The sequence below is a fragment of the Oncorhynchus kisutch genome, linkage group LG13 (genome assembly GCF_002021735.2).
Source record: "Oncorhynchus kisutch isolate 150728-3 linkage group LG13, Okis_V2, whole genome shotgun sequence".
NCBI classification, from domain to species: domain Eukaryota; kingdom Metazoa; phylum Chordata; class Actinopteri; order Salmoniformes; family Salmonidae; genus Oncorhynchus; species Oncorhynchus kisutch.
The window spans coordinates 60,508,128-60,580,216 of NC_034186.2; the positions used below are offsets into that span (position 1 = coordinate 60,508,128).

The window sequence follows — 72,089 nt, forward strand, 5'->3', positions numbered from 1 at the left end:
CCAAATCTGGCAGGGGAATATGACCCCCCCCCCCCTTCTCTTCATCAATCATAGGGTGGGTTTTTGGTGAGGGGTTAGCTGCAGTGCAAGAGCAGCACTTCAGAAGGGGATGGGAAATTGGAGGAGGTTGGACAGGTATGGGATGGGCGGTAAAGAGATCTGCGCTCCTCGGCTCGTGAATCATGCCCCCGCTGCCAGTCATGTCAATACTGCAGTCTACCCCAACAACAAACACACATGATACCCAAAGACACAACCTCAAAGCACCTGTCACGGAACTACCGCCACCACACATACAACGAATCACAAACTCCTACACAAACAAGTCTGCCTTCTGCGACATTCTCACTTAACTGTGCACAAAAACACACATTCATATGCACAAAGAGGGCCACAAGACTGGTGTAGTCAGGTTTGTTGTTGACAGAGGCTTGTCTCTGTCACCACGTTATTAGTGTGGCGATGTGGTTTGACCTGTCAGGTGACATCACAGACGCACGCACAAACAGGACCACACCCACTCACCCAGCCCTGGGAGTTGGAAACTGCTCCCATTCGCCTGGAACACTCCTGGGCCATGCCAGAACAAAATAAACACAGGTGCCTGGGTAGAGTAAAGTATCTCTTGCTGCTTTCCACAGGTTCTTCCACCAGTATGTCTCTAATGAGAATAATCAACCCATCATCTTTCTCTTTATTCTCAGCCTTTCGGTTGGTGAAACCTAAAGGATGCCCCTCCCCCCCAACACTTCCCTTTCACCTCGCATCAGATGAGGGCCAACCAGCGCTGAAGGTCTGTGAGAGAAAAACACCCTCCAGACAAAACACTGACGACATCAATGTGACATTAGGGAAGAGGGTGTGTGTGCGCAGGTCTGTGTGTGCAAACGTTGGTTGTCGTCACCAGTCGAACATGTTCTGTCAATGAGGCCTCGGAACAGAGCTAGACAGACAAGATCAAGATAGTTGACTGGCACTTAAGTACAGTCATCTATCACTAAATAGTATCACGTTTGTTTATTTTTAAGACTACAAGTGAGTGGGTGTTGGAATGTCTTGGTTCAGCCTTATGTTGAATTTGAAACAATTTTCCTGCTTTTTAAAGTCATTAGGAATAAAAGCTAACGTACATATAAACATGACAATGAGTCTGTAAATACTCAACAGCGCACCAAACCTTGTGATGTTGTTTTCAGGAGATTACCCGTCTTTAGCACAACTCTACGTACAGAAGGACCTTGCAATGTGTTTACCAAACATGTGGTTATTTTTTGGTTAGACAACCAAGGTTCTTCGACTAACCTCATTTGAAGAGTTCAACCTACTTACACTGTATCATGCATGTCTCCTATGCACCTGCAGTGACTCTCACAAGATTTCTCATCATTCTGTTATTCTTCGTAGGAACATTTGAGGCTGCATGATCATTAGCAGGGCCTTTTGCTCAGAAGTATCTTATCAGTGACTTTATTAAGCGTGCTACATGAATATAATTAAATGAAGTAAAATTGACATGTCTTGGAAAAACTCAACTCATTTTCGGTTAGCGTCTCAAACCACTATTGAAAACAGACTTGCAGTGAGCAGCCAATTGCAATGGAAACGTGGAAAATTGGAGTTAACTAACCACACTTCACAGATCAGTAGCTTGAAAGAGTTATTCTTCTCACAGTTATGCGAGTCACAAAAGAACAGACAAAAATAAAACGATAATGTAAGGCCATATTTCATAATATATAAGCACAATGCTAACATTTAAATGTAATAAATTAAAGCATACCCTTAGGCTATTACTGTATGTAGACAGATGAAAACTGGCTACCTAAAATCTACCAAATAAACCAAAATGTCACTTAGGCCTACTGAGTCACATGAGCTGCTGTGGAAGAAGTGGGGAATTCACAAGGCTTTACCAAACCACCAGTATGGAAACTGTTAATAGTGTTGGCCCCACTGTGTGGTTGACAGTGAAGCACAGGCCACACAGTAAGTCACCTCACAGTCTGACATCTGCCTCGTAAATTCCTCAGGATGTGCACTAGCCTCCTATACTGATTACTAAACCACAAAAGCAAAACATAAAACACAGTACCCCGAATGTGTGGCTGTTCTGTGAAAGAATATGCTGAAAGCACAGTCTTACAGTAATATTATTCCACCAAGACAACTTTTTTTTTCATTAGAACTTAAGCCAGAAGAGAGGTCTCAGACTGTGCTCAGGAGGGACAATTTTCTGTTTAAATTCATTAGGCATTTAGCTGGAGCAACATTTGAGTTAATGCAACAAATCTTATATGAAAATGCAATGCCGGTATTGGTTGCCCTTACCCTTAGCTGATCCGTAGACCGCAGTCAAAAATCAGAGGAGCAAGTTTAAAAAGATTCTTTAAAATAGGCAGGAAACATCAGCAAGCACTCTGAATTGAATCCAAAAGACTCTGTTACAGTGGCACGCAGAGCATTCTAAGTCAACGTTCAGGCATATTCCCAGTGAGAGGGGTCCAAACAAAGTGTGGTGCGTCCCGTCTTGCGCATGACTGGTAGAAATGACAACTGCAGCAGAGACTTCACACTGGAGACCCCCTCCCCATACTCACCTTCCCTCTGGACAACAACCCCCCCCCCCATCTCCTGGACAACAACAGACCCCCCCGTCATACTCTCCCCAGGTCACCCTTTGCCCTAATATGCAGTCAGGCTCTGTAGTTTGCCAGATCCTCTATACCCCCCCCCCTATTCCCTGACCTGTACACATGTGTACATTCTCCCTTCAAATTCACAAGCTGCTTTAAGTGCAGTGGCAGCTGCCCCTACACACCTTTTGTTCCAACAGCCCCTCTCCCCCTACCCCCTGTCACCTCCTCACACATGCTCAGCTGTTGAAAGGTTGGGCACACCGGACTAGTGCTGATCTATGCAGACCCAAATCTGTAGATGTTCTGAAATAGTCTTTTGACCTACCCATCGTTTTTTTTTATTTTTTACACATGTTGGTTGTAGTCACATAGTTTGCCTCAAATTGCTAGTGTGTCATACAAGAAGGCAAAACGTTCAAGGATACGACTGAAGGCTCTGACTTGACTAGGTATAATCTCACAATCAGGTCCACTTAAAAACTGGAGAAATCCACATGAGAGTTGAGAAGTGATGCCATATGTACAAGTTGTCATTTGTGTCCGTTTCCAAGAATGACTCTGCTTCCCAAGGAGTAAATCTCAGGCTGTGCCCTTTCATGACCTTTGAATCTCAGAGGGGGTCGAGAGGGTGTGGGAAATGTGAGGCCAGGAGTCTGTTGAACAGTTGTGTCATTGAGTTTCCACAAAACACAGCAAATATCTTTATGGGTAAAGGCACGTCTATGTCCAGAAACCAACTGGATAACAAAGGGTTGAAATTCCGAGGAGCAATCTCGTCTTGAAGCAATAACTTATATGGATACATCTGAGGGAGCGAAAAGAAATGGCTCCCTTTGAGTATCGGAGAGGAAATCTGCACATGGATGGGAAAAATGCACAACAGCCCTAAACACAACAAGACACTTTGAGGACACAATTACTTCAACAACAAAACACCAGTGATTGGTAATGGCCTTATCTCGCTGCTCCTCTCCAGGTTTTTTCCTTCCTCCCCCTTATCATCTATGTGCTAGCAAGGCAGCCTGGGGCTCTCCATGTTGAACACATTGTGTTGGCCAACAGCCTAATAAGGGGATCCATGTGACTGCCTCCTCTCTTCCGGTGACTAATGTGAACGCTGCCCAGGACTGTGTGGTGCTGCTGGCCCACGTGTGGTGGTAGAGTACGGGCATCAAGAAGGGAGAGGGATGGTGATGGTAGAGCTGCATTATGGAGAGTATTAAAGAACGAAGGCATTTATTTTTTTTCCCTGAAAAAAAGTCACAATACCACATGGATCATTGAATTATCATGCTGGACTGTAGTGATGGGGGGAAAATAGACAGTTACATATCGGGATATTCTTTTTGCCGATATATTGTATTGTTTTGACAATATCGCAATATTATTTTTTGTGCTAGTTGGCTGTACCTGTACCAAAACTCCAGTATTTTTCCTTTTTTCAAAACTCTCGCTTGTCCCGCTGCAGAAGACATATGGTGAGCAATATGTTTGGAACGTCGAATCTCAGTAAAGTCATAGTATCAAATAGCAATACATATAGAATCACCATACATATCGTATTGGCACCTAAGTATCATGATGATATCATATTGTAAGGTCCCTTGCGATACCCAACCATACTGGAAGGGATATTTTGTTTTAGAAAAGGACATGTAAATAAACCTCCATAGAGCTCTTATACCTCTCTGTGCTGGACAGCTGCTTACCCTAGGAGTCCAGATTCACTTCGTTCAGGGTCCACCCAGGCAGAGAATGTGGATACTACTTACACTAGTGTTGACAGTATACCACAAATTCAGTACTTTTGAGATACAAAAAAATATATAATTGTTTGGTTCTAGAATTGTTGTTTTGTACTTCTGTCAAAATGTGTTTCACGTGATAGACAGACTTGATCCTTTCAAATCAGCACACTGAGCGCAGCCCCTTTAATAAAGCAGGTTCTTTGCGCTATGGCTTTATAGCACACAGTAAAGCACCTGCTCCACATACTCATTCATTGCTAGAGCTGTCTGGGCTGCATAGCTCCCCACTCGTGCTGCACAGAAGTTAACACACTTGAATAATGCAACACAGCATGTAGAAAATGTTGAAACTGTTCATTACTGTTCACAAAACAATGTCCATACAGGCTAGAATCCTTCTAGCTTAGGCTACAGCTGAATTCACTACCCTAGTACTTTGTTTGTGATAACCATAATGCAAAATATGCTGATTTCAAAGCTGATTGCAACCCCCAAAAATATTAATTTACTTTGTCTCCCTCGCCACCAAAAACCTCATTCACTTCTTCGTCTCCCTTGCCTCCCGTCTGGTTTACACTAGATTCCATAGCCACAAAGTCAGATTCCACAGCCACATTCTGTCTCAGCAAATGACCTCATTCACACTTTTGTAAAAAAGAGATCTTCATCTTCTTTATTCTACCGATTAGTACAATAAAGTAATGTTCTCCTAGCAGTTGCCAATAAAATAAGTGTGTAGCCCCATGAAATCAACTAAAACAAGTTCAATAACTCAATGCATGCACACACTTGTTGAATAATATGCATTCACCTGTACTGTGAAGACCCACGCTTGATTGATCTTGATCTTTACCCTGTTTTACCATGTTGTTTTGTAGTTAGATTGTTCTTACCAAAGTCAAATTGATTGTATCATTGACTGCATTAACGCATACTTTAACAAACATCTGCAAATATATTGCTGAACTCAAAAGATGCCCAACGATTGAACAGAGCAGGAGCCGAGTTTCTGTCTGAATCAAGTGCCATTCTGTGACTTAGCTAATATGCATACCTTTTTTTGCTATGGTACCGTTTTGGAATTTAGTATCGTGATGGTACCGAGTATTGTGATACTAACCCTGGTATCAAAGTCAAAATTCGGGTATCTTGACAACACTAACTTACAAAGTACAGTTTTAAAATAAAATAACGGAATGGAAATTGAACCATGAAAGGTGCGTCTTTAGAAGGAACTCTCTACTCTAACAGCATAATAGGAAATTCAAGGATGCTTTATTCAATACAAGCCCATTTGGTACTCTTTTTAAATGACTAATAGATTTGTGAACAAACATGATATGCTTTCAAGTGTTTGACATTGAATACCCTAATTATGCAAATATGCTTCCTTCTCAGGGACTACGTAAAAAAACTAAATGACAAAGAAACTGCAGTACAGCATTTTAATTTTTGTAACAATTGATATTACAATTGTGTCAACCATAACAACAATAACTTTTCAGTAAGATGTGAAAACAATGTTCTCTAATGCATTATTATAGGAGAATAATCTTCAGGGTAAAAGTAGTAAACCCTGAAACTCTGACCTGAGGTCTGATGTGAGACTTGACAGACATTCCTTCAGGGTTTGACCATTCAGCACAATTTTCAGTCCTAGGTGGCAACAGCTGCCACTAAGATATTTGGGGATTCTCAAAAAGAAGATGCCAACACATCCGACCCACTTTACCCTAATCAGCCTTACAACATCATTAACATTTAGCAACTAATATGATCTCATGAATATCAACAGTGCTTGGAGAGACAACCAAAGGACTTGACCCAAATTCTCTGAACAAGACTACTGTCCAACAACAACAACATGGATTTCTGTTAGTGTCCCTCCCTGAGAGCCTTGAAGGCCTTCTCCTAATCAGGGGAAATTTGGTATCTCCCAGCCCTGGGAGCTGTCACAGCTAAAGGGTAGAGGTCAAGAGGAGTGAGACGAGTCCTAACAGACGCGGCAACCTGTTCCCTTCAGCCACGCCTTGCTCAGCTGCCACCACAAAGGTCCCCTGCCTTCACACAGAGGCAGCCGCCAGAAACGACACTCGGAGACTACCACACAGCAGAATGACCAACCTAGGAGGCGCCAGACATTTAGTCTAGGCTGAGACAGAATGAGACATAACGTTTATACTCAAAGGTTTATCAACAGGATGTTGTTTTGATTGTGAACAGATTAGGACATTTCAATAAAACCAATGCCTGTGGTCTCATTATTTTGTAAAGACAAATAATGGAATCAATGTAAGTTGTAGAATCATGATATCGGCATAAATTGAGCATTTGTTAAAATCCAACTTGATGTTGAATATCTGTATGAAATCTACTACAGCCTTGAGATTAAACATGATCACTGGATAAAAAAACTGACGAAAACAAGAAAGGCTCCCGAGTCCACATTTGAATCTATGGTGATGGGTATTAGGCTTGTGCGGTATACCTTATACTGGGGTATTTGGAAATAGCCACACATGGTTCTTCAATATCGTTGAAAAACAATTTCTTTTAAGTTTTTCAATAGATTTTAATATTTGTAGCAATTTTTTTTGTAAATACCTGCAGTCAACTTGTGCAATGCTTTAGGAGATAAAGCAGGTCGCGTTCTTCATTTTACCTTTCACATTATTTTATTTTATGAAGCTTACCTTAGGTCCCCAGAACAGTTGAGCCAGTTATGTGTTTGTAAGTAGCACAACTGGAGAAAGCGGGAGCAGGTGAGTCCAGCTGTGTATTGATAGGGGTCGTGTTTTATATTGAAAGTCAGTGTTTTTTTTAAACTTTAATAGAGTGATCAGGGATGTGCATCTATAGTTTTCCTCCACAGAAAATATATTAGTGCAACACATTCAGCAGAAAATAGCTTCATTTTCATCAGATGACAACAGAAGTGCAAAGCTATTTGGCTGGCAGCCACACAAGTAAATGAGCTTACAATGAAAAAGCTAATGTATTTTTGCCAAAACAATGCATGGCCATCATATTTGTAATGTTTAGGCCTATCATATAAAGAATGTAGTCAATACATTTCCTAATGTTTTGCTTAAAGATAATCTTGCATTTTACTAGAGAAAAATTGGTTGGCTACACATCAGTCAGGGCGCTGTCTGCTGATAAAATGCCCATCTGTGAATTGTCATCCAAGTTAAGAAGTGCAACTGAAGCACAAATTGTGTCTGATGGCTAGCAGAAATTACAACAAGAAACATTTTAGATCAACATTTACAAAATGCAGCATGATATTTATACGTTATATTTTTTTCCTGCGTGGAAAATGCAGAATTATGCTTTAACACGACCTTTAATTTTAACTTGTTATGTAAGTAAGTGGCTGAATTAATAAGGTGACCAGGCATCATATTAATTGTATATTTCTGCCGTGTTTGAGAAGTCAAAGCCCTTTGGATAAGTTATTAGTACATCTGCCATCTTAATTAAATAAGAATTTATTCTTAATTGACTTAGTTAAATAAATCAAATAAAACAATCTTGATTTCCTTGCGTTTTTTTATCCTCTCCATTCGTGACCTGTCTGCTCCTGCCCCCTCTTCTCTGAGCAGAGCAGGCAGGCCCGTTGCCCTAGCGACTCCAGACAGACACAGTGTGTAGACATGCTGCTTGAGAGACAGTACTGTTCTTCCTTCAGACAAGCATGCATCAAAACATTATTCATTTGCACAATGTCTCTTCTTCACATTCGCTTGTAAAATGTCCAAATTCACCAAAAAGGACATTCGGTAGCTCCTACACATATACATATATATGCATAACTTTATGAGCTGTTTTGCCTGTCTTTGCAATTTGTTTATTTTAATTTTCACTCGTTAGCTAATTTAGCTAGCAGCCTTCATGGAAAATCGCCATTACTTGTGCTTATTTTGTTAGCATTCTGGTAGACGCCCAATGGGCTTTTTCGTGTTTTTTGGTGCCCTCTTGTGCACTAAGCCTGTAACACCGTAAATCTCGGGATGAGAGTAGGACGGTATGACGATACCGCCCAACCTGAATGGCTATTTCTAGCCATTACAGTCAAAGGGAATGTATTGTCCTATAAGATTCAAGATAGGATTTAACAAAAGAGGCAACCTGTGCTTTTTCTTTAAACCTTTTTCATATTGGGTCCAGAAGTCTGTCCTTCAGAGCATCATGGACTGGTGTGCACAAGAGCTGTGCTAGATGATTACTTGGGCATTTAAGATGGAGGCAGCTGACCCTAACAGCTGACCCTATGGGAAAATAAGACTGGGGGGGGGGTATATGAGCTACTCGGCATAGCACGGCGTGACATGGCCCAACTGGCATTGCACACAATGCAGACGTGGCGCTGTGTTGTGCACAGACACCCAGGCGACGAGACGTTTGATGTACACAGTGGTGTGGAGAGGCCTCCACAAAATCTCCTCCCTTCCTTATCCACCATCTAACACACACACATATCTCAGAAACAGCTGACGTTTTAACAGGCTTACAACAGCTGACAGGCTACAGGTGGGTCAGAGGGGACCCTTTATAACCCCCTTCCTCTCCTTAGTCCCCAGCTCCATAAATCCTCTGAGCCGCACACACAGACAGACAGACAGACAGACAGACAGACAGACAGACAGACAGACAGACAGACAGACAGACAGACAGACAGACAGACAGACAGACAGAAACCACCCGTCCAACTCAGTTGACCTCTCCATCTCCAACCCACCTATTCTCTGTCCCTTTAAAAAAGAGCTTTATGACCTGACAGCATGTGTTGGAGAGGCTTGGTTTGACCACGCGGCTCAGTGTGTGGGCACTGTGTACAGTATGTGAGAGCGTCAACACATGCTACTCTGGTGTCGACTAGAACTATGGCACAAGCAAACCAGCTAAGCTCCTTTGCTGCTTCCCTTACGGATGTCCTCAGTGTTACTACAGTTTTAATCCGGAATCATTTCTCAATGTTCTTATGTAATCTGTAGACATTATGTTACATGATTCCCTATTTTGTGTTACATTTTTGCTTTCAATTATTAAAAATAATACAATCATTAAAAAAGTATACAAGTCAGATGTTCTTAACCTTCTCATGAGTATACTAGACTGACACACACAATGAAAATGAATTGCAGCAAGATGTTTTACAGGTAGTGGTAGAAGGTCAAAGCAGCTGAAGGGGCCTCGGGCTGCAGTTAAACTACCAGTGGTTGCAGCGCTCACAGAGTCTCAAGGGTGACAGACTGAGTGAAAGACTCGTCATAGTTGAATTGTGAGGGAATGCTGTCTTCATATTTAGGACAAGTAGACAGTTTGTAAAAGGCTAAAGCTCTAGAAGAGAGGGGATTTGAAAGCACATCACTTCTTTGGATTGGATGGGAATACCAACCATGGGGTAAAAAAAACAAAAAATATTAGGATTTGGGTATTCTTGCTGTGTGTGCAAAATAGAGCAGAACACTTTTCCTCACTCTTGTCACTTACCTTCTCACCCTCCAATCTCTCCATCCATCTATTCTTGCTGAATCTCTTACATTTTCTCCCACTTATTTTCTTCCTCTCCATGCTTCTCTCTATTTCTTTCTGAAGGATATTAGTCTGTTGGCTTTTAGCTGTAATATGATAACCATTTCAATTATATAAACAATTGCCAGACTCCTCCAGAGGAAGGAGTGGTTAAGATGCACTTGGAGTGTCGAGGCCAAAGCGCACATGGAAGCTGACTTGTAAACACATAGCGTGAGTGTTAGATAGTGTGTGTGTGTGTCTCAGTGGATAGAGGTCTCTGTGTGTGCACATATGACTGTGTGGGATGAAGAGCATAAGAGGCCTGGGAGAGAGAGAGAGGTGAGGACGAGTCAGTCAGCAAACACGCTGAAATGAAATGTTATCTAATACATGGAGAGGAACAGTGAGGCTGTCGGTTAGAAATTGTGACAAAAATACACTATCTAGAATGTCACTGCATTTTCCCCATGGCAAACTAACTGACCACCTGCATTGCTATATAGCCCACTCTGGTATTGGCATGAACGTCTAAGCCAACAGCTCACAGACACAGTGTGGGTATAGCCCACATGATGAGATTATTATGGACAAAAGAGCAAGATTATTTTATTTGTCAAACGGCAGCCAAACATTGATCACCATGTCATCAGAATAAGAACCTGGATATGTATTGGAAAGGTGCATCAAGCTCATCACTGTGCACTTTCACCATCCTGTGAAGTTCATCATAATTTATTTCATCTGTAGACTAATAAACTGCATGCTTTCCCAAGTCGTAGTCGGAGGACCTCACAGACTTGCCACCGCCATTTCAAGCATATTTAATTTTACAGACACAAACTGATCCTACCTTGTCTAGCATATTTTGTTTGGTCTACATTTGGAAATTTGATAAACAAATTAGCTGTTTCCATCAGGCATGTCATGACATTTTTTATCCAACATGTACTTTACTTGCATAAAAAGGTTGGATATAAACCTAATTATAGACTGTATTTCAGTGGTCCAAAGGCTGTATGACATGCAGTAGTCTGCCATTTCAACACTTGTTCCATGGTAACATCAGATTGCCCTTCCCAGTTGTTGTCCACACTACTCAGATTGCTGCTGGGGATCAGTACCAGACCAGCACCCATGCACGCACACACACGCACACAATGGAAAGTGTGTCACTTTGGAAGGGTGGAGAGGGGATTTTTTACTCTCTCCCTCTCCCTGACTCACTGGAACCATTCCCAACTCTGGGTAATGGCTGCTTCACAAGAGAAGAGGAAAAAGCCAGCCATCTTCCCTCCCAACGTAACCTAACACACCCTGCATGGAGCGCACGGCTAACTCAATGAGCCCTGTGCAGATGGCCCCACTACTGTACCACATCTGTACAACCATAAAACTATATCACGCCGCAGTGAGGAAAGGGTGATATACATTCAACTGAGGGCACAACTTACAGCATTTGCCGTAAGTCAGTGACATAACAAGTGTAAGACACAGGTTTGGGGGGAACAAGATGGGAGGGGAGTTTGGAAAGGATGAAGAGCAAGTAATGGCAGGACTTGAGATCAAGGGGAAAGAGGGAGAGAAGAAGAAGGAGAGAGGAGTGTGAGAGGCGGAGGTGTAGTGTTTCAGCTCGGGCGCTTGCCGTTTCAGCTGTGCCGAAGTGATGGCCAGCCCCTGCTCTCGCACCACGGTAACCCCGTCAGCACAGCGGCATAGCTGGTGCTTGGTCTCACTCGCTCTTTTTCTCTTTCAGTCTCAAAGTTTGGATTATTATATTTCTCTACAGCTGTGGAAGTCTCTTCATTTCTACTTTTGTCTCTCTCCTGGAGGCTTTTGAACTCTCGTAACAATGACAGACCTTCCCACTGTACTTGAAGTTTTCACATTGTCCAATGGATTCAGCTGCATTTTCCAAAGAACACGGGTTGGTTTTCCCAAAGGCCTCATCCAATACTCTGTTTAAATACAGTTCACTGGCGGTTGCTGAGCCTGATCCAACGTCCTCTCCCCTTACATTAAATCTAACATTACCTGAACACACTGGTTCAGGTTAGTTATGAACCATTTGTGCTCGACTCAGTAGACTTTCTAAATACTGTTCTCATTACCTTGTTTCTTTGAGATCTTTTATGTAGAAAATGACAGAAAAAAGGCTTGCCTGATTTGAACTGAATGAACACAAATGTAATTAAATTGACATCACAGTCAAGGTCACGCTGGCCCCTGTGTGGTGTAGTGTAACACTTTGTGTTTCGAATCCCTGCTCATCCCTGCTCATCCCAGACTCATTTGTTAATGATAATTTTGCATATGTGTTGCATTTAGCCTAAATGTGTTGTGATGTCTTGATCCCACCAAAGACCCCCAAAAAGCCCATTCGGTTGGCATTATGCAAGATTACCCTTTCTATTCACAAAGAGTATATTAAGGAGGGAAATTCGACTTCATCTGGATAAAGCCTCTGGCAAAACTACTGAGTGGTAGAGAAGAAGACAGAAAACAAAAGGATATGGACACCGTCATGGAACGGAATGAGAGAGTTTTAATATACTCCTACAGATTCCATAATCCCAGATAAAAATACATGTTACGTGCATTCACCATTTTGATTTATTCATCTGTTTCTACCTACTAGCCAAAAGGAGGTCAACCCAGATTTCAATGTTTTTCTCCAAAGCTGTATATTTAAAGCAGTCTTTAGAGGCGGATTGGATAAATGTAGTGTTCTGAGCAGAGTATTTTTAGAGAAAAGCAACAAATGGATGTAAGGATTTACCATAGATTTTTTTTCTCTTCAGCTATATTTTTACAAAACATTGATCACTGATAGCTATAACCTGATGCATGATTGACATACATATATAAACATGGTGAGCAAACCAATCACAAGACAATGGTATCTGATGATAAACCAACTTTTGAAGAACTGTTAAGATGGGTTTCAGTGAATTTAGCTGCCCTTACAAGAACCACGGAAGATCTCTTCATCTTTCGGAGTCCATCTAATCAATGCGAGATGTTAACATGCTTACTAATGCTGTTACAACAACAAGGATCAAGAGTGACCATTTAGAGCTGTGAAAGGAAATGTTATTTTAGTTATAGTAGACTAATGGCTCCAGTGAGAATTGAGTAATGCTACAGTATATTAAATTAATAGGGAATCATTGGTATGATTTTATGACCGGTAGTACAATGGAACGCTAATCGCTATACCATTCACGGCTTTAAGTCTATGGTTGAATTCTAACAAGCAGAGATGTGGAACCTAACTTCCCCTTCAAGAGGCGAGCAGCTGCTATTTTTGTTGTAAGCTGACACCGGTGGTCACACAAAATCAACCACCTCGTTTCAGGGACCTCGTTTTTCCAGAGTGACACCAGTCAGTTCTCATAGTTTTTTAGTTCAGAGAACGGATGTAACAGATTCAAATGCTCATGAGATTAGTCTTTGGTGTGTTGGAGCTGTTTGAAACATTGCATCCTTGTACCCAATTAACTGGTGCGAAGTTCTACATGCTCAGGTCGAAGGTGTTTGAACCTCCGCTAGAGAGCAAACAGCCGTTTCAAGTCAAATAAAATATTTCTAAATAATATGAGAGGATTTCAGCTGTTTCTCACTGCTAGTCAGGTTATTTCATAACATTCAATCACCTCTGCTTATTCAAAATGACCAAGAAAAGGTGGTTGGGAATCAAATCTGAAGGGCAGTAAAATATGCAAAATGGGAGCTTCAAATAGACTACCTACAATCTTGTTGAGAATATGTCAATCCTCTCTACTTTGCCTTTAGATTGGGGGTATGCCAAGAATCATGCTTTGGTAATTAGAATAAGACGCTACTCCATCAGACCTCAACTGTACCAGGCCGTTACCACTCACAATACGAGAATTTTGACTTCGATACCGATACCAGTTTTAGAATCACGATACTCTATACCAAAATGATACGTAAAAAAAAGGCATATTAGCCAAAGTAACAGAATGGCACTTGCTCCATACCTTTTCAATATCATTACATTTAACTTTTTTATTTTTACTTTGTTTGTTTAACCACATAATAGTAAACATTTATTTTCAATGGTAAATCTCTAGTCTATTGCTAAATTGTGTAAATGAAGATGTAGCCTAGGCCTATTCACAATACAGGTGAATCATATTCAATGAGTGTGTGTATGCATTGAATTATTGAGCTTGTTTTGGCTGATTTCGTGGGGATACAGAATAAATATGTTCACCTTCAATTTGGAACTTATAATCACTGATCTGGCATTCAAGTCTGCCTATGAAAATGCCCTTTTTGTTAGATTTAACTAGAACCACACATAACGCACATTCACTAATAATGGCTAACTTCTTGTAGCAGGCATTATAGAAAATTAACTTTAGGTCTCATAAACAATCTCTCAAGCACAAGCCCAGGTGCTAGTGAGTTAGTGATGGGAGTGGAGACAAATCGATACAGTTACATATCGGGATATTATTTGACAATATATCGTATCGACAATTTAGCTATATTATTTTGCGCTAGTTGGCTGTACCTGCACCAAAACTACAGTATTTTCCCTTCATAGCTCGTTCTCTATCTAAATGTTAAATAGAAAGCCAATTTGTTTCCAGCACTTTTATTTATAACTGGTCAAAACAATATGTTTGGAACATCAAAATCGCAATAAAATCACAGTATTAAATTGCAATAAATATAAAATTGTGAGTCGCAATACATATCGTATCGCCACCTAAGTATTGTGATAAAATCGTAAGGTCCGTGGCAATTCCCAGCCCTATCTATAGTGAGGAGACATCTAATCTTTATATTTCATGTTTAGCGAACTTGAATCTATTTGCTAGCTAACAAGGTAGAACAGTTGAATTGTTACGAACACACCCTTCTGTCCGTCTCCAACCATTTTGGACAGCATGCTAGCCCCTCCACTTTGTTCAGAAGTTGAAATCAAGTGACCTACCTTATTTCTCAGAATGAGAACAAGTTGCCAACTCCTTATATAAATTGGGCTTTTTATGGTTATTGCACATTTATAAACAGACTAGACGGCTAGCATAAGTCTTTAGCTAAAATGCTACTAGCGAAAATCAGCTTTTTGCATTATGGTTTGCATATTAACACAAACAAGGTACTAGGTAAGTGAATTGATGTTAGCTCCAACTGTAAGCTAGCAAGGAAAGTTAGCCTACAAAACTGGAGGATGCCGGTATCATCTTCTTGCATTGTAAAGTGCTCTAGACTATAATGGACATTGTTTTGCAACCAGTAATGAACCGTTTCAACATTTCTACATGACGTGTTGCATTATTCTAGTGTGTTAACTTCTGTGCAGCACGAGTGGTGATGCAGCCCAGACTACCAGTTAGAACAGTGGTTCCTCAGGACAGGCTAAAGTTAGCAATGAGTAAGTGGAGCATGCATGGTGCTCTCGTGCTATAAGGGGACATCGGCTGCGCTGATAGACTTCATCCTCTCTCAATCAGTAGATGACGTGAAACACGTTTGACAGAAGAAACGAAAGTAACAAAAATTCTAGTACCGAACCGTTTTTCATGTTCTATTACCACTGATCGGTAGAGAATCTCATTATCACTGTCGACCTGTTCCACTCCATGGTCCAAATCACTCATCCCTAAGCGGGCACTTCACATCTCCACTTCTCCAACAGTATCCCCTCCACTGGCCCCCTTTTCTTCAGGGACCCTAGGGCCTAGTCGACCTCCCTGCCCTCTGGACTGGAGCCCTCTCTCCTCTGTGCCTCTCTGCACATTACCTTAATTGATGTTTAACCCCTGAATCAGCTGCTGATGGCTCAATTATTATTTCAGTTTTTATTTAAAAACTTTATATAACTAGGCAAGCCAGTGAAGAACAAATTCTTATTTACAATTACGGCCTACTGGGAAACAGTGGGCTAACTGCCTTGTTCAGGGTCAGAACGACAGATTTGTACCTAGCTCGGTGATTTCTATCCAGCAACCTTTCGGTTACTGGGCCATCGCTCTACATGAGGTCAGCAATTAAGAGCTTTCTGGAGGAGAGATTAGTCCTGGGTTAGTAAAGAGTTTTCTGCCCTATAGCTAAGGAGAAGCAGAGCTCACTGGGCTTTAATCCTTGGAGGGACGGTTGGGAGACAAAGGTTGCCAAGACACATTACACCTCTATAGATATTTTCTCTGTGCAGACGTCATCTGGCTGCAATTTCAGGATGAAGCATTGAGGGGAGGCCATTTTGAAATGACATGGAAAGAAAGGGGATGGAGAGGCGAATCTTGCCAGTATACTTCTCACTTTAAGCACCTTTGGCTTGTGGCTCCATTAAGCGAAGAGAGAGGGTGACATGTCTTTCCCTTACAGTAAAGGTAAAGTGAGGCCCTGTGATGATTGAATCACAGCCATAATGGCAGAAGGCAGGACCCTGTTGTGCAGCGGAGTTCTTCCTGCTCTAAACACTCAGCGTGGGAAAAGCAGTGGGCAAAGCTGCTTTGGAATAAAAGACCACAAAAAAAGAGGCCATGATATAAACACAGCGAGAGCACACACTCGTATTTTATACATATTTTATATGTGATATAACTCAAATGCTCTCATTCTTTCCAAAGCTGTTGGTTTGTTACAGGTGGAACAATTGGGTTCTTCGGCATGACAATAAGCAGAGGCTATACTTATCTGACCTATACTTATCTGACCTGACTGAAGTGAAGATAAGACATCTTCCTTCGCAATAGAGCAAGATAACATGAGGTCAGCTGTAAGCCAGTGCATGGGAGGTCAGACAGACATTTAACTTGAACTGTCCAGGCATTATTTTAGCCTAGGGTTAGGCTGTGATTAAATCACATCAATATTTGTGTCAGGCAAGGGGTGGCCAGTACACCATTGATTGCCCCAGAGATTAGTGCTTAATTGAAATTACCCTGTAATTGAAGGAGAGAAGGCCTTGACCAATAGAATGTTCTGGGCAGCAGGCATCTTTAGGATTTAGGGCTATGCTGATCACTCACTCTTTAGTCTAATCCATAGATTGCTAGACCCCCACTTCTATCCCTTCTCAAGTATCCTTACTCTCAAAGTCATTCCCTCCCTATAGATGCTCACACCAAAACAAATATTTTACATTCACATTCACACACGTACCACACATAAAAATACAGTAATTGTATGGGCCACATGTGAGATGTCTGAAGAGCACTATAGCTGACCATCTGTGTTTGCAGTCAAGCAGGTCGCTGCAGCATGAGAGGATGATTGTTATTCCTTGGAGACTGAGTTAACAAGAGGAATCTTATTTTTTTGACTGGAGCCACCATGTGGCATGGCTATACTGAGGGCGCCATAAAAACATTATGTTTTCACTTCTGTAATTACAGAGTTATTACATAGGTATAAGACCAACTTAATGTAAAGTGTTACCCATTTGCCTTTAATATAGCTTAAGTTACATTTTGAGTTGCCCATTATTAAATAGGTGAGAAGGAGGAGTGGCAGGTAGCCTAGTGGTTAGAGCGTTGGGCCAATAACTGAAAGGTTGCTAGATTGAATCCCCGAGCTGACAAGGTAAAAATGTCATTCTGTCCCTGAACAAGGCAGTTTGCCCTCTGTTCCTAGGCCATCAATGTAAATAAAGATTTGTTCTTAACTGACATGCCTAGTTAAATAAAAGCTTAAATAAATAAACAATTGTAAGAGACTTGTCTGGCAGAGGCTAGTAGGATGTCGTCACGCTTCTCAGGCACAAAAAAGGCTTTTACTTTGCTGAGCCTTAAAGTTATTTGTCGTTTTTAGGCTCAGCAAAGTAAAAGTCTACTTACACTCAATCTGCCAATGTAGGCTGTGTGTGTGTGTGTGTGTGTGTGTGTGTGTGTGTGTGTGTGTGTGTGTGTGTGTGTGTGTGTGTGTGTGTGTGTGTGTGTGTGTGTGTGTGTGTGTGTGAGATTGTGTCTGTGGAGAAATAAAAGGGGTGCAATTCATCCAATTGCAATGCCTAAACACTTTAAACTATTTCATGACATCCTACTGTGTTCTGTGGCACATGCGGGACTGATGGCGGGAGCCTCTAATGATGTCAAAATTGAGGCCAGCACAGGAGACTCATGAGGGCCAGTGTCTTCCAGAGAGACGAGAATAGATAAGGTAGGGGGAGCTGTGAGGGGGAGGGGTGTAAAGCTCCCATTAGCTCTGACATCTTGACAATGTCAGAGACAGCAGAGTTATTTTGTATTGGTTGGAATACCCAGTCCATGGCACTGGTCCTGACCCAAACTGTCTCAACGATGAAAACAGATTAGCCTTTATCTTTTTATCAGGGTGAAAAGTGTAATTTGTTCCCTGTCTTACCTGTAAGTACTCCTTAGCGGGAAACACAGGGACATATCCTTACGGGGACAGCTCATTGTCCTGTAATCTCCTACTCGGTCTCTGACTGCTCTGAGGCTTGCCAGGGCTGGTGAGAACCTCTATCTGGACTGTGTCCCTAAGGACCCTGTCTCTGCCATGTGACACCCTGACTGGAATCACAACGTGCACTATACCTGCATGCATAGCTGAAACAATCATCAGTTTATGCCCCTCATTTACAGGGGAGGGGAAAGACATTAATACATTTAACCCCACAGGTGAGACACTAAACTGTCACATTTTAAGGTTTAAGCAGAGCATTACTTAAAATAACAAGACTTCCTATTTTACTGTAAAAACAACATGCAAGGGTAATGGATAAAAACTGACAGAATATAATTTCTCCCTCAAAGAATATTGGGAAAGAATTCCTATTACAACACACTAATTACACTGAAGATTTAGTCTACACACGCTATCTCCAACACGTTCACAGGCGAAATGGATTCCGGATTTTAGGAGTAATCAATAGTTTGTTGACACTTTTCCCTTGAGAAAACAGCAATTATACCACAGGCAACCATTTTTGCGCCGTCAAATTCTTATACAATCAGGTCAAAAGTGTTTAGGCAATGTTTACCATTTGATGAATGCAAAACATTAACGTTGGCTTACATGCGCATTCCGTTGACACCAAAGGTTCCTTAAATTATTTTTTTTCTGACACCTTGATGCTCTCTTTGCGCTATGCTATGCTGTGCTGTAACTCTCTTGCCGATGGAGAAAGAGACCATCGAATAGCGTGTCTGCCATGAAGGAACAACCAACAATAGCCTCTCAATAGGAATAAAGTATGCAGTAAACAATTCATACTACTCACTTAAGTGAAATCAATTCATAGTATTGAAGAGTAATCGTGTCAAAACATCGGTGACACTTTTCATAAATCGTTCTGACAGCTCTTGGTGAACAGTCACCACGGCTGTTGCGCTCATGAAGGAAGAGAATCCCTACATCCATACAATCACCAATTATTCGCGTTTATTAACTACGCTAGTGTCATACCTTTGAGGCGACATAAAGTAAGCCCTAGTTTGCAAGATGTACAAACCAGCAAGCAAACTCTCCATCATGTAGTCTACCCTTGGCACTCAAAATAAAGCACGAGACAGCGCGCGACCACCACAACGAATTATGGTTGCTTGGAGTTGCCCTCAGTTCAATGACATCAGAAAGTGGCCATTCGAAAGCAACATGTTGTTAAATGTAAGTTATTCAAAGTAAACAGATGCCTAATGTTACTGACCAAACACATTCACTAGCAGGTAGCTAACCTGGGTAACGTTAGCGAGCTTGTGAAGAGTGACTTACCCTGTAGAACTGTATCCACATCTGTCTGGTAAAACCGGAGATTAAAAAATATAAAATGTTGATTGAGGAATACAGATTATGTTAATAGGCTGTCTGTCGACGTCAGTATACATTTAGAAAATTCGTTCCTCTTGATGTACAAGGTAACTATTTAGTTCTGTCAAACGATACAATGTAGCTGCTGCTGCCCAATCTATCTTGATTGGCACTGCTTCATGATTGACACTAGCCGGACCAATAGGCAAGAGATATTCGTGTTGTTTAACCAATCACTGGAGAAGTCAGGGGATTTGACTCGTCAACGTGAAGTTAGTAGAAGGTGATCCGTGAAGTAGGAAGGACTAATGGTGAGATCATGTGTGAGTGTATCCCTCCGCCTCTTCTGTTTTACTGTAAGTGGGAACGTCTCTATTTGAATCATGATATCCATTGTCAATATTGTCTTACTTCTCGAATTTACGCACAGCGTTTGAAGTAATGCAGTGTGTCATTTCAATTGTGATGCCAGTGATTTCTTATGTGCCTTATAGCGTAATAGCAAAATAAATATTATCTTTCCTCTTGTACGGCTATTGAATGTGGCCAATCATCTGACCTTATACGTGTGCGTTTTCCCTCAATACATTTCTCTTGCATTTAGTCTTATTATTTGACTATATGCTGTTGGAAAAAAGTGCATCCATAAGCTCTATAAAGTAGCATATAGGTACAGCATAACCTACGGAAAGTAGCATACAAATCCTGTAAATGGGTATCACCTACTGAGGTAAAATTGGACACCTCGATTTCTGCAGACTTGAAGGGTACGGTACGCACTGAGCGAAACGCAGAGCAGCGTTTCAAAGAAGAACTACTTTATCTCATGGCTGCGGAAGAAAATGGTGTTTACAGTGAGGAAAGGGGTGATGCTGGGCTGCATAGAAATTAAAATGTACGGATGTAGTGTGAATCGCATGACACGCTTGCATGTTAATTTGCTCATAATCATCTGTAAAGTTTTAAGGCTACTTCACCAGTATAAACAGGTAATGTTATTTATTCCAGACTAATGAAAATATGCATACAGTATTCATATCTTATTTAGTTTCATATTACAGTCTATCGCACATAGCTTACGTCACCACTTCGTCAGTATTTAGCAAATGGTCGGGGCTGTCAAATGTAAAGTTACAGGACATGGTATCCTACGGTAGCCTACGTTTTATTAATGATGTCAGTATCAAAATTTTTTAAATAAATGTGTCCATTTATTATTAGACAGGCTGATGACAGATTTAAAAGCATTTCGCTACAACCGCAATAACATCTGCTAAACACGTGTATGTGACCCATACAATTTGATTTGACTTGATGACACAAAAATTTAATAAAACGTTAAATGGGCCTACTTTAATCTTTCCCACATTTTGCATTTTATCGAACTGCAGATGAGGTTCCTCTTATTTAGATCAAATGTGCCTTTGCCTGTTGTAATATTTCAGTCACTTTTGGGGGCTCTACTTAACTTCTTATTTCTCGATCTCTCTCACGCACACACACACACACCAATAATGTGTCGTATTTCATTCTGTGCTGCCACAGTCGATGCAGAGCAACATATGGAAACACCCAGCCAGGGAGGCTCGGGCAAATGGACTATATACTTGCCTGACACTTTAATCAGCGTATCCATAAATGTACATTGGACTTTTTGTGATCCATCGACAAACAGCCAGATAATCAGAAAGAGAGATCATTGGGGGGTAATCAAGCAACATAAGTAGTAGAGGGGAGGAGTAGGCTGTAGGTAGAGAGATTATACTGTATTTTATGCTTTATGTAAGGAGCTTACATAGTGGGGTTTTGAAGAGGAGAATTAATGCAAACAGATGGGCACCCTTTTGGTCTCTCTCACACAGGTCTGTTCCTAGAGTTGGACAGCATAGCACTCAACCAGTTGGGCTTGGAGCCATGTAAATGCCATGGGAAATAAAAACAAAATATTCACACTGGTGGGAATAAGTCCACAGAGACTTCTCCTTCAAAGTTGATCGGGCTGTAGATTGTGCCTGTGGAATGTTGTCCTACTCCTCTTTAATGGCTGTGTGAAGTTGTTGGCTATTGGTAGGAACTGGAATGCGCTGTCGTACACGTCGATCCAGAGCATCCCAAACATATTCAATGGGTGACATGTCTGGTGAGTATACAGGCCATAGAAGAACTGGGACATGTTCAGCTTCCAGGAATTGTGTACAGATCCTTGTGACATGGGGCCGTGCATTATCATGCTCAAACCTGAGGTGATGGCGGTGGATGAATGGCACGACAATGGGCCTCAGGACCTGGTCACAGTATCTCTGTGCATTCAAAATGCCATCGATAAAATGCAATTGTGTTCGTTGTCTGTAGCTTATACCTGCCCATACCATAACCCCACCGCCACCATGGGGCACTCTGTTCACAACGTTGATATCAGCAAACCGCTTTCCCACATGACGCCATAAACGCTGTCTGCCATCTGCCCAATACAGTTGAAACCGGGATTCATCCACGAAGAGCACACTTCTCCAGCATGTCAGTGGCCATGGAATGTGAGCATTTGCCCACTGAAGGCTGTTACGAAGCCAAACTGCAGTCAGGTCAATACCCTGGTGAGGACGACGAGCACGCAGATGAGCTTCCCTGAGATGGTTTCTGACAGTTTGTGCAGAAATTCTTTGGTTCTGCAAATCCACAGTTTCAGCAGCTGTCCGGGTGGCTGGTCTCTGATGATCCCACATCTGAAGAAGTTTGGTGTGGAGGTCCTGGGCTGGCGTGGTTACACGTGGTCTCCGGTTGTGAGGCCGGTTGGATGTACTACCAAATTCTCTAAAACAATGTTGGAGTCAGTTTATGGTAAATAAATTAACATTAAATTATCAGGCAACAGCTCTGGTGGACATTCCTGCATTCGGCATGTCTATTGCACGCTCCCTCAAAACTTGAGACATCTGTGGCATTGTGTTGTGTGACAGAACTGCACATTTTAGAGTGGCCTTTTATTGTCTCCGGCATAAGGTGCACCTGTGTAATGATCATGCTGTATAATCAGGTTCTTGATATGCCACACCTGTCAGGTGGATGGATTATCTTGACAAAGGAGAAATGCTCATCACTAACAGGGATGTACACTTATTTGTGCAAACAATTTGAGAGAAATAAGCTTTTGTGCATATGGAACATGACACATGGCACCAACACTTTACATGTTGCATCTATATTTTTGTTCAGTATACATTATTATTTTGACAAGGGGTTCACTTGCAGTTAGAAAACTTTGTTTATTCTGAAACATTCATCAAGAGCTATGTAATGTTATAGAAGATCAGGTAAGTGTCCAAGCACATTCCACACAATAGTTACTTCTCACGAATAAGCAATGTTTTCAAAAGTCACCATAATATTAGTTGTGTAGACAATATGCAGGCAGCACTATGTGGAGGATCCTGATTGTGGGGAAACATATATGGTCATATTGTTGCATGAGGTTAATGTTTTTAGTTGAAAGAAAAAGGGTTCCACAATGACATTATGAGTGTCTCTGTCTCAGTTGATTTGGCGTTCAAGCTAAATGCAGTGTCCCTGGTGACCTAGCTGCCTCTCTCACCCCAGACTTAAGCAGGCTAGAGACCCTTCATCCCATCCAAACAAACACATTAGCAACAAGAGGCTTTGAAGGAGGGAAGCAGGCTGTTATAGTGATGTAACCTGATTGCTCTTTATCAGGGCTCTTGTGTCCATCAGACCAGAATCAGTACCAATCAGAGTGTGTGTGTGGTACCCATATTTTTGGGGGGACATAGGCTACAGCTAAATCTTCTCAATAGGAGTTGTGGGAAATTGATATCTGACATTCTTGTAAATATTGTTTTTCACTGCCTCACCCTTGCTCTCTCCTCTTGCTCCCTCTTCATAAGCCAATCTTTCCTTTATTTTTTTCCCTTCTATTCCTCTCTCCCTCTCTTTCTCTCTGTGTGGAGAGTGTGTTAGTCCACGTGAAAGGTGTGTGGGTGCAGCTCCCTCTCTCTGCAGTGACCTGCTGCTCCGCTGCACTTGGCTTCCAAAGCATCCTGTCGGCTGCCTAGCAACACTCAGTGTCCATGGCAACGGAGCCAACAAACCTTCCCACCTCCATCAGCTGTACCCCCACAATCAGAGCTTAAATGTGGCAATCAGGAGGAGGACTGGAATCCAGTATCTGGGCTATAGTGAACAGGTGGAGTCAAATGTTACAGTGAAGCAATCACCATGTGTTAATACTAGTTGTTTTTTCAGCTAAGACTACCAAACTGCTGAGGGTTCAAAAGGGTGACAGGTTCTCGAGAACCAGGATGCCCAAATGAGAGACTAGAGGGAGGCCAAGTAATTGCACCAGTGTAGAGTTTCCAAAGTGCAGAGGCCGTATCTGTTATTTTGTAAAGGGAATACAACATAAAAAGTAACTACGCCAGGGTCAAATTAGTTTTCAACTTTGACCTTCTTGTCTTTCATTCCAATATGAAAAAACTGTAAAAAGTTATGATTGTGATTGTCTTAACAGAAGGCCGCCTGAGTTTTCGTTCTGATTAGAGATAGACATGGATGCATATAGGCCTACTGTATACATTAATGTGAACAATACATTTATGGCTATGGTTAGAGCAGGCTCTTCTACCCTGTTCCTGGAGAGCTACCCTCCTGTAGGTTTTCGCTCCATTCCAAACCTGATTCAGTTTATCAACCAGATAATTATTAGAATCAGGATAGATTAGGGTTGGAGTGAAAACCTACAGGACGGCAGCTCTCCAGAGACAGGATTGGAAAGCCCTGGGTTAGAGGTAGTGTGCCCCCTCTAGCGGGTATAAGTAAGCATTACACTCAAGTGAAAATTGACAGCAAGGTCGTAGTTCACCTGTTCCAAAGATATCATGAATTCACTGTTGACGACTTACACCATTTATGACATTTTTACATTGCTTTGTAACTGGTTTGATATATGATCACATTGAGATGAGGACATGACTGTGTGTGGGCTTAATTAAATTGAATCCACATGTAGGATTTACACACACTTAAACATGCCTTTTCACCCCTGTTGTTTAGGGTTTGATTGATTCTGGTTCTACACAGTCAGTACATTATGCCTACTCTCTCAGTTGCTGATGTTATTTAAAAGTAACCAATTTTTAAGCAGCTGATGGATATAGAATGGCCATGTAGTGTTACAGTGAATGGAGGCTTAGAGGCCTATTACCATTTATTACAATGCTAGGATACTGCATGCAAATTAATAGAATGGAAATCGGTATAATTAGGTGAATTTAATTTGACACCAATGTTTTTTGGAATAAACATCATGTAATGGACAAATAAAATCACTTGGTGGCGACCTCTATCAAGGAATTAGCCTATCCTGCACAAGCAATCTTTTGTATCAAGGATGGGGGCTACATCTCTCCACATTCAACACCCCTAGGCTCAAACCATGTGTACAATAACCATGGCAATTAGGCTATGAAGAGGTTGTAATTCATTAGAATCCTATTTTTTTAAAGTTACAAAAATTACAGATATAATTGTGCTTTTTTATGATATTAGTCCATGTTGATATTAGGCCTATCAATAAGATTTGCCTAGAGGTAGATCCATAACAGAACTAAACCTTAATATGAGGTTTCATTATCTGCAGCATTAAGAATACTTACAAATCTTTAGGCAGATGATGCCCAATAACTGAAACTTAGAAGACATATCCATATAGGGTTGAGTCTATAAGACCAACTTTGATATTTTCCTTGCATTGTCATTTGTGAATAAATACTAGACGCAGGTCAATGAGTAAGCACTTCATATACAGTCAATACATCCATAGAAAAAAGGTGCTATCTAGAACCCAAAAGGGTTCTTTGATGGTCCCCATAGTAGAACCTTTTGAAGAACCCTTTTTGGTTCCTCGTAGGACCCTTTCCAGAGTGGGTTCTACGTGGAACCCAAAGGGCTTCTGCTATGGGGAGTACTGACCTACACAACCTATTCCACATTTTGAAAGTGAAAGAATTATGGAAAATGTTCCAAATTATTACAAAAATTAAAGATTACCCCAGAGTTAATACTTAGCAGCTGTAAATAATTTTGAATAGGATTCTACCAACCTTGCACAACCCTCTGGGCAACATACAATGAGTGTACAAAACATTATGAACACCTTCCTAATATTGAGTTCCACCCCCTTCTGCCCTCCGAACAGCCTCAACTCGTCGGCTTATGATCTCTACCAGGTGTCGAAAGTGTCCCACAGGGATGCTGATTTCAATGCTTCACACAGTTGGGTCAAGTTATCTGGATGTCCTTGTGTGGTGGATACACACAGGAAACTGTTGAGCGTGAAAAACCCAGCAACGTTGCAGTTCTTGACACATTCAAATCGGTGCACCTGGCACCTACTACCATACCCCATTTTAAGGCACTTAAATATTTTGTCTTGCCCATTCACCCTCTGAATGGCACACATACACAATCAATGTCTCAATTGTCTCAAAGCTTTAAAATCCTTCTTTAACCTGTCTCCTCCCCTTCATCTACACTGATTGAAGTGGTTTTAACAGGTGTCATCAATAAGGGAGCGTAGCTTTCACCTGGTCATGAAAAGAGCATGTTTTGTACACTCAGTGTATATCCATTGTTTTTGTAAAAATTCCTCAAGCTCAGTAAAATTGGTTGGGAATCATTGATGGACATCAATATGTAAACCTTGTTTTAGCTTGGCTTTATTCCTTTCATATTTCTTTGGATCCTGATCCTGGTGCTGGTGACAATCATACCATGATGCTGCCACAACAATACTTGAAAATACAGAGGATCAACAACATTGCATTCACTCCACATTTCTGGCCTGTATGACAAAGAAGGAAGCCTGTATTTAAAAATCCACTCCATAATCATCCATTCTGTTTGCAACATGGCTGTTAAGGAATATTGCAAAATTATACGGAAATAAACTTTTTGTCTTAACCCTCCTGTTGTGTTCGTTTCATGTTAATTCATTCTGTGTTCCCGGTCCAAAATGACAGTCCTATTATAGCTGATTATACATCCATAATAATACATATATTATCACCTAATGTTGTGTTAGATCTTTTTATCAACTTAAATTCTTGTGAACATTCAAAGTTTTGAACTTCTATTTGCTATTAATGGCCTGTAGGCCTTATTGACCTGAGCTCATACAACTAGATGTTGAGTAAAAAAAAGTATGGATTATTTTGACTATAACAAATGCTCAGATGAAACATATTGTGCTATTTATCACAGACTACTTTGTTAACAAGTACTCTCTCCCCTTCACCAGTGTCATGATCAAAGATATGATCAAGAGCCTCATCTACAGTATATCGTTTGGTCATTGTGCTGCCACAGAATGAATTGTGAGCAAGGCCTCAAAAAAGCTTTATGTACCAGAGCTTCGAGAAAAGTTATATATATTATTGAAACAATTTTGCGATTGTTTGTAAGAATGCCAACAGGTGTGGTTCCCGTGGGGCAAAGATTATATTGGGGAAAGGTTCCCGTGGGGGTTGCCATAGAAGCCAAGAAGGGGAGTGAGGTGTGTGTGTGTGCGCTCAAACACACATGCATGTGGGGGTCTGGGAGAGGAATTGTGTCCATCTGATGAATGGCCATATGCCTGAACTCAATTTTATACACTAATTGTAGTCTCACCCATTCATTTCTAATGACGGTCATTTTTGACCAGGAACACCACAGGTGAACAAAAGTTAAATAAAACACCCAAAATTGAATGAAAATCATGTTCATCGTGTTCAGATGCCCTGTGTGGACAAAGTCATGGAACCTTATGACAATCAGATTAAATGACCTACATTTTTCAGACAGAAAACTTGTAAATTGGTAAAATTATACCAGAACACAGCAGGAGGGTTAAATTAAAAACTACAGGTTTGGATCAAATTCAATACAGCACCACACAGAGTAAAACCTTCTGTCTTATAAAGTATTGTGGTGGCAGAATCATGTTATAGGTATGCGTATAAGTATGGATCGAAATAAATATGGTAGGAGCAAAGCCAAGCCAAAAAGTTAGAGGAAAACACTTAAGTTTTCTGAAAACCTAACACTGGGATAGTTCTATTTTTCAGCTGGACAATAACGCAATGCCAAAGATAAACCAGAATGGCTTTCCAAGAGTGTACCTGAGTGGTCCAGTCTCAGTCCTGATTTGAATATGTTTGAAAATCATAGATTGACCAGGTTTGAATATTGCTGTATTTTCTATTCACAGCTGTAATTAATGGCCGCAAAAGGTGCTTCCACCAACTGTAGGAAAATCGAATGTAATCCCCTTTTAAGTTAAATTTTAAGGCAGCAAAATGTGAAGACTGTGAAAAGGGTGTGTAGACTTTCACTAGGCACTGTATGGGGTAATCAAAATAGTTGTTTTGTAAACCTGTATCCATACAATTATATACGACATAAGGGGAGGGGCAATATGTCAACCTTAAATGGACCATCTGATCATTACCATTTATAGTGCAATAACATAACTGCAAACAATTTCCATAATTATATGTTTTTTTGTATAATATTGTATGATGTTTATGGAGTGGTTAAGTGGAAACGCCCACCTTTAAGTGAAGCTAGGTATTCTGCATACCGTCATTTCATCGATAGGACTACTTTTGTCCTTGGGGAGAGTGGTGGGGGTGGTAATAGGGCTGGTGTAGCCTACTTGCAGAAACACTTTCCTCCCTCCTTCCCTAATTTAGCGTGTGAACACTCTGCTTGTTACTCCGCCAACGGAGGCCTTTCTCTTCCTCTAGGAAGACCGCCTGTGCCTGGAATTTAGAACCCTCTCACTTTTAATTTATGTGCATATTAATTGCACGCCATTGTAATTTCCACCGTGGGATACAACATGCAAATGAACAGTGTGTGTTTGTCAGATTTTTTTCTCCTCTGTTAATCCTGAACTACCGCAAGAGAGGAATATTTCTAAAACCAACCCACATGCCCATAATTATAAAACATCGTGAGTAGCCCGCATACCCTGCCAATGGACATGAAACAAATTCTGAATTATGACTGCAGTTGGTTCAATTAGCACGTTTCTGCCATGCTTAGTGGTGTATTCTTCTCGGTCTTTGGTTGCATGGAAACTTCATGAAATTAATATTCCCATAAATGAAAATTGTGCTAATTAAGTGTTTTTTTTATACAAACAATACGAATAATTATAGGCATAGGTAAGCAACCAGAAGGCAATGTTTATTCAATAGGATCCGAGCTAATAGAAAAAACCTACCTGCTGATTTATCTGATGAGAGGTGGTTTGCATAATGTTAAAATAGTAGGCCTAAGTGTAAAGATTGCTATAGGCTACATCAGCATGGGATGTTCCCATATTTTGATATTTGAAATATGCTATTTACATTCCATTATTTCTGCTAAATGTAGTGTTGGCGGCACAACTGAGTATAGCCAATATGGAACATGAGAGACCCACCGAAGGCAAAGTGTCGTCGTTGAAAACAACTAACAAAATATTTCATATGGAGGGAGAACCTGTAATTGACTTCTTCCAAGTAAAACATAATGGACATTTAATGTTTAATTCAACTATCATTTCGCACAAAAATAAGTTAGTTCATATTTGTTTATTCTCAGCGTGAACATACAAATAGCCTTAAAGGTCTAACGCAGCTGTTTTTATTTCAATATCAAATTATTTTTGGGTAACAACCTTATTGTGATTGTTTCCAATGAAAATGGTCAAAAAGAAACCAAAATAGTTTCTTAGCAAAGGACAATTTCTCAAGCAAGAATTTAGCTAGGAGTGGTCTGAGTGGGGAGTGAAATCTGAAAACGAGCTTTTATTGGCAGAGAGGTTTGGAATTCTCTTTATTTTACCTTTATTTAACTAGGCAAGTCAGTTATTAAGAACAAATTCTTAATTTTTAACGACAGCCAAGGAACGATCAACTGCCTTGTTCAGAGGCAGAACAACAGATTTTTACCTTATCAGCTCTGGGATTTGATCTTCCAACCTTTACTAGTCCAACACGCTAACCACTAGGCTACCTGCCACCCAAATTACTATTGGTCTATTAGCTCATTTACTGCCTGGCAATGTCACCAGGAAGGCCAAAACTCCATCCCACCAAAACAGGTGGAAATTTCAGACAATCTTTTCAAACAGCTATTACACTAAAAGGACATTATCATCATTTTCACAATTTCACAATATTATTCCAACCTCACAGTATGGATATATATATAGAAAATATAGAAAATCACGATTTTGACTGCACTGGGCCTTTAAAGAAAATATGCAGGTAAATTCCAATCCCAGAATAATGTATAGCCATATATAGGCCTATAGTTTACATTCATGTTTCCTTTAAATGATCATTGAGGTTTCCGTTTTACAATGTTGGGGGTTATCTTTCATTATTCGCCTATCTATATGGAAGAGTTTTAAAGGATATAAACGTGTATGGCCAACATGCGATTTTTCTTCTCATACTCATAAAATAAGTAACCTATGATCAACGGCCATTGCTGGAGATGGCCTACTTTTAGTTGACTATCTATCTGATCCTGATAAGTAAGTATGTAAGTAAGTAAGAAGTAAAATACCAATATGCAGAATGAAGAGACGAATACACGTTATCAATGTTGCTTTATGCAATATTAATTATACATGGTGCATGTAATATGTGTAGGTCTTCCCTGTTGAAATTCCTCTATTCCATTTGGACATTATGGTTTACCACCAGAGCCTTCTATTTTGAATAAAACAATTAAGTTCACTGGTTACCATATGATACTTGATTCAAAAAGACCATGTGGGATACACATAAACTCATTTAAAAAAAAATATATAATAATAATATATAATAATAATAATAATATATATAATAGGCTTTATTATAACGTAATTAGAACTTTGGGTTGCCTTTAAGCAATGCCAAACATAGCAGACCCATTCTAGTTACAAAACAACAATTGAGAACATGTGGCCTGTTTATTGTATTTTAAAGGGGTGCAGACCATCATGTGTGATGTGGGTTCAGTAAAAAAAATGATGGCCTCAGCATCCATTTACTTAAATGTGATACTAATAATTGCCACTACTCTATATATTCCACCAATTACATTTAGATCCAGGACAAGAATAAGTTTACATAAAAAATACCAACACTGTGTTCTAGGGCTGAAGTTTGAGTGACGCGTAACTTCAGGACCATGCATGGATTGAACAGTCTCCTGACTGAAGGCTGTACAGTTGCGGTGGCGCACTCAGTCGTATTATACAATCGTATTATTCAATCTTACCTCTTCTCCAAGAATATGCCTATTTGTTGAATGCAGGGGGATGTTTTATTCCTGCAAAGAAGGGACAAACAGTCCATATAATTCCATGTACTTTTATTCAGGAAGATAATGCAGCCGGACGTTGATGTATTGTCAATAGTAAACGTGCTGATCTCAACTATGCATTTCTGCACAGATTCATTTGACATATGCTTCTGTGTAAGGTTTTAGACCTAAGGTTTAGGCGTTGCAAAAGTGACGAATGAATAAAATAACACGGTTTGTTTTCTCAATAGATGAGACTTTGAATTTATTTAAAAATATAGCATCGACAAAATAAAGCATGTTTGGATGCTCTCCGCAGATTTAAATGATGAAAATACAGCCTTACAGCCTTTTTGCTCTGATCTCACATGTCACAAGGCACCGTATGGGTTTAATACAAGTTAGGAAGTTGATATCCTATCCATTTGAACAAGTCAGGCGATAAAGGCTAGTCTACTTGTTTGTTTAAAACCTTTTGTTCCCCGAGATCTAATCAATCCAATTTAAGACTATAATTAACCCATAATCCCATTGAATTCTATCGTTAGTTCAGTTAAATCTGAACGGTTTAACTCCCATTGATTCTCACACATGATTCCCAGATTAATATCATAATCAAAGTGCATCTCCACCCCCTTCACTTAGGGCTACCGGCACGTTAACTAAACAAGAGCAACTGGTGCAGGCACATAGGCCTAACCTCTTTTAAATGAGGCCAAATCCAAAGGATAGGAGGGGGTTGGTACTAGGAAAATATCTCTAATGTTGTCTAAACGCCCCCAGGCATACATTCAATAAACATTCAAATTCCCCACGGGCTCAGAGGTCCAATAATGAAAATGGTCCCATCTTCACACTCGCGCGTCACCTTAACACAAATAAACTCGGTTTCGTGCAGCCCGGTGCATTTCTATGAACACACCGACCTCTTTAATACTGTAGGCATACAACCACGCTGACAACTCAATCGCAGAGGTGAACCGTGCTCAAAAGAATGACCTTCACCATTGTGCCCCCTGCACTTTGCTCTCTTCAAAACATCTCGTTTCATGATGGGCGTGGTCGTATCATTACAAATCCATTTTTTTTCCATTCGATTCTTTATTTGGGTTATGAATGGGGAAGGGAGGCCGACATAAATAATTGCTACAAAGCCTTCCTGTCAGGTATGGTGTAGGAGGGCTCGGTGCTGAGAAAGTTTAAATCGTGCTGTCTTTTACCACTGACACCGTCAGAACGCAAAGGGTAGCCTGAACCCTAATCCCCAAACCCAATTAGTGCTTCGCGCTTTGGATTTACTCCAAGTAAATTCTCCGCCAAGCAAATTATGTAAGAAGATGGCAATGTGTATTCAATATGCAGCCCATCATTCATTCATACTCTACAATAAAGCATTTTATTGTAGAGTATGTGGGGCGGCAGCGTAGCCTAGTGGTTAGAGCATTGGACTAGTAACCGGAAGGTTGCGAGTTCAAACCCCCGAGCTGACAAGGTACAAATCTGTCGTTCTGCCCCTGAACAGGCAGTTAACCCACTGTTCCCAGGCCGTCATTGAAAATAAGAATGTGTTCTTAACTGACTTGCCTGGTTAAATAAAGGTAAAATAAAAAAAAATATAAAAAAAATTTGGTATCAAGTCCTAATGAGGACAGAGTAGGACAAACCCGACAGAATGGGCCTAGAGAAATGCATTAAATGGGCCTCGAAGACTGACGTGAGAGACCATCTACGAGTTTTGACATTTTTCATATAACCACAATTTCTCCAGTAAAATAAATGGCAACGGGTATGACACGCTAGAGATACAACGATTTAAATATTCGTAGTTTTTTCTCATTTTAAGTGTGGGCACCTGTTGATATTCCTCATCAGAAACATGGCCTGTGATTTCTTCTTTTCACAAGTTCACATTTCTTCTTTTCGCCGTTCAAAGTGATTGTTTTCCCGGAACGCATTCAATTGCATGTGTGTTAGCCTACGATAAAGAGGTTATAATTGGACCAAATGCCTGTATAACAAATTCATCTGATCAATCACAATATTGTGCAGAAATCTGCACATATCCAGAATAGTGCAGGAACTCGACAATTGACAATTGAAATGCATGTTTGTAGGCCTATAAAAATTAATCAAGTTACATTGGTATTAAAGTCGGCTCAATTGCCTGTGTTTATTTTCTTGAGCTGTGGGTACATAATATGTCGTTTTTCTCTATTATATATATTTGTACCTTTATTTTCAATGACGGCCTAGGAACAGTGGGTTAACTGTCTTGTTCAGGGGAAGAACCTGAACAGAACCTTCAATCTTGCAACCTTTCGGTTACAAGTCCAACGCTCTAACCACTAGGCTACTTTTGGTATTCGTTATTGTCCAAATACATTTCGTTGATTAATACTTCAACTGAACGAGGGATATTTTGATTAAGCAAAGCTCATGCAATTCAAGATTGGAACGTCAGAACGCTTGGATCGCCCCTTTCACAAGACCTTAAAAATAGTTTTACTTTGTAAAATATAATAGAAGTATAATTACTCACAGCATTACATTTTTTGTTAGACTTATTGTTCCGAAAATTGTAGAGCAGTTTCAAAATATGTTTTCCATTGATTTGCCATGGCCACAAACGTCTCCCTAAAATACAAAAAAAGAGACTATTCTATAATAATTCAGGCTACAGGCAAGCAAGTGGCAACATTTTTTTTAGAACACAACATTGTAGAAACTAATATTAAGTATGAACCTACAGCCAAATATAAGATCTGTATTGTATTATATTATATTCGAAATTATGAGCAATACCTATTATGAAGGATTTTAGCAACTAAGGCCTACACCCTTATATTTGTGGTGAGGAAGTAAATTCAGATTTTTCAGCCACATTATTATACCATTATGAAAGTGGCATCTATAGGTTACCAGCCTTTATAACGTTGTCATTCTGAAGCACTTTGTGTTCCCCATGATGACATCATGTAGCTACGCAAAGCTCCTACACGCATGTCAGCAAATTGGGGCCTCTTGCATTCATATTTATGAACGCATTAATTAAGCAATTAATTTGGCATTAGGGCCTACGCATCACTCTTCATCATTTCGAGAGTCCTGCTATGGGGAGGAGAAACCAGCGGCCACAGACCAGCGAGTTAACATGATCCACCAGAAATACTATGTTTGGTCAGTGAGAGATTATATCTCAAAGCAGAGCCTTCTTTTGAAATAGGTCTAATGCATTGGGGAAACAGATTTTTGACTCAGGAACAGATTTACTGAGCGTTTGCAACAGTGCAAAGCACATACATACTCTCACATAACCTTGGTGCAGTATTTACTTACTTATTCATTATTTATTCAATCATGATGTAACCTGCGTTTTGTGTTGTCCCACCAATCTGTCTCTTTACAAAATAAACGGGACCATTGGACTTACATGAATACCGAACAGGGTTTGTGTAAGGCCTATATATTTTTGGTGCAATCGGTAAAGATACGGTTTAGAAAGCATTAAGAATGAAAAATGGCAATACATTTTACAGCAAGTTCTTCCACTTCACTGCAGGTCTACTTATCAATGCACTTCAATGCACATTTGCACAAATACATAATATGCACACAATATAAAATGCATTCCAGGCCTATATTTCTTATGTCAGTATGTGTTTATTGTCTGTGTGTGTTCAAATTCCGAAAATGATTTCCTTATATGAGATAGAACAATCTAATGCATGTATATGGTCCCATTGCAATGGTGCATACGTTTAGTTCATGCATTCTGCCCCTCAAGTTTTGCAACATCAGAAGTGCATCTGGGAGAGGTTCTTTCCTGCACACTAGGAGTGAAATAAAACGCTCTCACTCCTGTAAAACCACAATACATGCATTGTGATTGTTAATAGCCTATAACGTACATGAACTAAACGTATGCACCATTGCAATGGGACCATATACATGCATTAGATTGTTCTATCTAATATAAGGAAATCATTTTCGGAATTTGAACACACGCAGACACTAAACACACACTGACATCAGAAATATAGGCCTGGACTAAATTTTTTCATGTGTGCATATTATGTATTTGTGCAAATGTGCATTGAAGTGCATTGATAAGTAGACCTGCAGTGAAGTGAAAAACCTGCTGTAAAATGTATTTCCATTTTTCATTCTTAATGCTTTCTAAACCTTATCTTTACCGATTGCACCAAAAATATATTATGATTTTGCTTTTGATCCACACGAAGGGCCTACTTCTCTTCTCCAATTGAGCGTCAAGATTAATTTTTAACTGATTAGCATATGCAAATTAGGTTTTAATTGCAGGCGTAATGACTCTTGCGTGTGCGATTTTTCAACCCGCCATCTTTGTTCCTGCATGGTTTACAGGAAACCTTTTTCAATAAACAGACCTTGATTATTTTATTATTCATAAGACATTCCTACACTTAATACCAAATCATGTAGGCCTACTAAATGTACTGTAATTGTAAGTAGACCTGCAAGTTGAGGCATGTACGCTACTACTGAAACGCTCGGTTGCAATTCTCTCAACGTAATGCTATTCACACAATTCCAGAACAGATTCCATGTTGATTGTTTTCAATATTGTATATCAAGAAGTGCAAGCGGAAAGGAACAGCCCTACGGTAAATGTAAAGGTAAGAATATATGTAGGTATCATTTGTAGCCTATTTACAATTGGCATATTTGATATCCGTGTTACAGAAATGTGTAGGCGATAGATTATCGCCTTGTTTCTAAAATACCTGACGTAAAAACTTCCTCTCGGTTGATGAATGATGTAGGGGGAAGGGATTGTCTCGTGTGGCGCGAGGAGAGTGTGTGCGCGCAATGGGCTCCCATGGAGTCTTGACAATATGTCCAGATTTAGGGGGACAAAAGATCGTTGAGCTTTGAGTTGCTAAGCACGTCTCAGATTCTAGCTTGCCAAGACAAGGGTGGCAATTTATTAGCAGAGGTGAGAAAACTAGAAAAATTACAATAAAAAAAAAGATATATAATAATTGATAAATACGAGTGAAAGCACTATGTGCAAAGTTTTAAAACAATTGAGGTATTGTTTTTTTCAATTTCCATACCACATATCTGTATTTCTCTCTCTCTCGCGCACACACACACACACACACACACACACACACACACACACACACACACACACACACACACACACACACACACACACACACACACACACACACACACACACACACACACACACACACACACACACACACACACACACACACACACACACACACACACACACACACACACACACACACACACACACACACACACACACACACACAAACAAACAAACAAACAAACACACACACACACACACCAATATTATCAAAGTTGCATTGCACTTGTAGTTTATAATTGCCTCATATTTCAATTAAAAAATAGCATACACACCCTAAAGGGATTGGGAGTGACCTGTGCCTTTGAGCCCAAGCTCTTGCACTGGCAAACATTGTTATTTCCGGAAACACACCTCTGTTGGTTTGGGCTCGTAGCCTACAGGCTAAAATATAATGTGCCTTGAAGTGTGAATAAGAAGAATATGTTATTTGGAGAAATAAGGCCACAAAACCACAAAAAACATGGTCGGTATTTGTTCAATTTGGTTGCTTCGTCTCCTTTTTTATTTCTCACTGTGCAGATAGAATTTACAGTGCTCTTATAAACGTTGTGCCACGTCTTACCTTTGCAATTTTGCTACATGAGGCCTCACTGTATATGTGCGGAGCTATTTGTGAAAAAGAGTGAATAAGACTTTGGCTCTGTAACTTACGTTCAAACCAATGCAAAATTAAACATTGTCTTAGCCTTTTATTTGACGCTCTCACAATGGCATAAGTCTGAAATGTGCATATATACGAATGAATCAGGTTTGCATAATGCCCAAAGTGCCTACTATCGCGTTTGGGAGTCTAAATCAACACGTTTCCATGCTCAGCCATAGGTGAGTATGAGGCTATTGTTTCACTAGAAGCATCTCATGCGGGTTGTCATTACGCACACTTACACACACATGTTCATCAAGAGAGGGTTTACGTTTTCATGGTTTATGTTTTCATGTAGGCCGATGTCTGTTTTCCTTGTATGTTTGGGTTTTTGTTGCAATATGCCTAATGGAACAATAAAGATTTTCTAAATGAAGAAGGATACCATAGTCTATGGGTGCACGGAATCTGGATGACATAACAAGTGCTTTGTCCTTTACATAATTGTTATGTCAGGTGTGGTGTCACACAAAATAAGTTCATAATCAAAATCCTCCCTCATATTCCATTTTGTTAACCAATGCGTGAAGTCCACGAATGTAAAGTTACCCATGATGACATTGTGTATTTACCACAGCATTTACTAGCCAAAATATGGGTGTTGCCTAAACTGATAGCCTAGTTTTTCACAGGGAGCTGTTCAAGAAAACAAGTGATTAAATCAATCAGTAGCACATCACAGAATGAGCACTACAGGACATATTCGATTTATGGCGTAATTAAGTAATGACGCATGACATTATTCCTCATAAATGTTAGCCTAAAATATGTTACTACTAATAGGCCCGTATAAGAAGAGTGTAACCTTTTTTTGTGGTTTTAGTCTAAAATGTGCAAACAGTGAGGCCGTACTGCGGGGGGGGGGGGGGGGGGGGGCATGCTAGAGTTACCTGACGAGTGGTAATGAACTTGGGACGTGCAAATTGCCATCATACATTTCTGAACAATATCTCTTGTCCACCACGGTCCCGGGTTCCCATCATGCGGTCGCTGGGGGGAAACGAAGCCATTGTCCCAACCCAGAGCCCATTAGCCGCTACAAAAAGGACGGTTTTAGGCTTGCCCTTGGTAACCTGTACATCGTTGTGCGCTGGAGAGAAGAAATAAAGCTTACCAAGCTAAGCCCGGGCAAGAAACAGCAGCCGTATTTATAGTTTGATCACTAGGAAAGCGTCCAAAATGTGGAGAGAAAGAAATGGGGACCCCTGAACACTGAAACCAACAACTGTGGCTGACAAAGTTGTCTCTTTGGCAGTCGAACCTCCTATTGAATAAGTAATTTATTCAAAGGAGATTTTCATCCCCACGATCTGATTATTATGATAATCAAACGACCTAGACCCCTTTCTTGGCCCTTGTCTGCTGGTCTGGACTCGTTGCTGACGGTAAAAGTTGATTTGCACGGTCTCACCCTGGCGATCCAGTGGTCACATTCCACGAGTCTTCTGTATCAAAAGAGACAGACAAAGGGAATGGGGAATGCGCGCACTTGATTCAGGCGCAGGAGTTAGTCCATAGTCGCAGGGGCCTTCATGTCAAACGAATATTGGTAACTAGACAAGATTACATGGAATTCATATAATCCCACAGGAGCCAGGGTCTAAAACTCTCTCCAACCAATCATGCCAAACTTTTTAGACTTTCACAAAGCAATAGAGTTATTTCACTCAATATTTGAAGTGTATCCCAATGGGAGTTTTGAAGCCCATATCACTGATTCATATAAACTCATCCTCATAACTTTGGCATGAAATCACAAGAAAATGGACGCCATGAACAGACGTAAAGGATTGTATTAGCCTAGCCTATTTGAGACGAATATCTTGGACACGTGCACTCTTGAGGGCGATAACATTTACGGTTATACAAAACCATGGGTGGGAGAGATGTTGAACATATTCATAGCGCAGCCCGTTTTCTTAATTTCAGAGGTAGGGGACACAATAGAGCTGCATCGTGTCAAAGAGGCCCCTATTGTCGTGTCATAAGGGGAGGGTCTTGGCGATGCTATATGCTTTTTGGCAGGCATGTTTAAGTTCATATGCATTGTACAAGAGGAATGGCGAGCGCCAGACACAGCGAACAGTTCACTTCGCTCTCAGCGGGGGGAGGCGAACACCATCTCTATGGGAAATAATCTCGATTATAAACAAGGGGGGACCCGGCCGCGAAAAGATGAATGGATGGGGCCAGCGCGACGTCACAGCGAGCTGCAGCCATGAAGCTCAAGACCAGGCGCGAGCCAACCTACAAGCGCTCAGTTATTCTACATCTCTTGACTCGTTCGGTTGATTGTTGTGGAGAGCGTTTGTAACCGTGGCTGGCAGACACCGGGGTGAGTATGGCATATATGATTAGAAAATGTATGTTCTGTTGCGTGCTATTGACGCGGATGCGGACAACGCAGTCGTAATTTTGCATGCATGTATAGCATAAAACATAACAAATAAAAGAACACGCTAGCGCATCGTTTTATCCTGGTGGGTTTGGCACTCACTCTATGCGACTCGTGCAATATCGGGCGCGATATAGGCGTCTTTGGCACCGGTTGTCCTGTATCAATCGAACAGGCTATCAATTGAAATGTTTATGCTCATTTGACGATTGTGTATGATAATTTATATTGAATGGTATCCGCACATTAGGTATCCTACAAGACAACAAAAAAAACTAGCCTATCCATTACAGCTTGTTTAATTTTGTAGGCTGAAATTATGTTTGTAGCATATGGAAACAACCATTTCGATATATCCTCAATTTTGGATGTGGTCTCACTTGAATTTAATGACTGAAAGGTCAGGCTTACAAAGCATTAGATACGATACAGCTTTCTCCTTCATTTACACCCAACACTTCACCTATTCTAGTTTAATCATTTTGAGCAAACAAAGAAAGATGGGATATGGGCAATCTCAGGCTAGGGGTCTTGATAACGACCTCCATTTACGCACTATGGAGTAGACTAACCATGCCCCTCACACGGCAAGATTCCACATGCATCGCCCAGACAGATGCAGACCCACAGAGGTAATAGAACGCATATGTAATTTTACATACCATACAATTTCTACATAAATTATTGATATAGCCATCACAAGGAAATTGTCTATATGTCAGCCGGCGTGTAATTTGCCACATAATGTAGGCTACAATAATGTAGCCTATTATTACATTTCTATAGTTTTAAGGAAAAGTCGTCTATTCGAAATGTAGGTTAGGCCTCGATCAGTTGATCAATTGAGATTCGAGTCCAGACTATGAAAATTATTAATAGCAATATTATAAAGTACAACTGCTCACACCTATAGCGGGTAGATGGGGAATCACAAGGCCATCCAATCCGCACGTGCACGCCGAATAGGCGGCCTTCTGAGCACACGTGTGCGCATTACTGGAGCATAGACCATTGATATGTACCTCCATTATGCTTTGTGTAGTAGTACTATATATGTGACAGTGGTAGGCCTGTACAGGACACTAATACATACGTTAATAATGTGCAATAGCAGATTGCGTACACATTAGTTGTCATAGGCCATGGTATGATGTGTAAATAAAGAGACTGCAGAATTATATGAAATGTAACGCTTGTATTTTGCGGCCTAATATCAAAAAGTGAATTGGTTTTGCACAGCCAGGTTGTTGTTTGGTTTGGTTTTATAGGTCGTGCTACATCTGGTGACATTCTATCCATAAACGTGCGTGTTTTCTTTAATTAATGGCAAATAATTTAATCTGCACATTTCTCCCAAGCATTTAGCAGGATTGTGGGTTGTGCGTTATGTAGGTCTGACTCGGTTTTTTACGAGTATTGTTGAAGGCCTTGTCTAAAAATCGATCTGCCTATTGCCTATATGTCTTTAGGGTGCTTTTGGAGATGTCATCTGGGGCGTGTCCTACCTCTAGACTCGGGTACCTATCTAGCTCAGGTGCCTTTATACAGGTAGATTACATAACAAGACTCTCATGAATTTTAGCCCACTATATTGAACCGTGTAATGGTTTTATGTCGCCTCAACGTCATATCTAGAGGGGCAGATGCAGGCTTGAGGCTTCGTACCTGTCTGTAGGCACGATAAAACAAGTAATATACTCAGTTCAAACGAGACTGTGTTGTTGTTATTGTTGACTTAAACCGAACAGTTACCATAGGACTGCAGTTGGGTTGGAAAATAAGCGTTTCTTGTTTTTGTTTTTTTCAGGATTCAATGGAGAGACATATAGGCGCAACAGAGCAGATGGCATAGGTAATATAAATACACCACACTCCCTTACAGTTTTAATAACTGGGCAGGTATGGCTTAGACATTGTTCACTTTAACTCAGTTAAACCACTTGCACAAAATCCAAATGGAAGAGACATTGTAGGACGTGTTTTGCTAAAATCGTAGTTTTTTGTAGTACATGCTATCCGGGATCCTTGAAACGCCCATACCCCGTTGGAGTCGAAATGGTTAAGGTAAGGGTTATAGTTATGGTTAGGGTTATGGTTATTGATATGGTTAGGGTTTAGGGTAGGGATGTCCCAAAGATCCTCGATAGCACTGACCTTTTGTTATTAAATTAGTCTATATGATATAATTTGTTCATAAGAGTGCCCGTTGAAAACTTAGTAAATTCGAGTCAATAGTTAATAAAGTATTACAAATTGACTAAGCCTATGGATATTAATACTGTATCAATCAATCATAATTTCACAAGAGAATACAGAAATGAAATGTTATTTTACTGCATATCTACACCATTGCGTTCATACTTGTCAAGCTCGTCATTTTTTCGTAGCAGTGAACGCTGTTGGTATTATGACTCCACAAGGTTCCAGTGTGCAGCGGTAGGCTACAGTAGTTTAGGCCCTCTGCCAACAGATTGCATGGACCGCGCCAATTACATATGATGAACGTTTAGAAATGACCTCAGTTCGTGCCTCGTGCATAAGAATTGAGACCCAAGCAACAGCAATGTGCATATAAATTACGGATCAGGTTGGATTGAATTACATCGATTCACGTCATATCTCAATGTCATACATTGATCACTTTATTATAAAGCTATAACTACGTTATTTGTACGTAAAATACATCTACAGAAAATATGTGCATTGTGTATTGCTTCATCAGACATTTTCAATGCAGCCTATCCCTGTGCGCTTCAATTATTCCCAAGGATCAATTTGAAGGACGTCACCAACGTCTTATCCAATGACGAGGAGTGGTTAGGTTTGTTTGAATGAATGAATGGTTGAATGAGTTATACCCCTTGACAATTATGAGGTTGGCAAGATGCAGCAATAGACAGTCGAACCGGATCTCTCCCTGGCACGTTACTGCTCCATATAGGCCTATCTGAATTTACGAAGGGGTAGGCCTAGGTTGACTGTTAAAACAAGAAGACAAATGCAGTTATTTTTAACAAACTGATTGTATGATAGTTAATATGCTTATCGGGGATTTTGATACGTTATAGTGGTGTTGAAATCCTGGCACTGAAGGCTACTAAGAGACAAGGCCGCTGTCCATTGTTGTGGTGCTGAATCGAGGTGAGCTTCGTTACTGTTGCGCAGTGTGAGTTCTTTGTAATCTTATCTGGCGAAATGTAGGCCTAATATTAAACATATTATTTCTTACTTTATTTCCTTAAATAATGTATATTATTATTACTTGAAATAAAGTTGGTCAAATGCATTGACAATATCAGAAGGAAACGTCGCAACTGCGTATCAAACTATTTTGAATTTGCACAGTATAATTAAAACAATAATAATGATTATAATATTAATAATAATAATATTGATTAATAAAATAGGATAATAAAAAAAAATACTTTCCAATTCAATCTCTCATGGTGAATGTAATTTCTTGAAAATAAATACATGTTTTTGATTGTTTTCAATATAATGTTGAGAATATAATGCTACTTATAGTTTGTGGTAGTATTATAAGTATTTATATTATATAATAACTTAGCAATTAAAAATATATATCTATTCACCCAACTGTCTCACATACTGTGTACAGTGTCACAAAAACAGTAAATTATTATTATTATTTAGTTGGATTTCAAATATTAAACATGGGACAGTATAATTCAAAAGAATTTCATGCATTATATGTACAATCAAGTTATTGGCTGTGCCAATGAATAGCAGAAATTAATAACTGAGATAGATGTATTGATAACCCTTTATGCTTATATAATCAAGTCTCACTATTTAAACAAAGTTTATCCAATATCCATGTCAGATACAATTTCAAATGATATTGGAACATGTCAATTTTCTCTCTGACAAAAAACACATAGACAGGACATTTCTGTAACTGCATCAGTATTTTGTTTTGATGGCATTTTGTCCTTGGCAGGAAGAAATACTTTCCTGAGTGAATAGTCACTTTTTCAGGAAAGATAGTGGCATTCCTATTTCCAGCATGTGTGCATGCTTTTGTTTGGTTTGCACGTGTTTGTGTGTGTGTGCGTGCATGGGTGTATGTGCATGCACTGTATGGAATATGCATGTTTGCGAGTGCGGATGCTTTGAAAGAGCCTTGTTTTATCCTTGTGTAGCATACTGTAATAAGAAATGATAAAGGTGATTAGAAATCCTTATGGTGACTGGTAGATTATGAACAAAAATAAGACATTTTGAAGCTTGAATCCTTGTCCTAGCTGACAGTAAGGAGAGGATGTGTTGTCTGCCAACAGTGTGAGACTACAGGTAAAGATGTGTACACTAAAGGGGAGAATGTTCTCTGTCTTTCTCTCTCTCCCTCCATCTATCTCCTGTCAGTCATTAGAACATGTATAGATGGGAGGAGCCTCGTTGTTGGGCTGGGCACAAAGAAAAGCTTTTAATTGGCCCTTGTGCCATGTGCCAGAAATGTGTGTACTCTGTGTGTGTGTGTCTGTGTGTGTAGGTTTGCACTTGTGTGTGTTTGTGCTTTTGTGCATAATTTTGACCCCAACCTTGAACATGCCCTCCCCAATTTACTGTGGAATCTCTGATAGATATGCAAACGCAAGAGGCAAACCTTTCTCTCTGTATCTTACAGTAAAACAGCTTTAATTTAAAAAATACATTTTGGACATGGTGGGGGGCGGCATTTGAAGCCATCACCCTCCTATGGAGCCAGTCCATGTGAGAGACTGCCTCACCATAGGGGTGGGCGAAAGGGGCGGAGAGGTGTGGTCTGGGAAGACTGGCGCCGTAACCAGTTTGGACTGGTTCGCCAGCCTGTGTGTTTTGATCAAGCCTCATGCTGATTATTTGACTTTGAGGAGTCAAGGCTTTGGCTGCCATGTTAAGGCCTGGCCGTCCAATCAAAGGCTTTGTAACAGCAGAACAGTGAGGGCGGATTGGCAGGGAAATGTTACAGTTAGTAAGTGGCCAATTGCTGATGAGTACTTTAAGCAGAGGGTCAGGAGGTTCTGGTATTTTTGTGAACTGTTAAGTACACTTTGATGAATGTTGATTCATTTAAAATAAGCAGCATTTATTACATTTTAGGTACTGCATGAATGTGACCAGACCTCTCTATAGAACTGATACAGTTTACTCACTGTGCACTTAAGTTTGAAAAGGGAAATGAAAGTCTTAATTTTTCTGATTGTTAACACTATTTTTCCTGATTATAGGTCAGAATCTGGCCCTTGCGTATCACCTGTGGCACAAGAGGATGGGCAGCCTTAGGGGTTGGTTGTTATCTTTGGTTATCTAGCTGTATGAGTGATGTACATTCTTCATAAAGCTAGATAACCGAAAGTAACAAGAATCCCATTACGCTCCTGAAAGGCATCAAGATCCCCAACACATATCCCCCATAATGCACCACCCCATTCTACCATTCACAGCAAAACAAGCAAAAAAATGGCCGTCATCATAGGACAATGGGAGCAGAAGAAAAAGTCAAGTAAGTCGTGTGATGTCATCCAATTGCACAGGTTTATGTGTGTATGTGTACGTGTGTGTGTCTTTTTAAACGCCGCTTGACAATTACAACTATCTGGTCTCTGTTATTGCCTCAAATATATCACAATTGCCTCTGAGAATTTTAGCAGCAGACTTGAGAGTTTGAGTATTTGTTGAGTTTCTTATAAATTTATTACATCTTTGAGTATTAGAATTGTTGATATTTCCCCCTGAGCCATATAGTTGGGAAAGCCTGATCTCTTTGAGATTGATCTCTAAAAATAATGAGCTATACACATGCCATACACATATTTCCTCATATTTGTACATGGCCGGTGGCATTGGTCCCTAGCAGCCCGGTTGGTCCAACAGGATCACTTGTAATCTAATAAGCCCCTGATCCCTCTGTGTGGGGCTGCACGCAGCGGCTTATCTTTACGATCACATGGCCAGCAGTGGTGGGCGGGTCCCAAAGAACCAACGGCAACCTGAATGGTGCTGACTGCGGACTTTGCCGAAGTGGTTAACAAATTGGTCAGTCAGTAGCTGCAAGTAACCATCCTACCGCTGTAGCAATTCTGTACTCGGCTGACGGGGTTTTAGTTAAAAGGCTGTTTGGAAAACAGGTGAAATGAATAGAAAGGATGGGTGCTGATTATAGCCTCTAATGTCATACGTTATTTGGATTGTGGAAGTTTACAATGGACTTTTTAAGTTAATCCCACGATCATCTCCCCTGCCAGCACATAGTCGAATGGACAGATTTGTTTGAGGCCAGTCTTGTTAAGCTAGATGGTTGTTTATTTGTTTTCTCCCCCTCTTTCGTTCATGTGGGAAGGTGTTTGATTTTGCTTTTGTTTGGGTGTTTGATTTGAGGTGACAGTTGGCTTGGTTGTGAATGGGCCATGGCGAAGCCTCCATTGCATGAGGTGCCACCATGTGGAAAGGCCTGATGGGTCTTGTTGAATGCCACTGTGTGCGGCTCTGTGGGGGAGTGGTCCGAGTGCAATCAACCGGAAACTGCCCCCAGTGACAGAGCCGTGAGAGAGGGAACAATCCGGGCCTCAGCCAATAGTGGGAGTAATTGGTCAATCAGATCTTCACACCTTCAATCAGTCATCAAGGCAATGATGTTGATTTCTTTTCAACTAGAAAAAGAATCATGTCGAGTGAGGCCTCCAGTATGATTTTTCTGTCTTTCGGCCAAATCAGCCTTCCATAGCTTCAAGACATTACAGAGAAATTGGAGAGTAAATTGTATACTATAGCACCAGTATGTTTGAAAAACACGTTATTCATCTGGAGATCAATGGCCTAAACAGGGTTTTAATCACATTTACTCGGCTAAATTTATACATTTTGAATTCTGCTTTGATAACAAACACAATACTTACTCCAATATGGCATGTCGGACTAGACTGAAACTCCTGTTGGAGCGTTTCTATAGCAACAACACTCACAATGTCAATTTTAGCGGGTTGTGCAGCGGTTCCTGCATGCTGCATTGCAGGTGCTGAGTGTGACATTTGAGCTCAGGGCTCAGTGAGGGAACGAGAGAGACGAGGGCCTTGACAGGAAGTGACAGGCGGTGATGTCACCTCCTCCGGTGGCACAGTGGTACCTGGCTCTTTGTCTGTTTTCCCTAGCTACTGTCATTACCAAAGGAAGAATCCAGGGGAACTGGAACAAGGCCCCAACGACTGTTATTGGCTGTTATCTGTGGTTGTATAGCTACATACATGCCGTTGTGGTTGTTCATGTGACAAATTGGCCTTTTACAAAGTGTTATGCAAGTAAAATTTGATTGATTGACAACATTTAAGGGTAGAGATTTTAGCAAAGTTAGATTAGCTTTCTGACATCAGTTTGTATTTATTTTTCAGACAGTAAAACAGTATTTTTTTCTCTCCAATTAGGTACAATTTGTACGATATGCATGAATACTATTTGAAGATAAGATGATATGAAGTCAGTGACAGATTCCCATAAAGGTGTGTGCGTGCACTGGTGCAGCTGTTTTGTTGGTGGCGATAAGGGGGATGACTGTGTGTGGCACAGTCATATCAAAAACAGTCCACACTAGCTAGGGACCCTAGAGTACGGTTGCAAAAATCCAGGGACTTTCTGGTTAGAGGATGCACGGAGTAAGGATGGAATAAACAAGAAAAACAGAATCTTCCAACCAGGATTTCTGGAACACCAGGGAGTTAATTGAATGTTTCTGGAATTTTGCAACACTACCCCAGAGGAAAGACAGCCTTTGCACTGCCTGCCTGAAAATGGCACAAAAACAGGAGTTCCACAAATCCTCCGGGACTCTACTGTAGCCCTGTCTGGAGTGGAGGGAGGGAAAGAGAGAGGGGGTAAAGAGAAAGAATGGAGGGAGGGAGAGGAGAGAGGAAGGGAGGCAGAGGGAGGGTTTAGTGGATTTGTCTTAGCTTTCAGGCTCTAGGCAAGCAGATTTAGACTCCAAGTGTCAAGTAGAAAAACAGGCATTGTGGCCGGGCCCTAGCGGCCCCCCACCAGTAGACTTTACAGTCAATAGACCTAGTCCACTTGTCACAGGGAGACAATGGGCTCCTTTACCACCCTTTCAGCACCTCCGGGTCCTAGCAGCCAGACGGGTTTCTGAAAAAGGCCCAGTGATTCTTGCCCCCTTTTCTCTGCCTCTTTTTTTTCTCAACAGAACACACCAACAGAGTTTGGAAAATGGCTTCACTGCTGGGCTGGTACAGAGGGGCAGACTTTTCCATTTCTAAAGCGGCCCCCGCCTCCCTGTCTCTCACAGAGAAATTCATGTATTTCAGGCGTTTACAGAAGTTAATGGACCCACCCAGACAAAGGAGATCAAGTTTGGTAACTTAGCAGTAACAGGTGTACTTTGACTTGGTTCGGACCACACCGGAGGTGGGTGCTATTGTTGGGCCCGTTGTTCTGTTTCCTCCCTGACAGTTTCGACTTGTGTGGAGATAAAGATGGAACTGCTTTACGGCCTTTGACAATCTGCTTTATATGTTTCCTCTTGGAAGTTAGTGCTGGGAGTTTGTTTGGCCTAGCTGTCCAAGATCAGTCTCTTATCATTTCTCAGTCTTTGAAAATACTTCTCAGTTTTGCTACAATTCATCATTGATTTGCCAAGAAGTCTCCAAAGGGAGACAGGAGCTATGTTTAGATCACCCTCCACTGTTTCCCCAGGGAGCTAGTGAAGGGTAAACAATCCAAATAGAGAAATATCAGAAGGATTACAGAACACTATACATTCTAGCATTTAGAACAATGTACTCAACTGGAAATGCTGTAACATAGGATGCATTTTTAGAAAAAAGCAAATCATTTTCTGAATATTTTAACAGTTAGGAAAAAGAGCCTCTCAACAAAAAGAGAAAGATTACATTTTCAGAAGTTGGGCAAGTATTGCACAAACTGAAACAAACTATTTCAGTCTTGAATAAAGCTTTTGGACAGAGCCTGACAGAGCCTCAGTCCACAGAAGGCCATTCTGGTGAAATTACTTGTCAGAACGTCATGTGAAGGGGCTGTTCAGACCGAAGCGGCTTTGGCAGCCATTGTCTTGTTCTCGCTCACACACCTACGAGTCCAGAGTAAGCACACAATTTCATTGTTCCCTGAGCTGTTAATATCAGAGGCTTCACAATGGAGCCCATTCGCCATATTTGCATATGGCACTTTTCCAACAAGGACTCAGAGCGGGCTTGAAAGCCGGCCCACTTTAGTGCCAATGGCAAAAAAAATGTCAAGTGCCAATTAGGAGAGGTTTGCCACCATTCAGTGGTACCCCACCCCCTCTACTACTGCCCCTCCCTTCCTCCTAGCCTACTCTCTCATACTCCCAAACCCCTTCCCTTCACCTCTATCCCTACTCCCCCATTACAGCCTACAAAATAGTGTGTCCCTACTGGCACCCTGAAACGAAAGCTGCCTCCTTCCTCTAGCCTGAGAGTGAAAACAAATAGCAGCTCTCTCCTCCCCGATTAGTCTGCTCGTTGGTTTACCAAATGCCATGTATAGGCTAGGCTGGTAGCTAGTTAATAGATTCCAACCCAGATTGGTGAAGTTAGTTTGTAGCTCTTGGGCTACTTGCATGTGTAGCTTGGCCCGGAGAATGACATAGAAAAGCACCACTACAACATGTTTGACTATATACAATAGCTTCAGCAACCTCTTCATCAACCTCTTCATCAACCTAGCATGTTGATACTGTAGCATTGTTGTCTTTGTTATGATGAAGTTTCACAACATTTGATCTCATACAGCCAACCATCTGTGACTCCAACACCATATTTCGGACAGCAATCCCCTTTTAGGTCACAGCCTTCCACTGTATGACATTATATTTTCACATGTAATCACATAACCTTTCATGTGGTTTTGGAACGACTTACAGTACATGTGGGGATATTTCACATGATTACATAGGTGATGCCCTGCAAACAAAAGGTCCCATAGTCGCAGTGTTTTTAATTGACATATTTGACACAAATGATTATATTGTGTATGTTTATTTATACAGTAATTATTATTTAACATGTCCTCACCTGGGATATGAACTCACAACCTCTTGGTTCATGGCATTACGTACAATATTCCTTTCTACACCACCGTGTCTGTGTCAGTAACTGATTTCACCTCTATTCCTACACTTTGTACTTCAAAGTAAATCTCAGCTTTGTTAATAATACACCATTATATTTATCATAGTGATTCAGGACAAAGTGAATAATATGCCCCACCAACGTTAGACAACTATACAGAAAACACCCAAATTGATGAAAGAAGTAAAGGAAATCAATGATGAGATAATAGTCAGGTTAATTTAGAACTAAAATAGCAGCGCCAGATGGCACTTTTTTTGCTAATTGCAGAGATGCATTGTAGGTAATTAATCTGTAGAGGACTTCTGAGAATACTACAGACTTTGTGACACAGCAGAAAGACCAGCGTACTCCAAATATAGAGAGTGTCATTTCAAAAGTCAGCACTACGTCATCAAATGTCATCATATTGATTAAATATACAGTATTGCACTATTTTAGTGTACCCCTTACCTTAAATCTCCAATACCTTTACAAAAAAAAACATGAAAAGAGACAAGTGAGGTTAGTTGTTCACATGTGAAACCATATTTTCTTTTCACGTGTGGAGAATAACAGGTTTTCACCTCATGTGAATTGTAGTAAAAACAACATGTGAAATTTGCAGTTTCACGTGAAAAACTTTCAAAAATGTTGCATCCCCATGTTGTCACATGTCTTTCACGAGACCATGTTTTCACGTGTAGTTTCATGTTATCACATATTGCTTTTACATGTTGGCCATGTTATCACATTAACTTCACATAAAATCACGTGATCACATGTGAAATTGATGTGTTTTTTTCAATAACGGAGCTCAAGTCCTTGTTGCGTCCTTGAATGAAAGTGAAGACATTGTGGAATGGCTGAAAAGCCTATGTTACCTGGAGCAATCTCCTTGCTTACTATTGCAGATGATGTGAGTCTGAACTTAACTTCATGTGAAACTTGTATGATATCAAGCATGATGTTAAAATACAGTGCAGTCACAGAAAAAAGATAAGTCATCTTCATAATACAAAAGGTAATCTTGTTTGTCCAATTTGGGCCACCGTTGTTCCTCCACATACCATTTACCTGATTTACCGCCTCCTGCCACTCAAAAGGATTTCCCCCCCTGTTCTTTTTCTCTTTCATTCTTTCATTCAATCTCTGTGTCAATTTTTTTTCTTCCCAGGCTTGATTCTCAGATGGTTGGATCTGATTTGCATGCATTTGCATAATGAAAGTCATTTGCATGCTCAGGGGCAGACTGTACCATGAGAAAAGACATGTGTGGGTGCGTGTATACATACATATGCATGTATGTGTATCTCGGCTGGTTAAACCACATACTCACATTTTCTCTTTTTGCCTCATCTCTTTCCCTATTCTTATTTTTTGTGCAGACTACCAACACCACCGTGACAGAATGCTTGCAAAATGAGACTGAAAAACAGGGAGAGGATGAGAGGTTGCTGTTGACTCTGACTCCCTCTTCTCGCCCTCCTCCGTATCGCCTCTCCCCTTCTCCCCTCCCTCGCTTCATCCTCAGCTGCCTTCCCCATTCCCCTGTACCGCGAGACGTAGCCCACGCCACCATCTTAGGACGACGCTCGCTGGCATGAAATGGAAGTGAGGACCAGAGAGAGCAGGTAACAATAACAGTCCTGCACCCGCCATGCTGCATCATGCCTTCATAACACCACCACCACCCCATCCTTTCCTTCTCCTCCGGACCCTCCCTTCTCTCTCGCTCCCTCCCTCTGCCAGGCTGGCCTTGCCTTTAAGCACCCCAGATGTGTTTGCTAATTGCAGAAATTACGGGACGCGTTGATGGGGGGGGGGGGGGGGGGGCAGGCAGGCTGGGGTTTTTGTGTGTGTGCTTGCATTAAATCACTCCTTGCTCTCGCTCTCTCTCAGGAGGCATTCAGTGGGCATCTGTGCTCTGAACAGCCCAGTTTTCTTCCCATTTGGGAGTTGTTGTGCCATCCTCTTCACACACATGCCCGACATGGCGACGGCTGCCATTTTGGTTGAAATACGCGGGCCGTATTCCCTGGTCAGAATATCTGAGACATGAATGTTCAACATTTAGCATATTACACAAGATAGTTACACCCAGAGACTTTTAACCAATATTAGCTAGGGCTATATTATATCATCATCACTATTCTTATTATCAATAGTAATCAAAGAGACAGTATGCTTTTTGCAATATTTATTTTCACCAAGTCTTATCATTCCATTTTTGTAATTAATGATCCTAATTTGCTGACATGTAAACATTTACGCTAATGACGGTTTAGTTAAAAATGTTAAAAGCAGTTCAGAGCATATCTATAAAGGAGAAAACTGTGACACCCATGAGCCAGCGTATGCTACTCAGACAGAGACTGCAGTACAACATCAACACAGAGAGAAAGGGACCAGGAGAGAGCGAGTGTGGTTGAGAGACAGAGAGTGGGAGCGAGAAAGGCAGAGGCCGAATGAGAGTATGACAGCGAGGTCTCAGTGGAGGAAAGCTGTCTTTGTGTTGGTGGGTGAGGTTTTGGGGGAGCTGGTGCTGAGACAAGTCATGTATTGTTCTCCTAAGCAAGCTTGTTGTAGCAACTCCTTTATTCCGAGCAGGGAGCTGCAAGTTTAAAAACCGCTTAATAACCAAAACACCAATTAGAGTCGGCTGGGCCCGATTAAATAAGGCAGCCGGTAAACAATGTGTGCCATTGTCCGTGCCTCACAGAGAGAACTCCCTTTGTTTGTGTCTGCGTACTGGAGGTCGAGACAGTGCTACCTCCAAGATACTGTACAGTGCCAGAGCATTGCTAATGGATAGGCTACTGAGTTACTACCCATGCATATGGACGGTGAAACACTAGAGTGCTATTAAGTCTGTCTCGTCGCCAATCCCACCAAGGTGTTCCGCTGCATGAGGTCTACAGAGACATTGCTGTTAGGACTAGACATAATGAATTTATTAAGGATATTCAAATAAACTATAGCAGCTGATTAAGCCAAATGTGGAGATAGAAAAAAATCCTGACAAAACCAACAACATTCAACGTTTCTATGTTGGGGAGCCAGTCTAACAAAACATCACATGAGAATCTTAGTAGTAACAGTGCCTAGTCTAATGCAAACCCACTAATCACGGGCAGTCTCTGTAAACAGGTGGTAGATTGAGCAGGGGCCAGGGCCATTCTCAATTTACTGTGTAAATTATGCAGAGCCCAAAACAATACAAACAGTAGACAGTAGAGTGGCTGGCGTTGGGTAATGAGATGATGTGTGGCCTGTGCGGGCTGGGAGCGAGGCGAGTCGAGGGGGTGGGTGGGCACAGTCAGCAGCTTGCGTCTGAGTGTGCGGGTCTGGAGGGCTGGAGTTTGGGCAGGGGGCAGACACTGTCCCGTCTGCACAAACCCCTCCTGCCTAGACTAGGGGGTGGGGCTAGGCAGCTGGGACATGGAGCACCCTCCCCCATAGCTCCAGAGAAAGCTCCAATCTTGGGAACTTCTGTGGCAGGCAGAGGTCCCCCCAATATTGGCACGTAGGGGCCCCCTAAAATCTGTCTGTGTCTGTGGGTCCCACTCACCCCCTCCCTCCTGTCTCCCCACAGCCCCCCAAGCCCACACCTCCCTCCCAACTCCCTGCTTCTCTCCCCAATGTGACGATGGGGGCCTGGGAAGGACTTGAAGTTCACGGCCAGACCTCCTATTGAGCTGACAGGCTGACTGTTTGCTCAATTCGACTCCCTATTCAAGACTGAGCTGGAGGGGTAGTTTAAGGGGTGTACGGTGGGGGTGTTGGTGTTGGTGGGGGGGACACCACAGTGCTGTGACTATTCATTCAGAGGGAGAGACAAGTGAATGGAGAGAGAGGAAAGGCCAGGAAGAAGATAAAGGGTAGAAGGGAGGGGAGAATAGACAGGGTGCATAAATAAGAGTGAGGATTCCGTGCACAAAGTTTGCTCTGAGCAGTGTGTGTCCCCTCTCACACTCCCTTAGACTCTTAATTACCAGCGTCCTCCACTCTACTCTCCCCCCCCCTCTCACAATCATTCTCATCATCCTGTATGTCCCCCTGTCCCCCTTGTTTTATTGGCCCACATGCTGGGGTTGTAAATTTACCATTAACTAGCTCATTCACCATAGGCCACTCAACAAAAACAAGACCATGCTTCCCAATAACTCAAACCGACACCAATACCCTAAACCGCTTTTGTGACACCCCTTCTGTCTCATTTTGCGTTTCATTGGAAATGTCCTTCCTTTACTTGTAGTTAGCCTACTGACATACAGTACATATTACACTTCTATCGAGATGCTATCTGGCATGGCTAACATGATTCTGGGTAATAGCTAATATGGCTAACATGATTCTAGCTCATAGCTAATATGGCTAACATGATGCTAGCTAGTTAGCATGCTGGCTCTACCCATTGTAGTTTTGAAACCAGACAACCACAAACATCATGGCTGGTTCTCTATGTACTCTATGACCCTTGGGTAAGATTTTGAGTTGCTTGTCTGAGTGGCTCTAAAATAAAAGGGCCCCCAGCTCTCAGAAGTCCCTCAGTCTCAGCTCCTACAGCTTAGGGTGTGTCACATGCTTCCTCTTTGCATTATGGCCCCTTAGCGTACCAGGCTCCCGGCAGTGCCTTTCAACTTCACCCTCAATCCCCTTGGCTAGCTGGCAGGCTGCGCCCGGCACACAGAGCCGGGCTTACCTCAGCTACAACCAGACCAGGCGCACCTAAGGCCACTTGTCAGAAACTCCCGGATGGTTTTTGCTATATAAAAGAGACTGGCCGCTCACTAGGAAATATTTGAACACATAATGTACTGGCTTTATTTTGAATTTGTTTTATATATGGTGGTGTTTTAACCAGTGGTTGGAACTGGTTCAGGGAACAGAACCGAAAACCAGAAAATTACAAAGTATGTCAAGGATCTCTAGTGTTCCGGAACAGAACTGTTATTTTCAAATCTTGAGAACTGGTGAATAATGTTATTTTTTGTTCCAAAAATATCCCTAATGTCTAGTATATAATTCTGCAATTCAGTTCTGATGCTAGTAATAGCCTATACACACTCCCAATTCATGTTCCTCCATGTCCTCCGCTTAATCTCGCACTCTCCCCACCTGTGAAACTTCAGTCGCATCATCTCTGACCAATTAAACATGCAAACAACTAGCCTACCTGTTCCATAGCAAGATGATCTATCCGTGCTAATTGGTGAGGTAAAATAACAAGCTAAATATAAAAACGATGTCGATTTCACAAATTAAAAATATAAAAAATGTTTCAAAAACTATATGAACCACTACTTTTTTCTTCTTCAACCGGTTCAGGACTTTATTATGCTGACGGGAACACTGGAACGGAACAAATAATATAAGGGTTCTGTTCAGGAACGATTGGAAAATCATTTTGGTTCCAACCCCTGCTTCTAACATACATTTTTTCCCCCTCCAGGCAAATAATGGTCCAGAACACTGATAGAAGGCAGAAAGAACAGCGAGCAGTAATCCATTGGGAGAAGAAAAGTTGCCCACAAACTACCAACCCATCCCTAGTATTTGCAATGGAACAGGCCCATTACAACAATGTTTGTCCACTATACTCCGAATTGTGCCCCAACATTTGAGGTGACGTGTGGTTGGACCTCCGGCCTGGGTTTTGTTATCCAGCAAGGGCCAATCTGGATTGGTTTTGTTTCCTTTCCTAAGCCAATAAGAAAGTGGGTTGGTGGCGTGGAAAACAAGAGCAAATATCTCAGGATCCAAGATGAACAGAGAAGCAGTGATTCTTGGAAACACTGTGCTATGAATGAGATACATTACATGTGCTGTGTACCTACAGTATTTGCTTGCAGCCTCAATAACATCTACACAAAACATTAAGAACACCTGCTCTTTCCATGACAGACTGACCATTTGAATCCAGGTGAAAGCTATGATCCCTTATTGATGTCACTTGTTAAATCCACTTCAATCAGTGTAGATGAAGGGAAGGAGACAGGTTAAAGAAGGATTTTTAAGCCTTGAGAAAATTGAGACATGGATTGTGTATGTGTAACATTCAGAGGGTGAATGGGCAAGACAAAATATGTAAGTGTCTTTGAACGGGGTATGGTAGTAGGTGCCAGGCGCACCGGTTTGTGTCAAGAACTGAAACACTGCTGGGTTTTTCACACTTAACAGTTTCCTGTGTGTATCAAGAATGGTCCACCAGTCAAAGGACATCCAGCCAACTTGACACAACTGTGGGAAGTATTGGAGTCAACATAGGCCAGCATCCCTGTTGAACGCTTTTCGACACCTTGTAGAGTCCCATGCCCAGACGAATTGAGGCTGCAACACAATAGTAGGAAGGTGTCCTTAAATGTTTTGTACACTCAGTGTATGTTACATGTGAGGAAATGTTCCTTGCAATACAGATTCTTAAGTGCAAACATTTATATAATAGCATAGAGCACTTTACTACTACTACTACTACTACTACTACTACTTTAATTTAAAGTGATTAACAATGTATGAATAGAGTCCATGGTGTTGCATGGGAATGTTGTATAACAAGCTGTATAAATAACATAGACCTACCTAGATCATTACGGTTAGAATTTTAGCCCATTTTTATGTTTGTTTTATTATTTACTAGTTGCTATGACTGACAGATACATGAATGTGAGACCCACGGCAGCAGTGAAGAATACTGCACTGCGATTAGATGGCTCCGTGTGTCATATGACACACAGGCGAATGGGAGAGCTGTTGTCTTTATACTCTATGCAACTGTTTTTGGTACCAAATATATTGGGCAAGCCGTCAACTGGATTATTTTTGGGCGAACAATCTCATGAAATATTATGCTGTTTATTCAGTTTTCTCTCACAGTGTAGTTTTTTTTTTTACACTCAATCTGCCAATTTAGGATGTATGTGTGTGTGTGTGTGTGTGTGTGTGTGTGTGTGTGTGTGTGTGTGAGAGAAAGTGAGAGAGAGAGAGAGAGAGAGAGAGAGGGAGAGGGAGAGAGAGAGAAAGTTAGACATTACAGATGAACATAACACATTTGATTTATAAAACAAATTGTGGAGAGACATTTTAGTTAGAATTTTTCAATAACAGAATTGAATATGCTGGCCCTAAGCCTCTGCCAACGCAAATCAGTGTAGGAATTACACATCTAATATTCTTGATGGCAGAGCTCTGTTTGATCAGCAGTGCGGTTTATAGGGAGTAAGCTAGGCTGCACTGGCAGAACATACTAAACCACTAAAGCTTTCCAAGTAGGCTTTGAATGCAGTAGCCTGGCTTTCCCTAGCAAACCACATCAGCGTAATACAAGGTACTTTAGAGTAAGACATGATAAATATAGAGATTTCAAAGGCTTCCTTCATTTCCTGTCCTTGACATTATCGCATACACGCGCACACACACACACAAACACACACACACACAATGCACACACACACACGATACACATGCGAGCAAATGCAATAATGCAAGCACTATCATAGACTAGTTTGTTTTATATACATTTTCAGAAAGTGCCATATTTTTATTCCAATTGATAATCTATGCAAATCTTTGAAGTATTTTCTTTAGCAATCTATTCGGGTGCTTGTACAATTGAGTTGAGTTGGTCTGAATTTGTAAATGTATTATTTTGATAATCACAATGCTATAGTATTACTTATCTGCCTGGATAATCTTGAAATTAAAAAAATTTGTGGTCGCTGAAGTTATTCAATAATGATATGTTTCTTGTTTTGTTTTGCACCAAGATGAAATGTCTATTCAGATATTTTGAAGCAACCGGTGTTGTTTGTTATATGCAATCTAATATGTATTATGTAATGCTAGAATGCACTGAATGAACCACGTGTGCCTTTGTATGAAAAACAAACTGTCTTGTCATGGATTAGTAATAAAAGTTTACATTGAAAACAAACAGAAAACAACAGTTTTGTTCTATTTCTGTCCATCGTCATGAATCTATTGGCATGTAAGAAGACAAGGTGGAGGAAAGAAAATTACTGACAGAATATCACAAGACATACTAGCCCTACTTTGAAGCTGTTAGCAGATTTACTATTAACTCAGAGCCAGGACTGGAAGATTTGATTGCCAAATTCCACAGGACTAAGGATCTTATATGTTTAGTGTTGAGCTACTTGAGATCATAATAATTGTGATAAAAAGTCAAATCTAAAAAGTAAAATTCCAATTCAATACATAATTGAGATGGATATTTTTGTAAATGCAATCCACAATTGCTCTCATTTATTTTATTTTACTCAACACAAAGAACTCAAAGACTCAAGGGCAAAAAACCCTCAATACACACACGCACGCACACACGCACGCACACACACACGCACACACACACACACACAACCCTACTCAGGTGTGTAGTCCTCTGTGTACTGCATGTCACAGTGTACCGTCCCCCTGAGATGTCTGACACCACATATGGCAAATGTGCCAACACTGGCATATGGGCCCTCACAAGTCACTACCATTGTCATGTTAAAGAGTCTGCTGACCCTAGTGTATAGGACTGTAAATATACTGTAAAACAAATGCAACCCTAACGGCATAGGTTTATCAAGCAGTTGTTTTCATTTCATGAATCTTTGTGCAATTGAATGTAAACATTTTAATGCTGCAAGCATGGCGATACAAGATTTTGATTTCCACATTGGATAGTGTTGGAGTTCTAGAAGAAACTCTACTGTTTTGTATAGCTATGGCCAGCATAAAACCATTGGCTGTACAAATTAACATCCACTCCATGCAAATATTATAGTGCCCTTATTAACTGGGCCAGGTTGCAAATACATTATGTTCCAGGCGTTAACATCCAGTCTTTTGTGACATCTCCCCTCGCCCTCCATGTTTCTTGGCGGTGTTGTCGTCCTCATAATCTAATTCACTGGTTTCTGTCAACCCGCCAAGAGACAAGTTGCATTAGCTGAGCGCTATAGGCTTTAATGAACTGAGCCGTGGTGTTAAGCACATTTGAGCCAAGCTAGCTACACAACGGAACTGTTGTCGGACTGATGGTGGTTTATGGTCTGAGCTAGCTGCTGCTTGGACTCACAGGTTGGTCAGGGTCAGGTCCAGGGTAAAGTCACCCAGCTTGTCTGTGAAACGCTCCTGCTACTCGTCAAGATACCACCCGGCTTATTTTGTAGCCCCGTCATCCATTGGCATCACTCCAACAAGGGGAAACCATGGAAAATAGAGGAAGAATTCAATGTTCTATAATCATATGGGCTACAAATTGTATGGGCTCTGTGAGCCTCATTTGACGATGCACAATGTTGATTTGCAATACTTGAGGTCACTTGCCATTTTATTGACTGATAATGTGAATGCTTCGAACAAAGGATTAGCATGCACAAATAAGGAGATGCTATAGTTAGTTAACATTTAGAGGGTATAGTCTTCTTTCGGGAGAAGCATGCGTTAGCTACATCTAACATGAGAGCGATGTATGAATACAGACTCTTAGGCATTCCAAGATGGCGGCAACTGTCGGTCAACATAGCTTTAACCTGATACGTAAAATGGAAGATTCACATTTCTGACCATAGCTGTTTGATGGACAGTGGCACCAGGGCCAGCGCCAAGGGAGTACAGAGGGGAAAATCGGCGGGTTTTGGTAGTTGTCCAAGGGGCAGGAATTCGGGTACTGCTCCTTTCATAGGTTCCTCAGCATCATCATTACCATGCAGGAATGTGCCCCTAGGAGTCCATTCTGTGTGGTTTTAGAGGGAAACGCATTCTCAACCTATCACTATGGACCGAGGATGCGTGTCCTTGGATCCAACTGTGGTCAGTGCCAAGTATAAGCAGTCACCCTGTTCAAATAATTTTGACCTCTTGAAGCGGTTGTTTGTCCATAGTTTGCTGCTTTTGCCATCTTTCGTTGCACGGCCATTCCATGCAGTGAGCAAAAAGACAGTGGCCAGAGGTGCATGCTAAAATGATGATAAATATGTAATCAACATAAAAAATGTATCAACAGAAGAACGAAATAAAGTAACAAAGCACTGTGCTGAAATATCAATGGATCAAGTGAAAAGCATTGATCACTGATCAATTGTGGCCACTGTCTTTGTTTTTTTTTGGGTGCATCAAGTGAATCCTGTCCTGGAATGTCAAATAGCTTGGCCAGAGCTGGCGAATGGAGGCAGTAAGTAATGTGAGTAATGTTTTCTCTTTCACAGCCCTCTCAACCCCCTGCATCCTCCTCAACCGCCAAAACGTCCCTCCAAACTTTACGGTGATGTCATTCATATGCAAAAGAGGTTTGCTTTCAGTGAGTGAGTGAATGAATGTGTGTGCGTGCACATGTTACTCGAGTGGTCAATTCCATTACTTGAAGGACCATTACACTTGCCTGTCACTAACCAAAAGACCTGAGAAAACTGTGTAGACCTAAATCACCCTCCTCCTATCATCCCCCACCTCCATTTACTCATCCTCACTATCAAGTTATTTTGGCACAAACCTTGTTTGGATCCTCTTAAAATATTACTTATCATTTGTTCTTGAGCAATCGTATAGATGAACACTCTCAAGGCTCTCAACAGGACACAGGATTGTTGAGGCTAACTAAGTATAGCCTACTATAACTATTTAACAAGCGGGATCTAGTTTACTTCTGTCCTTAATTATGACAATAGCATTAGTAAAGGGAATTGGTGGAAGGCCAAATGCAATCAAGGAAACTCAAAAGGTTTGTTATACAATCTCGTAAAATTAAACGGCATTCGGCCATGTTTGCTCAGTGCAAAGCACTCAACTTTCAATTGGTGTGGTCGAGGGGAAGTTTAACAGTCACTGAGGGGTTAGGCTCACTCAATAACTATCCCAAATCAACATTGCTGTTGTTGAAAGGGTCTTGACGGTCTTGATCTCTCCTTGAGCGACAGAAATCCTATCATCTTGTATTTGGTTTCGACCTACATCAACTGTGCCTCCACTCCAATTGCAGCTTCTCTTTAACATAGAATATTTCTGGGTCAGATGTTGAAACCATAAAGTAAGTTAGTTATGGAGAATTATATTAAACAGTGCTGATTGGATTTGATTGTTGTTTGAATACCAATCAATCCCTTTAGAGAATGGATGAAATCTGACACTTTTGACAGATTCTGAAACGTGTGTCTAGTGTCATGGGAAGGCAGAAAGCTAGTGAAGCTTCTCCCTTAATCCCTTAAAAACAAAATAAGAAATCTGAGATCTAGTGTGTGGGAACAGAACCCTGAGTCAAATTAGCATACACACACACTGGTATTGGATGGGACCAGAAGGGTGTCCCGAAAGCAGCCATGGAAGGTCTGAGGAAGGCCACTCTAATAGGCGGAGGAGGCGAGAGAAGAGAGGGGCTGGGGGGTGCGAAGAGAGGCGCGAAGAGTTAATGCAGACAGTTCAACAAAGGCATCCACCGCCATCAGGGCAGAGAGGAGTACGGGAAAAGAGCCGGGGTCAAGGGGAACTCAGGGGGGTTCAAGTTCAAGGCAACTGTCACTGTCTGCATTTTAACCGCCGTACCACACCCACCCAGTTCTTCTACTCCCATTGGTACCCCCATTCTCTCCTCTTCCCAACATTAAATCTGAGGCTAAACACAAATTCCCTTTTGTCTCACTACTGCCCTATCGGCAGAATAAAGGTGGAAGTGAAACAATGCATCGTCTCAGGATTCGTCTGGGTGACTCTTATGGTAATGTGTGCGATTTTGAACTTCTAGTGGCTTCTGTGGGAGAGTGGGAAGGGGCTTATTGTGCATTTCGGTAAGGTGGGTGGTATTTTACTGGCAGAGATGGAAATGTTCATTGACTTATGCATGATATGTGTTTACGAGTCAGAGGTTGTACCATTACACTCTATAAGGGAAAGGTCTTCATAGAGCTGATGGTTGTTGTGGTAACCTGCACTCTTATCCTGATTTGGTTGTTCCTTTTGAGAGGTAATTATGTAAACCTGCAACACAGGCAGATCTTTACCACAGTTAGCTACACAGCAAAATAGTGGCCATTTTGAAGCAGACACATTTTTTGAAAATGAAAGGAATCTAGATATACAAAGCAGTAAATCAAACAGTTAGATAATGCCATAGGATAGTGACATAGCCTATTTCATTTTTAAATGGTTGATATTTGCATAAAAGATTGTCAATTTCACCATTCTGTTTCCGCAATGTTTCCATTGAGGCATTGCCACAATGAATGACAGACAATAGTCTCTCTAGGACTCTACATTAGGCTCAGTTAATCCACTATGGAATTACATCAATACGGACTAATCTTGACCAGAGCAGAAGTTCAAGTCCACTTAATGAACTGGAACCCCACGTGTGCTTTCAGATGGCGTCGCCTCCATTGAGAAAGAGCATATGTTTGTTTGCTTGTGACCAGACTTGGGTTTGGGGGCACCCTGACCACCACCACCCCATAAAGAGAATATCATCACTGCTCTCTTGTCACCTCTTAACCCGGGGCTACAATGGAAGGTCAATTGAGCGGAACTTTGCATACCCTAGTCTTTGTGTTTGTCTCAAACGCCCATTCGACCGCAAGGTGTCCACAAACTGACCCCCTAACCCCATGGCTTACTGGCCACACATTAACCAATCAGGACTGGCTGTAACCCCACCACCCAACCCTGTTTAAGAACTCTGATTGGTCCCCAAGGAGAGAGAAATGTGTTTCTAAGGATAAAACAAGTATTATATATACAGTGCCTTCAGAAAGTATTCATACCCCACAACTTATTCCACATTTAGTTGTTTTACGGCCTGAATTCAAAATGAATTCAAAAATCACCGATCTACACACAATGCCCCATAATGACAATGTGAAAACGTTTTTGGAACATTTTGCAAATTTATTGAAAATGAAGTTCACACCCCAATACAGTTGAAGTCTGAATTTTACATACACCTTAGCCAAATACATTTAAACTCAGTTTTTCACAATTCCTGACATTTAATCCTAGTAAAAATTCCCAGTCTTAGGTCAGTTAGGATCACCACTTTATTTTAAGAATGTGAAACGTCAGAATAATAGTAGAGAGAATGATTTATTTCAGCTTTTATTTCTTTCATCACATTCCCAGTGGGTGAAAAGTTTACATACACTCAATTGGTATTTGGTAGCATTGCCTTTACATTGTTTAACTTGGGTCAAATGTTTCGGGTAGCCTTCCACAAGCATCCCACAATAAGTTGGGTGAATATTGCCCCATTCCTCCTGACAGAGCTGGTGTAATGGAATCAGGTTTGTAGGACTCCTTGCTCGTACGCATTTTTTAAGTTCTGCCCACACATTTTCTATAGGATTGAGGTCAGGGCTTTGTGATGGCCACTCCAATACCTTGACTTTGTTGTCTTTAAGACATTTTGCCACAACTTTTGAAGTACGTTTGGGGTCATTGCCCATTTGTCCATGTCTTGAGATGTTGCTTCAATATATCCACATCATTTTCCTCCCTCATGATACCATCTATTTTGTGAAGTGTACCAGTCCCTCCTGCAGCAAAGCTCCCCTACAACATGATGGTACTTCCCCCGTGCTTCACGGTTGGGATGATGTCCTTTGACTTGCATGCCTCCCCCTTTTTCCTCCAAACATAAAGATGGTCATTATGGCCAAACAGTTCTATTTTTGTCTCATCAGACCAGAGGACATTTCTCCAAAAAGTAAGATCTTTGTCCCCATGTGCAGTTGCAAACCGTAGTCTGGCTTTTTTATGGCAGTTTTGGAGCAGTGGCTTCTTCCTTGCCGAGCGGCCTTTCAGGTTATGTCGATATATGACTCGTTTTACTGTGGATATAGATAATTTTGTACCCGTTTCCTCAAGTATCTTCACAAGGTCCTTTACTGTTGTTCTGGGATTGATTTGCACTTTTCCCACCAAAGTATGTTAATCTCTAGGAGACAGAACGCGTCTCCTTCCTGAGCGGTATGACGGCTGCGTGGTCCCATGGTGTTTATACTTGCGTACTATCGTTTGTACAGATGAACGTGGTACCTTCAGGCATTTGGAAATGTCTCCAAAGATGAACCAGACTTGTGGTGTTCCACAATTTTCTGAGGTCTTGGCTGATTTCTTTTGATTTTCCAATGATGTCAAGCAAAGAGGCACTGAGTTTGAAGATAGGCCTTGAAATACATCTACAGGTACACCTCCAATTGACTCAAATTATGTCAATTAGCCTATCAGAAACGTCTAAAGCCATGACATAATTTTCTGGAATTTTCCAAGCTGTTTAAAGGCACAGTCAACTTAGTGTATGTAAACTTCTGACCCACTGGAATTGTGATACAGTGAAATAATCCGTCTGTAAACAATTGTTGGAAAAATGACTTGTGTCATGCACAAAGTAGATGTCCTAAAGGACTTGCCAAAACTATAGTTTGTTAACAAGAAATTTGTGGAGTGGTTGAAAAACGAGTTTTAATGACCCCAACCTAAGTGTATGTAAACTTCCGACTTCAACTGTACATGTTAGAATCACCTTTGGCAGTGATTTTCAGCTGTGAATCTTTCTGGGTAAGTCTCTAAGGGCTTTGCACACCTGGATTGTACAATATTAGCACATTATTCATTTTACATTTCTTCAAGCTCTGTCAAGTGGTTGTTGATCATTGCTAAACAGCCACCATTAGGAAAAATGTGCTGCTCAATAAGGTAATTTTCTGATCTCCTGAGATGAATTGGATCTTCTCAATATTGAATCATGTGACTTCTTTCTCCTAAAGGCCCCTTAAGAGAAATACAAATATGTAGAAGAGAAGCTATTATTTAAAACATATGATAGGATGAGTGTAAATTTGATATGCATTTGAGATGTACAGGTAATTAAAGGAGATCTTATCATATACTCAAGAGATAAATCTGAGTAATAGGATAAAACATTGAAGTTCATAGTAATCATTTAACTGCACTCAACTGAAATGTGTTTCTTGCTTTTAACCCAACCCCTCTGAATCAGAGAGTCTGTATTTACCGACATCATCGGCACCCAGGGAGGAGTTGTAAGGGGGTTAACTGCCTTGCTCAGGCGAGGAACGACAGATACAGTGCCTTGCGAAAGTATTCGGCCCCCTTGAACTTTGCGACCTTTTGCCACATTTCAGGCTTCAAACATAAAGATATAAAACTGTATTTTTTTGTGAAGAATCAACAACAAGTGGGACACAATCATGAAGTGGAACGACATTTATTGGATATTTCAAACTTTTTTAACAAATCAAAACTGAAAAATTGGGCGTGCAAAATTATTCAGCCCCCTTAAGTTAATACTTTGTAGCGCCACCTTTTGCTGCGATTATAGCTGTAAGTCGCTTGGGGTATGTCTCTATCAGTTTTGGACATCGAGAGACTGAAATTCTTTCCCATGGTTTTCTTTGAGATTGTGGTCCCAGCTCTCTTCAGGTCATTGACCAGGTCCTGCCGTGTAGTTCTGGGCTGATCCCTCACCTTCCTCCTGATCATTGATGTCCCACGAGGTGAGATCTTGCAAGGAGCCCCAGACCGAGGGTGATTGACCGTCATCTTGAACTTCTTCCATGTTCTAATATTTGCGCCAACAGTTGTTGCCTTCTCACCAAGCTGCTTGTCTATTGTCCTGTAGCCCTTCCCAGCCTCGTGCAGGTCTACAATTTTAACCCTGATGTCCTTACACAGCTCTCTGGTCTTGGCCATTCTGGAGAAGATGGAGTCTGTTTGATTGAGTGTGTGAGCAGGTGTCTTTATTACAGGTAACGAGTTCAAACAGGTGCAGTTAATTCAGGTAATGAGTGGAGAACAGTAGTGGTTCTTAAAGAAAAACTAACAGGTCTGTGAGAGCCGGAATTCTTACTGGTTGGTAGGTGATCAAATACTTATGTCATGCAATAAAATGAAAATGAATTACTTAAAAATCATACAATGTGTTACGGTTTTCTACTATCTCCTCCTCTGACGAAGAGGTGTAGCAAGGATCGGACCAAAGTGCAGCGTGGTATTCTTGATACATATTTAATGAAGACGAAAAAACATACAATACAAAAACAACAAACGTAACGCGAAAACCTAAACAGTCTATCTTGTGCTAACACACACAGAGACATGAACAATCACCCACGAAACACTCAAAGAATATGTCTGCCTAAATATGGTTCCCAATCAGAGACAACGAGAATCACCTGCCTCTGATTGAGAACCGCCTCAGGCAACCATAGACTTTGCTAGAACACCCCACTAAGCCACAATCCCAAAACCTACGAAAAAACCCCATACACAAACACACCACAAAATAAACCCATGTCACACCCTGGCCTGACCAAATAAATAAATAAAACACAAAATACTAAGACCAGGGCGTGACACAATGTGATTTTCTGGATTTTTGTTTTAGATTCCGTCTCTCACAGTTGAAGTGTACCTATGATAAAAAATTACAGACCTCTACATGCTTTGTAAGTAGGAAAACCTGCAAAATCGGCAGTGTATCAAATACTTGTTCTCCCCACTGTATGTATTGGATAACTACACAATCATTTTGGATTTTTTGGGCTTGAGGTCTTCAAATGTCATGAATGTAGGGCTCATAAAATATATTTCATATATTGCTCATCAGGCTCAGGAAGTATCAGGTTTGAATTCACATGCTGCTCAAAGCTCTTATCAAGTCCAGACATATTTAAATGTTTATAATACTTTTTAATGACACTTCCAGTTTTGGCGGTAAATACCGGGTTATCTGTGAGAAAAGTGATATATTCTCAGGATGGAACATTTGTAAAATCCCGGGAAAATATTCAAACCTATTTCCTTTCTCTCCGGCAACTGAGTTAGGAAGGATACCTGTATCTTTGTAGTAACAGGGTGTATTGATACACCATCCAAAGTGTAATTAATAACTTCACCATGCTTAAATGGTTATTTAGTATGTACCCTTCTTTGCGAGGAATTGGAAAAGCTCCCTGGTGTTTGTGGTTGTATCTGTATTTGAAATTCAGTGCTCGACTGAGGGACCTTATAGATAACTGTATGTGTGGAGTACAGAGATTAAAAAAGCATGGTAAACACTATTATTGCATACAGAGTGAGTCCATGCAACTTACTTTGTGACTTGTCAAGCAAACTTTAACTTCTGCACTTATTTAGGCCATAACAAAGGGGTTGAATACTTATTGACTCAATACATTTCAGCTTTTCATTTTGTATTAATTTGTAAACATTTCTATAAAACATTTCCACTTTGCCATTGTGTGGTATGGTGAATAGGTCAGTGAACAACATCTCAATTTTATCCATCCAGGCGGTAACACAACAAAGTGTGGAAAAAGTCAAGGGGTGTTAATATTTTCTGAAGGCACTGTACATGCAGGGTGAGCATAATTTTCTATGGCACATAGCAGCCTTTAACTATTCAATATAAACACACTAAGCTCTAATGGAAAGGTGCGTGGTGTTAATGGACATGGATACTTTGTTATTTACATTAACTGTGATTTCAAGTATTTTTTTCTCCTCTGCAGTAGAAAGGCACAATAACACACACACACACACACACACACACACACACACACACACACACACACACACACACACACACACACACACACACACACACACACACACACACACACACACACACACACACACACACACACACACAGTGGCAGTTGCTTGTTGGAATGGTGCCTTGCTCCACCTCTCCCTACAGCTTTCATGCTAGCTCCTGGTTGCCTTGGCAACTGGCTCTGTGCATGTGTGTGTGATGGCACTGAGTCAGGCAGGACATGGAAAGAGGTTGCAACACTGTAAAATGCAGATACACACAAATACACACATGTGCGCATGCATAGAAGTAGGGGTGCTGGGGTGCTGCAGCACCGCTGAAAAATAAAATAAAAGTATAATATCAATAATAATTGTTACATTTATTAAAAATCCTTAACTAGTCCTGTATTAGCAGACCAATAGACCGATATAGCCGTCTGTAGCGCGGGCAAAAGTAGCGCAGGGTAAAAATCGCAGCACCCCCACTCCTAAACACCTTCCCATGGCTGTGTGCCCCAGCATACATATTATGAACTGTATTGATTTGTAGAGATACAATACAATTAGAAGCATTAGTGTTACAAACACTGTTGGTGTCACACTAAATTTAGTGTGTGTGTGTGCCACAATTCACAGAGTTACTGTGGTTATTCTTTGGCAATGTGTCTCTAGTAGTCTGAGAGTTTGGGGTGTGTTTGATCCCCCTCAGATAACTTGTCACCCCCCTTTAATCCACACACATTTACAGTGGCTTGCGAAAGGATTCACCCCCTTGGCAATTTTCCTATTTTGTTGTCTTACAACTTGGAATTAAAATTTATTTTTGGGTTTGTATCATTTGATTTACACAACATGCCTACCACTTTGAAGATGCAAAATATTTTTTTATTGTGAAACAAACAAGAAATAAGACCAAAAAACTGAAAACTTGAGTATGCATAACTATTCACCCCCCCCCAAAGTCAATACTTTGTAGAGCCACCTTTTGCAGCAATTACAGCTGTAAGTCTCTTGGGGTATGTCTCTATAAGCTTGGCACATCTAGCCACTTGGATTTTTGCCCATTCTTCAAGGCAAAACTGCTCCAGCTCCTTCCAGTTGGATGGGTTCTGCTAGTGTACAGCAATCTTTAAGTCATACCATAGATTCTCAATTGGATTGAGGCCTGGGCTTTGACTAGGCAATTCCAAGACATTTAAATGTTTCCCCTTAAACCACTTGAGTGTTGCTTTAGCAGTATGCTTAGGGTCATTGTCCTGCTGGAAGGTGAACCATGGTCCCAGTCTCAAATCTCTGAAAGACTGAAACAGGTTTCCCTCAAGAATTTCCCTGTATTTAGCGCCATCCTTCATTCCTTCAATTCTGACCAGTTTCCCAGTCCCTGCTGATGAAAAACAGCCCCACAGCATGATGCTGCCACCATCGTACTTCATGGGATTCTCAGGGTGATGGGAGGTGTTGGTTTTGCGCCAGACATAGCGTTTTCCTTGATGGCCAAAAAGCTCAATTTTAGTCTCATCTGACCAGAGTACCTTCTTCCATATGTTTTGGGGGTCTCCCACAAACGTGTTTGATTATTTTTTTCTTTAAGCAATGGCTTTTTTCTGGGCAGTCTTCTGTAAAGCCCAGCTCTGTGGAGTGTACGGCTTAAAGTGGTCCTATGGACAGATACTCCAATCTCCGCTGTGGAGATTTGCAGCTCCTTCAGAGTTATATTTGGTCTCTTTGTTGCCTCTCTGATTAATGCCCTCCTTGCCTGGTCTGTGAGTTTTGGTGGGCGGCCCTCTCTTGGCAGGTTTGTTGTGGTGCCATACTCTTTAAATGTTTTAATAATGGATTTAATGGTGCTCCGTGGGATGTTCAAAGTCTCTGATATTTTTTTATAACCCAACCCTGATCTGTACTTCTCCACAACTTTGTCCCTGACCTGTTTGGAAACCTCCTGGGTCTTCATGGTGCCGCTTGCTTGGTGGCGCCCCTTGCTTAGTGGTGTTGCAGACTCTGGGGCCTTTCAGAACAGTTGTATATATACTGAGATCATGTGACAGACCATGTGACAGTTAGATTGCACACAGGTGGACTAATTATGTGACTTCTCAAGGTAATTGGTTGCACCAGATCTTTTTTATGAGCTTCATAGCAAAGGGGGTGAATACATACGCAAGCACCACTTTTCTGTTTCTGATTTTATTATTATTATTTTAAACAAGTTATTTTAAAAATTTCACTTCAACAATTTGGACTATTTTGTGTATGTCCTTTACATGAAATCCAAAAAACATCAATTTAAATTACAGGTTGTAATGCAACAAAATAGGAAAAATGCCCAGGGGGATGAATAATTTTGCAAGGCACTGTTCTTACCCCTGCTCCCTCCTTCATTCAGGTCCTGGCTAGGCCTCCTGTTCCCAGCACAGCCTAGACACAACCACTGCAGAGAGACAGAAAGAGACGGACGGACTGTAACGGCATTCGAGAGAAGAAGGTGAGGACCAAGGTGCAGTGTGTTCATAATTATTTTAATAGAACACTGAAAAACACAAACCGTGAATGAACAAAACCAAAACAGTTCTGTCCGGTACAGATATGAAACAGAAAACAACTACCCACAACAAAAGGACGAAACCAGGCTGCCTAAGTATGGTTCTCAATAAGAGACAACGATTGAGCTGCCTCTGATTGGGAACCATACCAGGCCAATCACATAGAAATACAAACATAGAACAAAACATAGAATGCCCACCCCAACTCACGCCCTGACCAACCTAAAAAACATTAAAAAAGGAACTAAGGTCAGGATGTGACACGGATGGACGGACAGACAGACAGACAAAGACAAAGATGGAGAGAAGGCGATGAATAGCAAGAGGTTGGGTATGTGTTTATAAAAAAGAGAGAGACAAAAAGACAGAGAAAGTACAGGAGGATTTGGCTATATGGCAGATGTCACTTCAGGTCTTGAATTGACAGCCCCAATATGACACTCTTCAGGCATCACCTCTAGTGTGAATATTCACAGTCCAATTAACCAAAAGTGGTAGCCTGTTTATTTTATCACTTGTTACCGTTTAAAAACAAAATTTATGCAAATAAAATAAGTACTCAGAAAACTGTGGTAACACACTATAAAATATCAGCAGCAAAATCACTTCTGCACCATGGTTACACTAAATACAATGAGAGACGAGAACTATTTAGAAAAAAATACTCCTGAAATGTAATTGTCTCTTAATAGAGTCATGGGAACTGTTTTGCTAAAACACAACAAGAAAACAGTCCACCTGAGTTACGAGTGAATACAACTAGGAGAGGAACCAACCACTGCTGAAACACCAAAATTTGCTGAAGTGACACAAGAGGTCAAGGCTAAAACAAGCACCACATGGCAACTCAGTCTGAGATCGAGTGGCCAATGGGGAGGGGGGGTTACACCCTGCTGATAGATAGGGGGTGGAGGCTAGAGGTCACTTAACCTTTACGTGTGTGAGTGTTCATCCCTGGGAAGCTGAGGAAAGACCAGCAGCTCCTCTAACCTCCGTTTTAATGACCCCTCCATCAAGCTCTAGTCCTGCTAGGGACAATGGGTAATCAGAGGAAGTGTTGGTCATTAACAGGACACTCACAGCATCTCTGGAACACTCACAGCATCTCTGGGACTCAACTGAACATCCTCAAACACTTGTGCATGAAGGGAGACAAACAGGCCTTTTAGGGAAGTCGAAGTACCATCGGCTGGTGTCTCTGTTTCATGTTGAAGAGAACATTTTCACAATAAAACACTTATTAAAGGAGGTATGACTGTCTCAATACATTTAGTTTACAGTGACATAAGTGGCACAAAGCACAAAGTGTCTTCAGCACATGCCATGACGTAAATTTAAAAAAGATATATATATATATATATATAAGTCAAATGCATGTATTAATTAAAATGAAAGACCTGTTTGATTGTCAATTTGAAGATCTAAACAGCAGTCCATGCTTAGGCAGAGAGATATATTTGTAAATGCGAGACAATTTCATATACTATGACATGGGTAGACATGGGTGTGTTATTTAAAAAAAAATCTAAATACACAATATATATTATCAATGGGATTAAATTTTACATGATTAAGTATGACACTCATTGTACTAAGCTGTGAACTCAAAGCCTCAATATCAAGTAATGTTTGAACCAGAGTCATCTCTGGTTTAAACCTGAAAAGCCACAGAAATCAACCCTCCTTTAGCACCGAAACAACCTTACCTCAGTGCATGGTAATTAGGGTCTTGCGTTAAAGTTAGTCATTGAGAGGCCATATCTATAGCATTACAAATCTGAAAACAACATTGTTGCAATCAATAATGTCTTTAGTGCCTTAGTCTTGGGAGCAGACGCGTTCATTAACATATCCTAACAACAGCCAACACAGTCATGTCCAGACTTTTGGTAGTGAAACACAGATGCCGTTGATGCTGGGTGAATAAGACGCACACTAGTAACTGATAATGATAATGATGCATATGTTTCCCAACCCATAGCAATTCCACAGGATTAACCCTAAAAACACAGACATGCACACACACAAACATGCACATAAAGTCCGAGGTCCCCCACCCACAGTACTTTTAGGGGGTCCCCACTTGATTAAAACACAGACAAGAAAAGGGGGTGAGACAGAGGGTACAGGGAAAGAAAAGCCGATGAGAGAGTCCTCCAGCATGTCTGGTTAGGAGTGTGGGAGCATGTGTGTGAGAGTGTGTATGTGGACGTCTGTGTGTACAACGGGGGCGTATGGGAATTGACTTTGGTATTAAACGACTTGATTGAGAGTCCCTCCCCCCGTGGCGAGAGGGGGGTGGGAGAGTCATGACAGGATGGAGAGGTAGAGGTAGGGGGGGAGGCTGTATGGGACCGGCAGCCATTACCACTGCAGCAATTTGCCGTCTGGGACGCACAAAGGGGAGGTCAGAGGTCAAATAACTGCACTGAAATGGGGCTGCTTTCTTATGCTAATGCTATCGCCAACAACCCCCTTCGGCCCTGGTGTGTTAGGACACCATCAAGGACCTCGTGCTGGAAGCGGGCGCAGTGGGAGATGCCATGTGGACACACTGCCAGTTTCAACACCAACACCTTTGGCAATGAGAAACTAGTCACTGATTTCCTCTAAATGCAACTTCCAATAAGGAAAGATACACACTAGGTTGATTTTCAGTCTAAAGCTAGAAGTTGCTAAAAACTCACATCTATAAGTTGATCCATG

The 72,089-nt window shown here is 41.1% G+C and overlaps 1 protein-coding gene and 1 long non-coding RNA gene across 14 annotated transcripts in view; one reads left to right on the plus strand and one right to left on the minus strand.

Annotated features, from left to right (window-relative positions):
* LOC109902031 (myocyte-specific enhancer factor 2D homolog) overlaps positions 1-19,825 on the minus strand; it is a 72,171-nt gene extending 52,346 nt beyond the window's left edge. For 5 of the 13 annotated variants that reach the window (XM_031786778.1, XM_031786785.1, XM_031786780.1 and 2 more), the window contains exon 1: positions 19,619-19,824. The gene's annotated coding sequence lies outside the window, so the exon portion shown is untranslated. Of the gene's footprint in view, positions 1-19,618 lie in introns of all 13 variants that reach the window. The other 8 variants (XM_031786782.1, XM_031786786.1, XM_031786776.1 and 5 more) reach the window with 5 other exon arrangements.
* Positions 19,826-44,535: 24,710 nt separating this feature from the next.
* Positions 44,536-57,230, plus strand: LOC109901513 (uncharacterized). The gene is made up of 3 exons (XR_002256743.2): positions 44,536-44,699; positions 50,679-50,924; positions 54,746-57,230. It is a non-coding gene; the product is annotated as an uncharacterized LOC109901513 (long non-coding RNA).
* Positions 57,231-72,089: the final 14,859 nt, after the last annotated feature.